The 72,089-nt window shown below is 37.4% G+C and overlaps 1 protein-coding gene across 1 annotated transcript; it reads left to right on the top strand.

Annotated features, from left to right (window-relative positions):
* Positions 1-38,082: 38,082 nt before the first annotated feature.
* Positions 38,083-65,513, top strand: LOC145661130 (uncharacterized). The gene is made up of 3 exons (XM_081726581.1): positions 38,083-38,284; positions 61,505-64,981; positions 65,098-65,513. Exons 1-3 carry the CDS (start codon positions 38,083-38,085, stop codon positions 65,511-65,513), a joined length of 4,095 nt encoding a protein of 1,364 aa, XP_081582707.1.
* The last annotated feature ends 6,576 nt before the right edge of the window (positions 65,514-72,089 follow it).

The raw sequence follows: 72,089 nt of genomic DNA, 5'->3' as shown, positions 1-72,089 counted from the left end.
ACTCTGGTTGGCAGTTTACGAGTTATGACCTTGGTTCGTCTGTACCGGATTTACCCTATAACATATTTATCCATTGACAACTGTGAAAAATTGTATAATTATTCAATTTCTTTTATCATCCTCTACAAAGATTAAACTTGAACACATAATTGATTTAATTTAATTTTTTGGTTAGAACGAGTAAATTAGAAATGGACATAAAAGCAAATTATGTTTTATAAAAATAAATTTATCTAGATTTCTGTATTACTGCAAACAATATGATTATTGTATATTAGACTTTAAAGGGAAGACATTAGTCAGCCATATTAAAATCTTTTAATGTGAAATAACTTGTCATTTGGTACATTTTTCCTAATTGTTAATCTGACGTAAGGTAAGTTTTATTTCACATGGACTAGAACAGTTTTGAGACTCGTCAATTGTCTCTTAAATCAGTGATGGATATATTAATAATGCACTGCGGGTCAAGAGAAAGTAAGTACCATAACTAGAAGACAGCTTCCTTGCCCCACCTAAGGGAACGATTCGTTAAATGTGAATAAGTAATAGACATTCAGAACAGGGGCGTCATTTAGGGGGGCAGGAGGGGGCAATTGCCCCCCCCCAAGAGTTTGAGTAATACATATACTCTAATCGATTGTCTACTAATATACTAGTACAACACGTGAAAATCTTATGTTGCTGGTGCTCTTGTCCCCCTCAAGCGAAGTCTGAAATGACGCTCCTGATTCAGAATTATTCTATTAGTCGCATCTCCTGTTTCTTGTTCATGAAACTAAGCTAATTAGGATCTCAACTACAGCTCTATGAAATCTGAATTTTTATTCTTAAGAAATAGTTAAAAGAAGTAATAAACCCATAGTTAAGAGCCAAGTCTCAATTCAAGTATTACGATGGCCAACTACATTCTTCGTGTTTCACATTGAGTTAAACAGAGAGAGAGAGAGAGAGAGAGAGAGAGAAAAGAAAAGAAACAAGTCGCACACTCCCTTTTTCATTCATTCGCGGCAAATGAAATGAAGGGCTGACCGAGGGAGGGGACCAAACCACAAAAACTAAATTTCCAGAAATCGAATGGTAAAGTGTAGGACAAATAACTGCAAATTTTCCTCTTTGAAGGTGGATCTTTTATTTCTGCACACCACTCTACAGATATCTGTGCAACTTTTAACCTGTAGTGTATGATGTAAAGTGTGTTGTATTAAGAGTAAACGAATGTTAGTAATGAAAAAGGAATATTTTGCAGTGATGATATCTGACAATTTGGTTAATACACTAAATACAATAGGTTAGGTTAGATTTCTAACCTAACGTAACCAAATTAGGTTAGGGTAGATTAGATTTCTAACCTTACCTAACTTAACCTAATTTGGTATTAAATACCCGAAAGTAATTTGTTTTACACCTGTAACAGCTATCCAGTATTATATGATAGTTCATCGAACTCCTTTCCCCCCATCCTCATGTAACTGCGGTTGAATAACGTAAATCGTTACAGCACTACAAGCATTACATTGTATCAATATTGTCCGTATTATTATCTGATTTCAGATTTCAGTAGACTGGGTGGTACACGGGTGGAATAAATGGCATCATTGTTATCAGATCACGGGATCCCTACCATCTTCAGATTGTTGATCTTCCTACCATCAGGATACAGCACGTGCAAGCTATCAAGCAGATGTCATCTGTAGCGGACACAACACTGTGCCTCGTGCGTCCTGTGCCTCGGTATTTCTGGAACACACGACATTTCTTCCATACCTCAACAGATGAATAGGTGCACTTAACCAAGCTTAACCCAGGTTCAGTAGCCGATACTCTGACAGCCTTTCACATTTTCACTTTACTGACAGTGTCATCCACTGTATCTTTGATTAATTCTTTGAAAATGGACTTACGTCTTTCATATCAGATGACATCATGTGCATTAAATGCAATGGATCTTGCACTCTGGCTCTTCCAACTAGATCGTACCACTGTTCAAGCATGTATGTATGACTTGTTTTCCTGATTTTTTCTCGATAACTCCAAAATCGGCATCACACAGCAGAAAGGTATGGCTTGGAACCAGGTAGTAGTGATGTATTTCTTCAAACTTGTGTGAGTGAACCAGAATGTAATACAACTAGGAAATGGTAATGTTCTTGTTTTATCCAAAGCAGAAGTCCGAAAAGGAACATAGATTTTTCTTGCGTAGAACATGGCCCGAATTCAGAAGAAATTCCACCAAGCAGGATCTGATTTCAGATGAACCACGGGATGCTACTGTTTCTGGCCATATACACATGTAGGCATTTTTTATATTGTACTGCTGTCCAGTGTTTCATTCCTTTTTAGCAACACTTCGTTTCCACTGTTCCGCATTTAACACCCGTTTACGACTTGTTGTTGCCGTTGTTTGGTAGCGTGCTACCAGAATCCTCCATCTTTGTTTACAAACAGACATGTCTTCTGATTGGTCGTTCTAGCTGGACTGTGGTTTGACCTCTTCTCTCAGGACACGAATTGTTGTGCCGCATATACAGTGAAACCTGCCTTTAGCGGAATCAAGCGGGACTCGAAAAAAATTCCGTTGAAGTCAGGTTTCCGCTTAATGGAGGTAGACCTTGCCCTTTAAATAAAATGCTTATAAGGGACATACTGCGAAAATATATTGCTGTACGTATCTTGTTCAATTACAGTACTTCTTTTTTATACGTGTTAATACACAAAAAATTTAAAACAAATACAAAATATGCACATGTTTTCTTTATTTTTTTCAGTAGTCAAGCAGGATTTTCTGTATATGTTACTGCTTGCTTGCTCGACTTTCCGCACAGATTTTAGCCTGAGAAACTACACTAAGTAAATCAGAGTCATTTTTCCGCAAGACAAATTGTTGCAGTCCCTTTAAACTTCTGAGAGCATATTGATACGTCCTTATTCTATACTCTTTTTCGAACTTGGTACTGTATTCCTCTTCTTCTTTCACTTCGTCTTCTCCTTTCCGACTTTTCGCACGATTCTTGATTAAGGTAGGGGGATTAAGAACAAATTGTGGGGGTGAATATAAATAGTGGTTGAGGAAGGTCAACACTGTCCAGAAAGATTTAACAAAAGAACAAAGACTTTATCGCAGACAGTGTAATATATCAAGATGCCAACGATGTCTCTCACAGAATGTTTAAACATTTTCTAAACGCTGTAGTCCGGAACTCAGAATTTTCCGTTAAAGATTTATTCTGCTTTCCGTTGTCCGCAAAACACAGTTTCCGCTTAATAAAGGGACCTTTACAAGTTTTGCACTCCAAAATTCATAGGACTGTGAAATATTTCCTTTTAAGACAGTTTTCCGCTTAATAAAGGGTCCGTTGAAAGCAGGTTTTACTGTATTTTCATTCCTATTTTTGAAGACACGAGGAACGAATCACACATCCACTTAGCTGGGAAACTGATAGACAGATGATAGCGCAATGCATTTCCACCATAATCTCATTTTTCGCTGGTGTGTGGTTGGGCCCCCTCTTTCGGTCAGCCTTTCAAATATACTCCCTGATCATATATGGCTCGTGGGCCGCTGTTTGGCCATCACTGTCCTAAACTGTTTCGAGTCAATACTATGTTGCTTAAGGAAAAATATATCTTAGGCGTAATCAAACACATAAACGAAGATACGAAAAGGATTGATTACTTTAATATTATATATATATATATATATATATATATATATATATATATATATATATATATATATATATATATATATATATATATATATTGTTTCTTTCTTATTCTTGCTTTCAAGCGCCTGGGCGTTGATCAGTCAGGACTTCTTTTATATTTATAGACATATATCTACTGTTCGTACTCATTTAAATAACAAAAGTGTTCTAGGTATATTGCAAATGTATAATCAAATATTAGAAATTAGATTATAACGTGCAGTCTAACAGGTTCAACAAACTAGCTTATTATGTGCATATCACACTTGCTTGTTTTCTTCTGTTTCTGTTAGGGAGAGAGAAAAGAACTAATTGCTCACTTGGAAGTAATGTTCTGACTTTTGAACAACGTCCAATATGTTTCTGTTCAAACAAGTAGGCCTATCTTGAAGGAAAAACATTTTTAAAAAAATGGTTTGTAAACAGTAGAAGAAAATGATTCATCATCACCTAGGCCACACTACTATAGCAAGAATTTTGAAATTTAGCCAGAATTCTTGTCACAAAAGCAAAGAGTAGGAAGGATTTTTTGAAACGAATATATATATATATATATATATATATATATATATATTAATGAGCGGTTCTACCTTTCTGGCAAGAATTGAATATGCCAATGTTCCCTGAAGTTAGAGAGATGGAACACGTACAAGTAAATTCTCTATTAAAAATGCTTAAGCATATTCGAATGTTTCATGTTCTATGCGTATTTCAGCGTTTTGGAAAATTCTGTTCGTAAGAGGAAAAAAGGGGGCATTTCTTAAATACTGAAATTTCTTTTAGTTTATTTAGAAAGTACCAAAAATGAGAGCTCACTTTAAGCTGCGGATGTAAAAATTCGGTACATAGACCTTTAATTAAAATTAAGGAAACGCCTATTTCAGCGTTTGTGAAAATTCTCACAGTAAGGAAAAAAATGAAGTTTATTTCCATATTATCCTAATTTACTTTTCTTCAGTCAGAAAGTGACGAATGTGGGGATCAGTGGCGGATCCAGGGGGGCGATCGGAACAATCGCCCACCCCCCAGAAGAGGAAACTTTTATTTTATTTTATTTTATATATAAATAAAACCCATCCAAGTGTTTGGAACTCTTAAAAGTAACTCTAAGTAACAGTATTACAACCCACCGCCCCCCCCAGAAGTCCGTCCTGGATCCGCCCCTGATGGGGATTCTCTTAAATTCGGGATATGAAATTTGGTAAAGAAGCTTAATTATAAGTAAGGAAATGCGTGTTTCAACGTTATTGAAAATTCCGCTTTTAAGGTAGAAAATAAAGTCATTCCTATAGTACGATACTCCAATTCTCCTTTGTTTATTCAGTACGTGCAGAATGTGGGAATTCGCTTATGGAAATGTGGAGATATGAAAAATTAGTGATTATATAAACTGTTAAATAAAAAAAAAAATAAGCGAAAATGTGTTTAAGCGTTTTCAATCCGATTCTAGAGAGAAAGGAGGCAATTTCTATAATATTAAAGTTTTCCATTATTTATTTATTAAATACTCAACACAAAGATTTGCTTAAGGTGGATGTGTGATATTCGCCATTTAAGATCTTAACTAAAAATAAATAATGTACACTTGTTTCAGCATTTTGCGAAAATCCCTCTACTAAGGAGGAAAAAAAAAAGGGTTCAATTTCAACAATATTGAAATTTCCGATTTTTCGTTCAGAAAATTTGAAATGTAGGGATTTGCTTAGCCCTTTATTGGGCAGTGTTGCTCTCATACTACTGCGTTATCCGCACGATTTATAACTTCATTGATCATTTAGTTGGCATTATTGCTTTCATAGAATATTCATATATATGATTTGCGGGTCGCTTCTTTAGATACTTCTAATCTTCGTCTACAGGGGACAGTCAAATTTAGTATTGTAGAAGCTTTATCTCCTACGTTTCGTGAAAGTTCTTTTCTTTTTTATTTTTTCATTTGTGTTTTCTTGCTCTGTAGGAAAATATTTCAACGAAACTGTTGGTAATTACCAGTGTTGGGTAAGTTACTTGTAAAAATGTAACGCGTTACAAGTTACTTTACTTTCTCTTAAAATGTAACGTGTTATTTGCCTCAGAAAAGTAACTGTTACTTTACTTCGAAAGTAACGCGTTACTTTTAGGTCCGAAACTTTGAATATGTGAAAAAATCTTATTACTTCAGTTTTCCGTACTACTATTACTACCGCTATTATTATTATTATTATTATTATTATTATTATTATTATTATTATTATTATTATTATTATTATTATTATTATTATTATTATTATTATTATTATTATTATTATTTATTACACGTTCTGAATCGATTTATGTAAATGCAAGGACAAATTTTTACTTGACAACTATATGAACATTTTAATGTAATGTAACATTGACTAAAATGCCATACTGCGTTACTCGTAGGGATGGGCACGAGTGAATTCAAGCAAGTTTTTATTTGAAACTCTATTCGACTAGATACAGACATCTTTGAGCTCGACTTGAAAAATTTCCTCCAACTCGACTCGAATTTGGGTCGAGTTTCGAGTACTCTCTTCAAGTATCTTACATAGACAATATAATTATTATCAATGGTATTACTACTACAACAACTTCTTTTCTTCTTCTTCTTCTTCTTCTTATAATAATAATAATAATAATAATAATAATAATAATAATAATAATAATAATAATAATAATAATAATAATAATAATAATAATAATAATTATTATTATTATTATTATTATTATTATTATTATTATTATTATTATTATTATTATTATTATTATTATTATTATTATATATAACACTGAGTATAAACATGAAAGATAGGCGGTTTATATATGAATACTAAAAAATTAGTTGGTTGCCAACCTCGGTAGTCGTGAAGTCTGGAAGTCAAGGATATTGTTCACGAGCTTCTGAATTTGGGTTGAGGGTCTAGGTTGAGTATTCGGGCTCGAGCCAAACATTGTTAAAAGTTATAGGGCACTGGCCAAATATCTTTAAAATTGCTCGGCCCGGATTTAGAATTGTCAACGACATTTCTCACATTTCTCATGGCTTTCGCTTTCCAGTGTAATCAGGCCATGATTTCAAAACGAGTTAAAATGAGCGAACCATTTATCAAACTCGACTCGACTCGACGCCAAAAACAGTGAATCGGCTCTGAACTCGACTCGAGAATATTACTTTTGACTCGACTTGGATTCGAGTTGAGTTTTAGCTTGACTCGTGCCCATCCCTATGCGTTAGAAAAAATGGTTGCTTATTTTTATTCTGCTAAACTAATTAGGGTCTATATAATAACAATGTTGCTATGTAAAATTAAAAATACAGAATATAGAGAAACATTACACTACAACTGACAAAATGAGAACATATGAACTAGGGGTGAATCAAAATTTGCCAATAACTCTAAAATCGATGCATGCTTTTTAAAGCTAGTTGTTCCAAACTCTACAATCAACGGGACTTTAGAATATTCAAACTGATCTAAAAGAACTCTAATATTACATACCATCAACATTACATCAAAAGTACGCCTGCTCATCAGAACACAGTTTATTTATATTAACCCCTTACTGAATGTCGTTAATTATGGCACCCTAGCTGTTGATAAATATTTCCCGCCGGGGTACCATTTTACTTTTAAATTCTGTTCACCATCATCTTCAGGTTTTAAGAAAAAATATTCTTTCAAATGTTCGAACGATAAAATATTTTCTTTCTCCATCTTTATAAAAACAACACCAATCAAAGTAAAATAGACTACCAGTACCATTGCTCTCGTAGTTCACTCACTGAATATATTGATTTGGAGCTGCCAAAATCAAAAACAAAATCTTCCAGGTGCTTGCAATCAGTACACGTGATTTCCCTGAGGCTGTCCTCATCTTCCAAAAACAGTAAGTGGCACTATATTTTGTTATGTAAATAAACAAATCAAATTGTATCTTTGAATGTGTTTGCAAGCCTACCAACATAAACTTCGTAAGGCGAAACGGGAAAATGCACATCGAGATTTCCCGTTCCGCCTTACATTAAGATGAAAGGTGATAACAGATTTTACATGCAAATTTCATTGCTAGAGGTCATAAGGCGAAACGGGAAAAGGCGAATAGCGCAGGAATTGTCGGTCACTGACATCGTTCATGCTCCATTGTTCCATTCTGAGAAATTCACTTACAGGAAAGAAACATTTGTTTCCGAAAAAATATATACACATATTGTAGTTACTCATCCGAAATGTAACGCAAAAAAAGTAACGCAAACTAGGTACGTTACTTAAAAATATGTAACGCGTTACCGTTACAGTTACTTTGGAAAAAATGTAACGCGTTACTAGGGAACGTTACTTGCGTTACGTTACTTCCCAAGACTGGTAATTACTGAGAGTATTCTTATGATATTTTACCATAATAGGTCAATGCTGCTTAGTGGCTACGCATAAGACCTATTTTATGACAATGTTGCTTTCGAATAAACACCCTGTATTTTGTAACTGAAGTACAAAAATACTTTAAAAATTACGAAATTATGATTAGGAAGACATGATTCACCATAAAAGCAAACCAAATATTTTAACGGTAATGCTATCAATGATTGCCCAATAAAGGGTTAAGATAAAGATATGAAATTTGATGTTTAAACTCTTAACTAAAAAATTAAGGAGCACGTGATTTCGAAAATTCCACTCCTAATGAGAAAACGAAAAGTCAGTTTCTATAGCATTGATACTTTTCATTGTTTACTCAGAAAATTCCCAATATGGGAAGATTCTCTTTATATAAGTTTTAGGGGCCTTGTGCAGTCTTTTATCGTTGTATTAAGAGCTTGACTAAAGCGTGATGTGAAATTCGGTATTTAGTAACACGTAAGTGAAACGATTTATATCGAAGAAGGCCAACCTTGACTTTTTCACAGGGTTGTTCAAACACTTTAGGAGAAATCAATTTAAGTCCTATTCTCTCCCATATTGATTTCTCTCATTGTATTTGGACAGCCCTACGGAAAAATCGTGGTTGGTCTTTTTCGATATAAATTGTTCCCAATACCATTAATGTCTTACTAAATATGGAAGTTAGCATCATGCAGTAGTCAAGCTTTTAATACAACGTTAAGAATGACTCTACATAAAGCCCTTAATGTTTAATGTAAGGATTTGCTTAAGTTGGACACGTGAAATTCGTAATTAAAAATAAGGGAACTCTTAGTTAAGCGCTTTCGAAAATTCCGCTTCTGAAAGAGGAAAGGGGGCAATATATACTATCATAGGAATGAGTGAAAATTGCTCACTCATAACTTCCAGGTCATACTAACATATCTTTAATTGTGAGATTTGGACAGAAAACTCCTTTTGTTATGAAAGCAATGAATAATAAAGATTTTTTAAAAATATATGTATGCTAAGACAGAGGTAAAGGAGGTTTAATTTTTTCTCCCAGAATAGAGTATCACATGAATTGTATATTGTTTGTGATCACATCCTTTAGACTGCTTCCCCGTTTAAAATGAATTTTGGAACATTGCTAATACCTATCTCAAACTGTTTTTTATAATATCATTTTGATTAAAGGGTGTACCCCAACTAAAATACGCGAGTACAAAATTTGTGCGAAAAAATAGAAAGTCTTATTGAAATGCATACCATATAGGGAAGATAAGGAGGTTCAAATATAGTTAAGTTCGGTAGAGGTGGACCACATTTTTCTCCTCCAATGGCTCGAATAATTGTCCATGTACAGCATGTTTTTCTGTACGAAATCTAAGGAACATTGTCTGTAACCATTCCTAAAAGTTTTAGGATCAAAAAAGGTATTTTACTACCCGAAGTTTAAACTTGAAAAAATGACTGACTAGTCCATCTATCCCATGGTGGATTAAAGGAAGTGCTCACTGTGGGAGTGATGGACCATATGTAGAAACTAAACAATAAACAACTAAATAAATAATTTAAAACACTTAGTTGCCTTTAAATATGTTATATTAATAAAGTAGATATTATGCAGCTACCAAGTTTCAAACATTGACCTCATATAATCTAATATTGATTAAACGAACATAGAAATATTCTATAGAAAATCTAAAAATGAATTTTCTTTCAAACATGGAATCTAGAAAAGAAACATTTGCAAATGGCAAGAATGCGTAAGTTTGGTGTTTTAAGAAGAAAAATAAGTGGCAGTACCAGTAATTGCATTGTATCGTATATTGTATCTTGTTTTGTATATTTGGAAACCTTGCTACACAAATCACGAAGATTCTCATATTTCGAACAATCATCATGTAACCAGCATTCACACAAAATACACTGTATCTACTCGTCTTCTCCTTTTGTTTCATAATTTTCACCGCATCCAACATATTTGTTTACATAATACCCTTTCATATCACCACTATCAGCATGTATTATCTACTGATTATCATCGCTGGATGAAGATATGATTGAAATTCTTTTCTTGTTGTTTCTTGTCTTTTTTTGGGTGGTAGATTTGGTGCACTTAACTTTGCTCTTCTTGTTTCTCTATAAGCTTTAAATACTCTTTACTTCTTTTCTTCATGCTGTCTCTTACTACCTCAGCTGCTCTCCAGTTCTTCTTAATCATGTTTTGCAGGTTTGTGGATGACTGGTTAGGCTTGTAGAATGGGACTAGGAGACAATTAAAGAAGTTCAAGAATAGTCTGGAGGATAAAGAGAAAGGTATAAGCTTGGACATGGAGTCGGAAGAAAATGGAAGAATAAACTTTTTAGACAAGACCATAATAAAACAAGGAGATAAACTGGTTACGAAGTGGTATCAGAAGGTGTGCTCAGCGGGAGTGTTCTGCCAGAAGAGGAGCGATGTGAGTAGGAGTACGAAGGAAATTTCATAACCAATATAATACGAAGAATAGAAATGCTAGAGGACGAAGAGGGAAGAAGGAAGGAGAGCATAGAGAAATTCTACAAACAGTTAGAGAAGAACGGTTACAGCAGGAAGGAGTAGTTAGAGAGGAAAGAAGAACGCAGGAGAAGGAAAAGGGTGAGAGTGGAAGATGACATGGTATAGAAAGCATGGGAGAAGAAATGGAGAAACTGATGAAGTTAATGAAGAAAGGAAGGGTCAGAGCTTATAGAAGTAGTGGAGAAAACTTATTGAGATCAATAACGGAGAAGAATAGAACATGCACAGAAAAGATTAATGAAGAGGAAGAAGGAGTCATCTACGTAGGAGAGACGGGAAAGAGAATTAAAGAAGACAACAATGAGACATAGAATGAAAACAACATAAAGATGATGTGCGGAGGAAGAAAGATACTAATGAGATATACAAACATGTTAAAGAGACTTAATCATGAAATTAACTGGGATAAGACAGAAGTAGTGGAGATAGAGAAGAGAATGATAATAAGGAAGTGGAAAGAAGCAAGTTGGATAAAGAAAGTAAGTAGAGATAAGCTGATGAACTGGATAGGGGGCTTAGCTATTAATGAATTATGGCAGAGAATTTTGGATAGCGTAGACAAGATGAAATTGAAAAAGACCCTTATAAGACCAAAAATGGTGGAACGTGATTGGTTGGAAAATAAACACGTAGACCTACGGGATTAGCTGAATGCTGCAGCCAATAAAATTTAGATTTTTTCATAAGAATGACTATATACAGGTGGTGAACAAAAAAATCTAAAAACACTTCATACAGGACACGTAAGTTTGGCCCTCCACTGTACAACACGTGTTGGGGTTGCCGATCGTTTTTTGTTTTCAATGTGTCATGTGGATCTTCATCTTTCGTCAGCAGTAACCAGTTCACCTGTGAGTGTCGTGGTGTGAAAGTGGTGCGGTAAAATGGGCGACCTGATAGACTTCCAAAGAGGCATGATCGTTGATGCCCGTCTGGTTGGAGCATCAGTGGCAATAGTGGCGAACATTGTGGGGGTAACATTGTATTGTATCGAAAGGCACTGTGTCCAATGTCACGAGGGCATACACAATTCATGGGCAAACGACGTCTGCAAAGCACAACAGTGGTCGAAAGACAATTTTGTCAGATAGGGACCAGAGGGCATTAAAACCGATTGTAGCAGCAAAAAAGAAGACCTTTGCAATGAAAATTACGTCTGAACTCAATTATTGCCTCCAGACCCCGTTTTCATCGAAAACAGTGCGACGGCAACTTCATAAAATGGAAATTCGTGGCAGGGCCGCTATCGCCAAACGCCTGGTCACAGCAGTAAATGGAAGAGGCGTATGCAGTGGTGCAAGTACCACAAGACGTGGACTCATGAACAGTGGAAACACGTAATGTGGTCCGATGAATCGACCTTCACCTTGTTTCCAACAACCGGTCGTATTTATGTATGGAGAACACCGTCGCAGGCCTATGACACAGACTGTCTGCTCCCAACTGTAAAGCACGGAGGTGGTTCTGTTACAGTATGGGCAGTGATATCGTGGTTTTCCGCAGGTCCCATCATAGCCCTGCATGGAATGATGTATGCTAAGGCGTATGAGGTCATTTTGGGGGACCAGATTCTACCCATCAAATATTGTTCCCTGATGGTGATGGCATCTACTAAGATGATTTGGCACCCTGTCACACTGGAAAAACGGTGAAATCATGGTTTCAGGAGCATGGCCAGGATCTATTCCCTGGGTCCCACAATCACCAGATCTGAACATCATTGAGCCATTGTGGTCTGAGTAAGAAAGGCGTGTTCGGTCTCATTACCCTCCACCAGCATCCCTTAAGGAACTGGAGCATATTTTCGAGGAACATTGGTACAAAATTCCACACACCACGATTCAGGAGCTGTATATGTCCATTTCACATCGGATCCAAGCTGTTTTGGACGCAAAAGGAGGCCCCACACCATACTAGGTATGCTTTTCACACTTTTGCAAACGTTTTAGATTTTTTGTCTAGAAGTTGCAGTGCCTTGCTGAAGAAGATGTCGTGACACACCGGGAGACCTTGCGGTGTTAACGACGGTGTGGTCATCAGCAAAGAAGAATCTGCTTTAAAAAAAAAGGAGTGTCATTAGAGAAGAGTTTTTCGTGTTTAACAAAGATTAAGTTTCGCAACACACCTACACATTCCGCTTCCTGAAGAAAGAAGCATTGTTTTCCGTCGGCTGGACCCCCTATTGAGTCAAGCTTCGCCCTGGTCATATAGGTTGTACAGCCTTTGGCGACAGTCGGATGACCGGAACGCAATGTTATCTCTTTGGGATGGCATAACAGAGGCACTGCACATCAGAGATGTTCACCCTCGCGAGGGTGGCCCTCTCGAGGGCATCCTCACCCTCAAGTTCCCTCGCCCACAGTGGCGCGAGGGCGAGGGAGCGCGAGGGCGAGGACAAGTTTTGGCCGCGAGGGCGAGGGTGCGCGAGGGCGAGGACAAGCTACGATGGCGAGGGTGAGGGTGCGCGAGGGCGAGGAAAAGCTTCGACGAAGAGGGCGAGGGTGTGCGAGGGCGAGGACAAGTTTCGGCAGCGAGGGCGATGGTGCGCGAGGGCGAGGACAAGCTTCGATGGGGAGGGTGAGGGTGCGCGAGGGCGAGGAAAAGCTTCGACGAAGAGGGCGAGGACAAGTTTCGGGAGCGAGGGTGAGGATGCGCGAGGGCGAGGTCAAGCTTCGATGGCGGGGGTGAGGGTGCGCGAGGGCGAGGAAAAGCTTCGACGTAGAGGGCGAGGGTGAACAAGGGTGAGGGCCAAGTGTTACTGCGGGAGCGAGAGTGCACGATGGCTAGAGACAACTTCCTTCAGGAGAACGAGGGCACGCGAGGGAGGAGGACAAGCTTCCTTAAAAGCAACTGTTTTGGAGTTCGCTGTTTGACCTCTTTTGGAGAGAGGCAAGATTTAAAATATCATCTGTCATGTCCCCTAGATGAAAAGTTAGTGTCATAGCAAGGTTATACATTAATCGTATTTTTCCTTTCAGTTAATTGCAGTAGACAATTTCTCGTGTGTACGTACATAATTATTAAAATAATAATGCAAATAAGAATAATATTTGATTTTTCCCATCAAAGTTTCCGGGTAGAAATAGCGCTACATTAAGAAGTAAGTGTGCCTCATTGTTGCCCTCCCTGTGCTGGAGACGTTTTAGATAAGAAGTGTCTACTACACTGTCATGTTTAAAGAGTGTTGGTAGACAGACAGACAGTCACTCACGTCATTTAGCAGTAAATGACAAGAGCGCTATCTGAACAAACACAATCAATGAGAGAACCATCAGAATGCAGTAGATCAGATGGAAAAAGACTTGATGGAATGACTTTGGTTCATAGATGGCCATTTTACTCTAGACTCTCTCGGACTCGGGCTCATTTTTTTCAACTGGGCTCTCGCTCATTTATTCCTTTGGGAATCGTGAACGGGCTCACTTCCCTCAGTTGGACTCGCGATGACTTATTTCATTGGCGCTCGGGGTAGCGCTTAATTATTGAACCCAAGAACGGTTGAGCGCGAATGCTGAGCTAGCGAGCGTTGGGCTCGTGAGTTTGGATGCCCATGAAATGGGCTGATTAATAGCATACATCCTCCTCCAAAGTCCACCACTGATGAAGTTGTTACAATTAATCGGAATTTTTAAGTTTTCATAGTTTTGTGACAGCCCAAACTATTATCTGAATCGATATTTGTTAAAATAATGTCAGTCACTATTGTATCGATTTTCATTGTTTCTGCTTTTATAATCTACGTGGGTAGAGCTATCATTTAGTTACAAAATAAATAATATGTTGTTTCTTGTCCTTAAATAGAAATATCTGACACGTTAATACTGACATTTTGTTAAAAGAGCTGCTTTAACAAAATAAATTTAATAAGTTCCACAAGACATAAGTTGTTTATGCAGCCGAAATTTGCAACTGTTGACTGATTGCCGTTTAGCGTCCTCTTTCGTCGGCGAGGCTATATGAGAAGTGGACCTATAGATTTAACGCGGAATTCGATCCACTGTCGTTCAATGTTCTCCCACTCGGAATTGTCCCCAGGACCCCATGCACCAAAGGTTCGCGTGCAAGCCAGTGAGATAGGGTTTGTATGTTGTGTTGTGTTGGTGGGTTGTAATACTGCTACTTAGAGCTACTTTTAAGAGCTCCAAACTCTGGGATGCGTTTTATTTGTATATATAAAATAAATAAGTTTCCTCTTCTGGGGGGGAGCGATTGCTCCGGTCGCCCCCCTGGATCCGCCACTGACGATAAGGAAATAATTTTACAAATAGGTTGAATAATTGATGCTCTGATCCTCACGAAGGAGGCCCTCTCGAGGCCTCCTCACCCTCAATTACCCTCGCCCTCAATGATATGAGGCGAGGGTGCGCGAGGGCGAGGACAAGCTTCGATGGCGAGGGTGAGGGTGCGCGAGGGCGAGGAGAAGCTTCGACGGCGAGGGTGAGGGTGCTCGAGGGCGAGGACAAGTTTCGGCAGCGAGGGCGAGGGTGCGCAAGGACGAGGACAAGCTTCGATGGCGAGGGTGAGGGTGCGCGAGGGCGAGGACAAGCTTCGATGGCGAGGGTGAGGGTGCGCGAGGGCGAGGACAAGCTTCGGCGGCGAGGGCGAGGGTGCGCGAGGGCGAGGACAAGTTTCGACAACGAGGGTGAGGGTGCGCGAGGGCGATGGACAATTCCATTCGCGAGGGCAAGGGTGAACGAGGGCGAGACCCACTCTAATACTGCGAGGGCGAGGGTGAGTGAGGTCGAAGTAAAATGAACATCTATGCGTTTTAACTACAATGATAAGGCTTGAGGAAACGGGAGAACACCTGTGATTTTTTCCAACCCTTTAACTTTCATTCCAAAATAGGTTCTTATGATTCCGGGACCCATGCCACTTTGATTTTTCTTTCTCGGTAATTAAAACGTATTTTACAGTATATATAGTTGCAAGTAAGAAGATACATAATATGAATTTTGTAATTTAAAATTTAAAAATGCAGTATGATAATTAATTATTAAGTACTAATTTTATTTCATCACTTTTAGCCCAACAAATGAAATTCAAATAATTCGCACCCTGGGTCTTGGTCATCAATACTGCGTCTTATTCTTTGTCTTTCACAGTCAAGTCTTGGTCCTGCATTTCATAGTCTTGGTGGTCTTTCATGCTATACAAGAGCCAAGAATGCTAGCCTCATCGGTACAAATAAAGACCAAGTGTGATTTTGATTATGGTCTTTCATACTATACGGAAAGCAAGACAATATGCTCATCGCTACTTGGTGATCACCAAAACAAGGCCAAGAGCAAGATTACTATGCACTTTGTCTTACATATCCAATCTTTATCTTGTTCTTGTATCGATGTTCTTGGGCTTGGTGAAATGAAATGAAATATTTAGTTTAAGGTCTCTCGATTCTGCACCGAGGCTAAGGGAGATGGTGACCATGAGAAATGGATGAAATGGCGGAATAAAGAAAGTGGGAGGAAACAGAACCCCGGAAAAACCCACTACACGGTGTTTCTCCACCACAAAGCCCACTGAGCACAAGCTGGGGTCGAACCTATGGACACCATGCACCAGAGCTGAATTCTCTACCACTGAGCCACCGCGGCCCCGCTTGGGCTTGGTCGTCCATATCCAATCTTTCTTTTGCCTTGCGTAAACAACTTCTAGTTTTGTTCTAAATCCAGACTCCATATTGGCGTAGATATTAATATTACAGTCGATTGGTAAAATCAATCTTCCACATTTAAAAATTAAAGTACACACAAGTACAAAAATAAGCATTTACCATAAAAACACTAGCTGCAAGTGTTCAAAATAGATTTATGGTTTCTATAAACTCAATTGAAAATTGCTATTTTTAATTAGGCAGCTGGTGAAAAACAGCAGCTTTCGACTCCAGTTGAGTTTAAGCTCAACCTAAACTCAGTTGACCAAAGTGAACTGACCCGAGTGACCCGACCCGACTGAACCGACCCGAGCTGACCCGATTGACCCGACCCGAATAACCCGACCCGAGCTGACCCGAGTTGACCGAACCCCTAACCCGACCAGTTTGAGAGCACTACAAGCGTTGATCTTAGGTGATGGACTGGATTCAATCCCAAGTCGTAGTTCTGAGTTCATGGTAAATGCTTATTCTTCTGTGGATCCTGTCCTTCATAATCCCGTTGTTGCATAACGATGCTTACACAGAAACTCGAATGGAGTTGAATAATCATTCCAGTTTTGCATTCCACGTTTTTGCTCTTTAGGCTAAAGGAGATAGATGAATAAGGGGAGTGAATGAAGGTATAATTGATGGAATGGTAATGTAGAGGGAAACGGGAGAACCCAGAGTACTCGTGTCACCAAGGTTCGAACCAGGGACCCCTTGCATTAGGGGTGAACTCTCTACCACTGTGCCAACATGCCTCCATCCCTCCACAAGTAAGAATTTAAAAGAAAAATACTCATTGTTTCTCAGTTTCTAAATACGTGGAATCCCTGATTCTAATTTCTAAGCTATCCCTTGACTACTAACTTCTACTTTCTCACAGAATGAAATTACTGAGAAACAAACAGGCTATATTTAGCCATTCTGAAAAAAAATGAAATCTTTGGGTTTTACGTCCCACAGTTATGCCATATGGGCTAGAGGAGACGGTGATGATGAGAGATGAACGAAATGATGGAATGATAAAAGTGGGAGGAAACGGGAGAACCCGAGAAAACCCAAGTACGTGGTGTTTGTCCACCACAAATCCCACTTAGCACGAGGTGGACTCGAACCTGCGACCCCACGCACCACAGGTGAACGTTCTACCACTAAGCCACCATGGTCCTAACCATTCTGTAATGGGTAGCCAGACCTCGCTCGGCAAATGTTTTAAAATTTTCCCTCGAGCAGAACACTTATACACAAACATATACATTCACAATGATGTATTGATCTGTCTTCAATATGTAAATATTGTTAGTTTATTCTTTATGTTATGTCTAATATAGAATATTGTAAATCATTGTTGATAGAATTAGAGTTTCTATTCTTGTGCTCATTGTTAGCGTTACTAAGAGCCTGAAAATTCAGTGCAGCGCCCGTTGATCTTTGAATAACACGTATACAGACACAGCTCTAAAAAAAATATGACAGATTGGAAGAAAACTTCTTTCCTTGCAAAATTTGAGCAATCATTTCCTTATATTGACGACGCACCCTTGACCATCAGCTGCGAGCGAAGATGTAGAGAATATCAAAGCTATGACAGCAACGGCAACTTAATATATACATATCGTTTCGATGAAGAAGTTGTAAGACCATCTTTCATATATACAGTAACTGGTTTTGCTGTTTTCTGGTTCTCGCTTGAAGACATGAAGTTTAAGGGAATCCTTCCGTACGTTAGTGTGAGAACAGATCTTCGTACATTTCGTGAACTACATAAAGACCCTTCAATGCAGAGGATAGAATCTGATATGTCTTCCACCTCCTTGAGCGACACACTGAGTGGCTCCTCTTGGAATTTGAAGATAGAAAATAATGAAGGAGAAGAACAGAGATTTGACATTTTCGAGTTTTGTAAGCTTGTTTTTGCAGGGATTCATACACACAATTCGCTTACTACTATTGGCTCAGATGACCATATTAACGACCTATCAGAAGACGAATTGTTGAGCGACATCCCAGAATCTGAATTTGATGGAATAATTTTCAACTCCAGTACAGAGAGTTTAGGGAGAGAAGAAAGGAGGAGAGAGAGAGAAAAAGAGTCAAATTCATGCCAGAAAAGAAGACCCTGGTGGAAAAGACTGTTGTGTTGCTGTAGTGGTGGTTGTCGTTAAGGAAACGCTTGCTATACGATGAGAGCCGTCCAGGAGAACTAGAGACGCCTCCAATAGGGGAGACTTTTGGCAAATTTTAACTACGCTGACAACAATAATAATAGAAACCCCTACATCAAAGATCAGATTGCACTGTTAATAATTTTGGAAGATTGAAAAAAGAAGAAAATTATGAATATAGCTGCCGTGCCTTGGCTCATACAAAGGACTTTAGGTGAAATGGAAAATATTTGCAGAACTTTTCGGATCCTTGTACAATACTAATAACAGCTCAGTATGCACAAGAACTTGACGAGGAAGTTAACTTCATGAGAATGGATTCAACAGTTCTCTTTGAAATTATTGAATCAACAGAATATCCGATGCTGAATGAAATACAACTTTCTTTACGAATGAGGCTACCACATGTGGAACATATGTATTTTGTTAATTTTTAATTGTATAGCAGCTTCTATGTGTAATATTGTTGTGTAAAGAAGTATTGCGACTTCTATCATTGTTCGATGTATTTAAGGAGGACTTTGTAAATCCATAAACAGATGGTTCAGATGAGATGTAAACACATGTGGATGCCCTTGCAATGAAGGAAGTTATTAATTTTGGAAAATAAAGCGGAATTTCGAAGAAGTATCTGAAAGAGAGCGATACGACGAGAACTGGTTGAAAATACGAGAATCATTATACGGTTGACAAGAATGAAGATGGAAAAGCATACTAAGAAATAATTTAAAAGATTTATTGAAGTATCAGATATTATTTTCTTTCGTATCTTCAGATAAATATTCAAATGAAAAACGAAAGCAATAAATTAATAATTGTTTTCCGTAACTGCAACCATATAAGATGGAATAATCTGCGATAAATTTGTCATTTTTATTTTGGATTTTAAAAAGTATTAAAAAACCATACGTTGCCTTAATCTGACTTATTATTCATAATGCTTTTGAAATTATAAAAACAAGGGGCAAATAATTTATCAATCCATTGTATAACAGTTGTTCCCAACCTAGGCTTCTCAACTTTTTTAGGGGCCGCGTTGGTTTAGTGGTACAGAGTTCATTTCTGGTGCATGCTGTCGTTGGTTCGATCTCAGCTCACGCCAAGTGGACTTTGTGGTGGTGGACTTTGTGTGTGGATGGGTTTCTCGAGGTTCTCCCGTTTCCTCCAATTTTCTTCATTCTGCCATTTCATTCATTTCTAGTCATCACTGTCTCCTGTAGCCTAGCAGGCATACGCGTGGGACATAACACTTAAAGAATACATTTCAATTTTTGTTTTCAATGTTAACAAGATGTCAGTAGAATTTGATTAAAAGTTTTAGTGGTGAATATCGGACAAATGTTTTGATATACAGCCAGCCCTCACTCAATGTAAATAGATCGTTCAAGGTCTTTGCGCACTTCGAAATTTACGTAAATATTTTTTTTAACATAACCATTTTCGTAAACAAGAATTTAAAAAATCAACAGATTACGCCAAATTAGCAGTAGTTCCTGTCTCACTCACTAGATGGCTCACAAAATAGAATTTAGTAATTTAATATTATTTCTTATTTCAGATTAGGGATGCGCACGAGTCGAGTCGAGTCGAGATTTAAGCCTGTCTCAACTCGACTCGAGAAAATGTTGTCTCGACTCGTGTCTCGACTGGAAAATATGTCTCTGTGTCGACTCGTGTCTCGACTCGACAGTATCTGTCTCAACTCGACTCGAATTCGAGTCGAGACGTCTCGAAATTCGAGTCGAGACAAAATATACGAGTTAAAATATACGCACACATCAGCCAGAACATTATGACTACCTACCTAATTGTCAGTATGTCTACCTTTGGCACGGATAAGAACGGCGAATGCTCTTGGCATGGACGTAATGATCCTTTGTTGGTCACTGGAGAGAGTTGCCACCACATGTGCACACACAGGTCACCTAATTCCCGAAAACTCCGGGGAGGGGGGCGATGTGTTCTGACGTCACGTTCATTCACATCCCAGATGTGTTCGATTGGGTTCAGATCCGGCGAGTTGGGGAGCCAACACATCACTTGGAACGCCTCCCTGTGTTCCTCGAACCACTCTATCACACTCCTGGCCTTGTGACATGGTGCATTATCTTGTCGAAAAATGCCACTGCCGTTGGGAAACATGGTCGTCATGAAGGCGTGTACGTAGTCTGCAAGCAGTGTGCGATACCCCTCAGCCGTCATGGTGCTTTACTCGAGCTCCACTAGACACATGGATGCATAAGCATAACCTTGGCCCATATGGTTGGGGGGGGGGAATTCGTGCACACACACACACACACACACACACACACACACACACACACATATATATATATATATATATATATATATATATATATATATATATATATATATATATATTGCTTAATTGGGATCGTGGCAAGTCTTATGCGAGAGTAGGTATAATAAGGAATTGGGGATGCACTGATGAACTAACATTTAAGCGAATTAAATGAACAGACCCAAATTTATACCTTTTAATATACGGATTTATTCCCTTCCTATTGATAAATGAGTCTATTGGCCTAGGATGAAAGTTATATCATACTCAGAGAGACTTTGTGTACATACCTCTTTTCCTGTCCATACCGGGCCCACTACTTCTCTTTTCGTTGGATGTCTTTTCACTTAAGACCACAAAGACGATGAACCGAGGTTCTAACCAGAATCATCCTTAGCCTTACTGTAGTCTGGATTTTATTCAGAAGTCACTTCCTAGGTTCAATTCAGCAGTTTTCTATCATTGAACCCGGCAGTACACTAAAGAATGCGGAATCCAGACAGGGTGGTATGATCAGGACAGAGCAATGTACTCAATGAAAATACTGTAAAACTTCAATGGATCGTTCTCTCCAAGTATGATACAAACATTCTCCCGGTGGCCATCGAATACCAACCGTATTCGAATTTCATGTATAACAAGAAAATAAAATAAATAAAATGTACACAGAATAAGAAATATCACTACAAAGTTCAATGTTTAAGAGAAAATAAATGAATGGCGTCCATGGTCTGAATTGATAGTTCGCAGACATACTATTGCTATACAGTCTATGCAGATGTAAGGAAACTGAATTGAAATGTTAATATACACTGTCTTGCTGAAGCATGGCATCACTGAATTAATTTTAAAAAGAAAATATAATAATCACGAAGTAGTCATAATAATTATCACCATCACCAAATATCACATAACACTGTCACACTAATGTTTCAATCACAGAGAGCAGGAATAACGTTATCTCTGTTCACTATTAAGAACACAAGGATGAGTTTAATTCTAAAAACTTCATTAGGCTGGTGGTATTCTGAAATTTCATAAATAAGTTTTTGTACCACAATTGATGAAAACCAGTCTGTGTTTTTACCAAAAGTCTTATTCACAAGCACGCCGGTCAATATTAGCGCAGTCTATGGTGAGTGAACACAAGACGTTATGCAGTGATGATAATTCTTAAACATGATAATCACATATAAATCCAACAAAGATATACATAGTTTCATAACTATCTCTTGGGCCAAAAGGGCATCGGAGTATGCACCACAAAGAGCTCTCAAAGTACACACAACTCTCACCGTTAGGCCAAATAAACTTTATGACACTTGATTAAGATGAGCGAGAGAAGAAATTTCAGAGTATGCCTTATTAATTATTACTTTAGGTTCTAAATAATCTTCGTATATATAAAGGGGTGGAGGAAGGCATGGCAATGGAGAATCTTGGTTTGTTATAGGAAAAGAATCCGTTGTTGTTTTAATTACTGGCCGAGATATCGTTGGTTTAGGACGAGGTGATTGAACTGTTTTCGTTTTGCAAAAGCAACAGAGATTTCTCAAGCAAAATCGAAAAGTAGAGAGAAGCAGGAATGCAAAAAGAAGGAACAGTAGTACTGACCAAGAAATTGTGGAATAGTGGTACACTGTAGGAATATGAAATAATGCTTGGTAGTGGTTTCAAATAGATGCCAGAAATAACTTGCATATGCTGAGTAGCGGTTAGAGATGATAAGCTTACGATCATCAAAATAAGACGGAAAGATCGCAAGATCAATCCGCTTTCCTGTGCACCAGTAAGCAAACAAAAAGAAAACGAAAATCAACTTCCATGCATTCAGTAGAGAAACAAAAATACAAAACATGCACGAATAGATGCTATCAATGAAGACGAATAATAGATACGAATTATACGTGAACGTACTACTGGAAGTACTCCCAATAGATCCTTTCTTTTCTAAATATAACTAGTAATGCAATAGAAATAAAACAATAGTAAACAACGTCCCTGGTACCTAACAAAAGGACAAACTAATACTTCTATTATTCTACATTAAAATAGCATCATTATTACCCGTACATATACTCATTTTTCCTGTCTTACATCTTGGATTACAGCTAACCCGTAATCGAACGATAAAATCAAAATAAATAAGACTTCAAACATGATACAAAACAAAACCCACTGATTATCATCATACGCTAACTCAGCTTAATCGAACTACAAAAAAGAAAAAAAAATCGGAAGCAAATGAGAATGTTGTACTTTGATTACAGCATAAATATACAGACGTTCAACGATAAAACGACCAACGGAAACAAAACAATAAAAGAAAACTCAGCAAACGTAAAGTATGACCTATTGACCACGTTCTGCTAAGAGAACGCTGAAACAACAAATTAAAATATGTAATCTCTAATTGTAAAAAAAAAATCTCTAAATCGCGAAAGATGTTACGGTTTAAACGTAGATTCCCCCCTTCCTATATCTAACCAAAGAATAGAAAAGATGATTCTAAATAGGTTAAAAGAAGGAATAACACTCTCCATTACAGTATAGAAGAATGAAAGGACGATTTGTGTTTCTACAAATCGTAGCTTGGCCATCGGGGTGAGATATTGACAAACTGGAACACACAGGCGCCCACCACTCGCCCATGCTACTGTAATGAACAGCGTTATTGGAGACCACCACCTGTGTTAGTGCCTAATCTAATTTTTTATTCCCTTTAGTGTTATTTACTCTGTCTTTTTGTTTAACAATCACACAAGTGTCTTCATATGTTTCTGAAGGAGTCTCTTTGATCTTCGAAGATCAGGGCCATCACCGGTTTTATGTTGTTCATGGTCCGGATGTTCATCATGTTTCATGATTCGAGATGTCTCCTTATCCTCGGATTGTATTTTTTGTTGCCCAAAATCCTGTTGTTTAATTTTCTTCCTGTTTTCAGATTCTTGTCCTTCCTTTTGTTCTACTTCTGCTTTGTTATTATCTCCCTCCTCCTCCTCTTCTTCTTCCTTTTCTTCTGGAAAGAATTTCTTCAATCTGGACACAGTAATGGAATCTTCCACAAGTTTACCACGTGGAGAATAATACTGCACGATATAACTATTCTCATCATTCTTCTTAGTTATTATACCAGTGCCTCTGTATATTTGACTGAAAAATTTCGATTTTCCTGGTTTCGGGTTTACGTCCAGAATTAAGACTGTCTCCCCAACTGAAAATTGTGGGTGCGACGATTTCGCGTCAGATACTTTCTTCTGACATTCAAATTTCTTGCAAAGATTCATATATGCTTCACGGCGCGCTTCTTCAATCTTCTTTAGTCGAACTTCATTAGATTGAAACTGAACAGGTACAGACATGGTATTATCCACTGGCAGTGATGGATTAAAGCCCATTAAAAGATAAGCAGGAGAAAACTTCATTCCAGAATGGACGGCAGTATTATACGAAAATGTGATGGATTGAACATAATCAGACCACTTTTCTTGTTTATCATACACATACGCTTTGAGAAGCATAGAAATTGTTTGTATAGCCTTCTCAACAACACCAATTCTAAAGTGGGCCATTGTGTCTGCAAATTTCAAAGTAACCCCCAGCCGTTGAGTCAGCTCCTTAAACAACGCAGACTTGAAACTTGAAGCTCTGTCTAATCTGAGAAATTTAGGTGTGCCGTACCTTAGAAAAACATGATTCACTAAAGCATCCGCCACTGATTCTGCATCTACTTTCTCCAATGTTGTGGTCACTAAAAATCTAGTTGTATCATCAATTATCAAAAAAAGATAACGATGTTTATTTTTGTCTAGTACAGTCGGTCCGTAAATGTCACAAGTGATCGAAGTAAATGGTACAGGACGGTTCTTACACATTTGTAATGTGTGGGGCTTTTTCCCATATATTGGACGCACAAGTTGACAAGTTATACATGATCGTACTTTAGAATACACATATCTCTTTAAATCATGAAAATAATATCGACGCCTCATATTCTCATAAACTTTGAGTGCACTCATATGGGCCCCGCCATGTGGAGAAACATGATACTGTTCAAAAACATGTTTACGTAAACACAAGGGAACACAAATCAAATATACAATTTCTTCACCAATTTTCTGCCTGCGCATAAGTATACCATTTTTCAAAGAGAAATGATAGGCTGCCCGTTGAATTTTCGGTTCCACTTCACTACATAATCCATCCGTTTCTAACACTCGTATAATTTGAGATAGGTAACTATCTTTCCTCTGACAGACAGAAATGTCGAAATTTTCGTCTTTAAGAAAATAAAGCCTATTTTCTATATCAACTGCATTATCCTCCTCTGTTGGCTCATTTACAGGGTTTCTTGACAATGCATCCGCTATTTTATTGGATACGCCCTTACGGTGCAAAATGACAAAATTATAGTCTTGAAAGAAATTACTCAAACGAGCTAGCTTGCCTGTAAGATTCTTGGATGTTTGTAAGTAGCTTAAGCTAGCATTATCGGTGATAACAGTAAATTTCTTACATCCCAACAAAAAGAATCTAAAAACACGAAATGCATAAGCAGCAGCAGCAATTTCTAGAGACATAACATCATAGTTTTTCTCCTGTGGTCTAAGACTTCTACTGCAAAATACAACTGGGTGTATTTCATTATTCTCATCTTCTTGTAATAAACAAGCACCAAGCCCGTCATAAGCTGCATCTACATGTAAAAAGGTCTTACGCGTCGTGTGAAAGGGCGCTAAAACAGGCGCGGATGCAATGCACTTTTTCAACATTTGAAAACTTTTTTCACATTGCTCGTCCCAATGAAATTTTGCTCGTTTTTTCAACAATCCCTGAAGAGGTAATGTTATGTTACTATAATTCCTTATGTGTTTTCGTAAGTATCCAGTAAGCCCTAAAAATGACTTCACTTTTTTAACTGTTGTAGGACGAGGAAAATCTTTCACAGCATTAAGTAAATGCGGCGCAATTTGTATACCACGTTCGGATACAAGATGTCCCAAAATTAATGCTTCATTATAAAATAATTGAGTTTTCTTAACTCCTAATCTCACATTAGCTCTACGAAGTCTCTTAAATACTTCTTCCATTGTATTGAGCATAGAAGAAAAGTCTTTAGAATAAAATATGAAATCGTCCACAAACGTGGAGAGTTCAGAGGCTGAAATACCTGCAGTTATCATAGCTACTAAGCGACACATCACTGAGGAAGAAATACACAATCCCTGGGGCATACAATTGTACTCCCAACTACCAATATTAGGAATGCTAAAAGCTGTTTTAGGTTTAGAATTCTCCGTCAGTTCAATGTTAAAAAATCCAGAATTTAAATCAAGAACACTGAACCACTTGCAACCTGCTAAATTCGTAAATATTTGCTCCATGGACGGTATTGCAAAATTCTCATTTTTTCGCACAATCCGATTCAAAAATCGAAAATCAGATATAAATCTATAACCACCTTGAGGTTTCTTTACAAGAAGAACAGGATTATTAAATCCTGAAGACCTAGACTTACGTATCACACCCTGAGATTCTAATTTTTTAAATTCATCTCTCATTTGATCTACCAAGTGCAATGGAACAGGATACTGCTTTACATTAACAATAGTGTCATCAGTAGGAATATCACACTTAATAAGACTAGTAACACCTGTACAAGTTTGATCCCAAGAAAATGTATCGCTGTATTTAAAAATTAAGTTTAAAATTGTGTCCTTTTGAGACTGAGACAAAGCCGGATTCACATTTAACAAAGAAGGATTATAGCGCTCCTGGTGATACTCTATACGCTTTCTAAGGTCTTCTTTTTCAGTTTCACTTAACTCACTTTCCCAGTCTAGTGCCTTTTCGCCTTCTCCATCTTCCTCAAATATTTTACAAACAACGTCACAAGGCGATGCATAACCAATAACTGTATTCTTCTTTAAAACTACATTGTTAGGATTTGGATTTATAATGGGAATCAGTCTATTCTGATTTGGCAACAATGCATTGGGAATAAAAATATTGCGCTTTAATAACAAATCTACGTTTGGTTCAAAACACGAATATTCCTCTACATTCTGAACATTTACTAAATCTATAGGAACAAAAGTACGTGTGTGAGGCAAAAGTTTTGTTTTGACCTTTAATACTAATTGAGGCTGTCCTTGTATATTGACTTTTGACAAAATACTATCTGGCAAAACATACTGTATTTTCTGAGAATTTGTAAAATTTGATTTGGGAGGTTTACCATATCTATACAATGTCAATGTCAAGTCGGAAAAGGAAATAGAGGCATTTTGATGACTTAGAAAATCAATGCCCAATAAAGGTTTAGAATTCAAAGGTATAATTCTAAAACAATGTACGTAAGACTTATTTCCTAAGAAAAATTTCAAAAATATTACTTCCTTTGAAATAATTTTAGCACCAGACACCCCTATGAGATTGCTAGTAATTTTTACACGTTTCACGTTTTCTGGAACCAAATGCTCAGGCCAAACCGAAATCATGGCTGCAGTATCAATTACTAAGTCCTGTTGCATTCCATTAACTTTAGCTGTTATAAGACATAACCTTGATTCTACTCTTATGGGGATTTGATGCTTTTGAATATCTACCAGATCCCCCCTTCGATCCGTAGATGATTCTAGTTTAAATTTTGCTTAGGAGCTCGACAAAATCTAGCAATGTGGTTTATTCCTTTACAAGCCCTACATATTATAGGTTTGTACGAATCAGAATTATTTTGACCTGTGTTCTGGTTACTGGCTGAACTACCCTGTGCTTCGTTCTCCCGGTTAAAATAATTCTGAGTTTGCGGCTTTTTCTTCTTGTAATTATTGTTATATTTTCTCTTATCCTTCATGGATGATTCCAGAGCTAACACAAGATTCTGCATATTTTCGCACACTTTCTGAATATCAGTTTGGGAATTAGAGGTGCTAACCTCACCCTTACTCGTCTCATTATGGCTTTGAGCTAAAGCTTGTTTAACCTCCCCTAATTCTTTAGAAAGTTTCTGTATTTCATTGTTATGAAAAGAATTTGGAGCTAGTACTGGCGGTTGATAAGTAGGTGGTAAATGATACGAAGAAAGAAGTGAAGAATCATATTGCATCTGCGGAAAGGAATGAGAATTCCCCTGTACATGAGGAAACATTGGTGTCTGACCAGACATCCAAGAGCTACCAGGAAAATTGTAAGGTATTCCCTGCGGAATGAAGGGATTTTGTGCATAAGCATTAATTTCTTGCTGTTCTTCCTTAATACGTTCACTTAACATTGTTTCTTTGCGATCTACACTGTTCAACTGCTTTATTAATTCGTCCACTGAGCCAAAATGCTTGTCGGCAACTACACTCATGTACTTGGACCTAAGACCGTCTATAATATACATAATTGTCTGCTGAACGGTAGCAGTGGGCAAATACAATGCAACTAATCTGGCTTTTCGAATGGCATACATTTGTGGAGATTCACTAATAGATTGCTTAGCCCTACGTAACGTGTCTTCTACTGTTAAAGGCGAAGATATGCCTCTAAAAGTAGCAATCATGTCTTTCTTTACATCGTCATAAGATTTTCCATCATATGTACCTTCCTTCTTATAATTTAAGAACCAATCAAAAGCTAAATCTGTCAAACAAGTAGGCAAAACCTCTTTCAGTTTGTCATTATTCCACTTATAATATCTTCCGGCGTTTTCTAACTGTTCAAAAAATAAATCTACTTTATGAGGCTCATAACCTGTATAAGACGGAATTTTCACTAACTGTCCTATACACTCCATAAAATTATTCCGATTTTCACTAGTCATTTTGCTACGTTGTGATTCTAATTGCCTACGAAGTTGCCCCCTCGTACGTACGCCATTAAAGACCTCCGTGGTTATTGAAACAGAATATTCCGCTAATACACACAAAAGGAAGTTTCAACTCAGCATATTCATAATAGCGTTGGCAAACGAGGCCTTTAACACAAAGCAAGAGAAGAATTCATTACTACGCATACAAGAAAGAAAAAAAAAAAGGAAAGGAAAAAAGACAACGAATTATTACTCGAAAGCAACACGACATACGAGACAGTTGAAACAGCAGATGCTGATTCGTCAAAAACAAAAGAAAATAAGAATAATCTATACAACAACCTTCACAATGCCAATCATGAAATGGATTCTAAATAAATTCAGATTTTATTCTAAAAAAGTTGAGTATTATAAGCACTACTAAATAATGGGGAAAAATCAGAAGAGAGGGAAAAAAAAATAAATAAGTGCTTGAGACCAGCATTCCACCACGCTTAATTGGGATCGTGGCAAGTCTTATGCGAGAGTAGGTATAATAAGGAATTGGGGATGCACTGATGAACTAACATTTAAGCGAATTAAATGAACAGACCCAAATTTATACCTTTTAGTATACGGATTTATTCCCTTCCTATTGATAAATGAGTCTATTGGCCTAGGATGAAAGTTATATCATACTCAGAGAGACTTTGTGTACATACCTCTTTTCCTGTCCATACCGGGCCCACTACTTCTCTTTTCGTTGGATGTCTTTTCACTTAAGACCACAAAGACGATGAACCGAGGTTCTAACCAGAATCATCCTTAGCCTTACTGTAGTCTGGATTTTATTCAGAAGTCACTTCCTAGGTTCAATTCAGCAGTTTTCTATCATTGAACCCGGCAGTACACTAAAGAATGCGGAATCCAGACAGGGTGGTATGATCAGGACAGAGCAATGTACTCAATGAAAATACTGTAAAACTTCAATGGATCGTTCTCTCCAAGTATGATACAAACAATATATATATATATATATAATTCTCAACCTTTGCCGACCCACTTCTGGATGAAGGTTTCTCCAATTCTAATTCACACGTATCTATTTTCGACAGTTCGTTTCCACGTTACTCCACAGTGCTTCCTAATTTCGTCACACCACATTGTATTACAACGTTTTCTGGATCGTTTTCGTTCCCTTAGGATCCAGTCAAGGATTGCTTTTGTCCACCTATCGTCAGTTCTTCTTGCAATATGACCAGCTCTCTGATACTTGAGTCCTTTTATTTTCGCGATGATATCGGTCACTCCTTTCATCTTCCTTATCCATGTATTTCTTTTTCTACCTCTCCGGGTTATTCCAAGCATACATATCTCTATGCTTCTTTGAGTTGTATATGCTCTCTCCCTTTGGAAGTTTAAGAAAGAGTATTATACATTAACAACTGATCACAGAAAGTTGTGAATTCAACCAAGCGTAGATTTTAATTCCTACTTTTTGATTGGAAGCAGCAACATATTTCACATTATTGCTTTTGGTATAAAAATCGATTATAAAGTTTGAATTTGCGGCGGCAGCTACATGGCATGAGTGTGAACTGCGATTCTCCTTTTCTTTCATTATTAAGAGACAACAAGTTTTATTTATTGACTTTAAGATTCACAAGCTGTAATTAGATGTATATAATATACATTACTCACTTGTGCACGTTAAACTTTTCTTTGTTTCGACAAAAATATATTCACAAATTTCCACTTGGGCAGGTAGTCTTCGACCTTAAATTGTCACTTTTTGAAACCAACCATACATTTGCTTCTAATGTTTTAACCAAATATTTAGTACCGTAGTTTCGAGAAACCCCCTCTGATTTTGGATCACTATTGTGTAGTTGGAGTGTGTGAATGATATAAATACTACTCAGGCAGATATCCAGCCTAACTTTACGTCAGTTTTTGATGATGAGACCTAAAATTAAGCCTTTGCCTCTATGCTAAAAATTGTTTTAATCAATATCCGGAACGCCTTTCCCTAGAATAATTTTGTGGAACACAATGACGCAGATCGGAAAGTTCTAGATTATTTCTTTATCGTGCTTTAATAGGGTATTAATCTGCTTAAAAATATGACAATAATAAACTTAAAATATACAAATTTGGAGCGAGACAAGTACAGCAAGGAAATAAATTCGGACAACACACTGACTTACTGAAACGCAGAACTGATGCGTTCCGGCCCATTTTCAGTCCTGCTTAGCCAATCTTTCTCTGATCTTTGCCCAATCCCTCATATTGACCTGAGCCTTAAATGTTGTTAAGGAATTATCTGGAACAACTTATCAGCACAACATCCACATATTCATTTACCCCAGATCATTAATAGTGTTTCTTTCAGAAAAAATCTCCAAAGAGGGTATTTTAAAAGTAAAGAGGAGAATTATAGTTAAACAAATGTTTCTTGATATCCTGATTTTCCCTGAAAATTTGCCTGAAGCGTATTTTGCACTTGACTGTGTCTGTATAAAGGGGAAAGCCCCGGCTCACCCTCTGAAAGAAATACTGCTGATCAATAATACAAGGAAATCACAATATTAGGAAATCCAAATATTAGCCAGTAAATATCACATTTATAATTTTGATTTAATAAGTTAATATTTCACTTACCACTAAATGTAATGATATGGAAACTGGACTTGAACTGTTAATGGAGCCGCAGCCGCCTTCCTCGAAGTGCTGCTTCTGAATCAAATTTGTCGATAATCTGAGAAACGTTCATGTCGTAAGATCTTTCTATGCACAACACAGCTAAACTACGAAATTTTTCTTGATCCATAGTGCTACGAACGTATGTTTTTAGCCGTCTCAGGCACGAAAAGGAACGTTCATTGGTTGCGGAACTGACAGGCACGGTTAGAAAAGTCTTATAAACTTGGTTCAAGTTTGGGAAGCATGCGTAAAGGTTCCATTTTTAAAACAAATTTAGAAGCGATGAGAAATCATTTTCAGTCTATCTCTCTGCACACAAATTGGAGAAAACTGTTAATTCTGATGTCAGCTCAACTTTAGGGATTTTGTAGGTGTTGCTGACAATTGTGATACTTTCTGCTGATGGCTTGTGTTGATTCAACACGTCGTGCAGGGAATGAAGAACCTTCATATAATTTTCTTTGAACTTTTATTGCTAATATCTGCTCCCGCAAGATTGTCAACTTAATAATACACTTCGCGTCTGTAATATTCAGCTGCTGTCTCACACTCGAAGAAGTATCACCACCATCCAATGCTCGTGGGATTCGTCTTCGCGGAACGTTCGGTGCACTGAATCCCATGTTTTCTGTAATTTCTTCTGTTTCTGTCCACAGCGTTTTGAAACTTTTCTTACTCCGTAAGGACTGAAGGCTGCAGATATTGGCTTGCGACAAATTTTTCACAGTAGAAAAATTGGTACGTGTATTCTGTAAGTGCATGAACAGTTGATTCGTGTATTCAAGAACACGTCTCATCAGTTTAAGACGAAACAAAAATAAAAAAAATCATGAACATTTCTTAACAGGGAATGCGCATCTGGACCGTAAATTTGATAGTGCTATTTCCTCTAAAGTTTCAAGTACAGGTCCAAAATTTTCTAAAACTGCACGAGTAGCTTCCGATTTACAGTTCCATCTAGTGTAGCTCAAAGATTTTAATGTTATCGAATGCTTTAAGTTTTCTCCTTGACGTTTCTCCTTGACGTAGCGTGCTTTTTTGACGGCGGTTCTATGAAGGAATGCACCTGCTCAGAACACCAAACATGTTTCGAATCGTAGACAGTTTTCCGCATACCCCTGATCCTCTTTGCAACGCCAGAGTACTGACCACGCATAGCGGTTGCACCATCGTAACATTGTCCTCGGATGTTATCTACGCTCAGACCCAGTGATATTAACACATTTGTTAACAGTTTGTCCAAATTGTTTCGCCGTGATTTTTCTGTATTGTAAAACCCGATAAAACTTTCGTGAACGTTTAATGTTTCATCACAGTATCGCAAAACAGTCGCTTCAAACTTTAAGTTTCATCCATGATGACACCATATATACCTGCAGTCTTCACACGATCGATTATTTTTCTCAGCAGATACTCGCATATTAAATCTAGAAATTGATTTTGGTATTCGGGACTAACGTATCTAAATGTTTTCTCTTTGTTAACATAATACCGAAAAATCACGTCATTGTCTTTGGATCTTAGCGATAAGAGTTCTAGTAAATTCCCTTAGTTTCACTTTCGTTACTTTCCTTAGGGTCTCTAAGAGGAACACATTGGCGAGCACAATACAAAATACTATTTAGAAGTGCTTCCAAATGTATTCTATTGCCGTTAACTATTTGGTTCGTCTGCAAATCTAATTTACGCGCAACTGATCCGTGCAATAGTAGCGTTTCGGAATTCCGCAGCCTTAGAAATACAAATCTTATAAGCATTACTTACTTCATGAGTACCGAATTTATCTACGACCTTCTTCCTCTTACGGAAACCCTCCTTAGTAAAAGTGTCTTCAGATTTCGGAATATTTTCGGAGAATGCGCGACAATAAAATCAAAAAGCACTATCTCGAGAAATGTTAAATTCTAACCAACTAAATTGCCTATACCAGTGGTCGAAGTGAGACGGTATGCGGTGGTATGCCATACTGCCTCTGGTTTTTCAGTAATGAGGACATACCGTCTCTGGTTTTTCAGTGACCAAGACAATATTTAAATAACAGGTATGTTGAGTCAAAATCATAATAAAACATACCGCCTCTGCTTTTTTTCCACTTCGAACACTGGCCTATACCACTCAGATCGGAACTGGCGGTCATTTTTATTGGGGTACGTTTTCAATTGCGGTTGGAAGGGACCTAGACCTACTGCCAGAAATGTCTTTACCTTTTCACAACCTTTGACTGGATCACGATCTTCTGAAACTTCATCTTGTGACACTGTTTCCAAAGTAATACCGTCATTTGAATTCTTATCTTCTGAGACTTCATCTTCTGATACTGTTTTCACACTAGGACTTGAATTCTTATCTTCTGAAACGCAAGAAGTATATTGTGTAGTCACTATTTCATTATCTCCTCTGGCACTGTCAATATTGTTAAGTTTCGGCTTCTTACTAAAATATTCCAACAAAGTTCCCTTTTTTTTTTTTTTTTTGAGCTCTGCATATTAGTCACAACAACTTCCTGTGAAACTTGAGAAATGTTCGAATACCCCAAATAAAATATAAAAAATGAAACTACTATACACCGATACACGTGAAGGCTATATATACGGAAAAAAAAACTTCAAACGAACTGCTCACTGCCAAGGGCGCCGATTTCTTTGTAACTTTGGGGGAGGGGGAATTCAGACGTGAGTTTGTATATTCATAAAAAGTACATATAACAATACAAAATACATATTCAGAAAAATACATGGGGGCCCATATGAGCTTTGGGGGCCCGGTCCCCTGGCCTCCCAGAATCGGCGCCCTTGCTCACTGCAAACACAAACTTCAGAATAAATCAAGTGTATTATTTTTGGTTTGGGTGCCAGGGTGGCTATTAGTAAAAAAAAATATCGTTGTTTTAACCTTACAATGCTCCCATTCCACTTTACAACAATACCAGATGTTGCTATTTTTGTGACTTACAGGGAAAGCAATAAAATATCTTTTGTATTTAGGACCACAAGATTTCCGACAAAGAGCCGAGTTCTGAATGTCTCTGCTTATCCTTATAAAACACTTCCTGTATCCCAGACAACAGACCGACCTGTTCTTCCTTTGACCATCAACGAACACCACATCCCCTTTCTCCAGCACGCTCAAAGTTCACTGACCTTTATTAAGATGGATGTGGCAAAACATTTATTGCAAGACATTACCAGATATGGTTAAAATCAGAGTTCCATTCCCGTTGTTATTCTAGAACTTTTTTTCAGACTTAAAGACAGTTTACAGTCGAACATTTTATAATAATATCAGCATAGATACCGTAAGACAAAATTTTTAATAACTGTCCATTGCCTAAGAAACAGCCAGAATCAGTAAGGGAGAAGGTATATGAACATCTCTGAATATGAGCATTTTTTTTTTAAAAAAAAAGATATATTCATTCAGAATTTTACACTGCCTCTGTGATCCTCCACCCCCACCCCCCAAAAATGTTCTGAATAAGTCCTATATTTATTCAAATTACAAGCATTTCTGATGTAACAGAAAAATAAAGAAATCATGACAATACAGTTTATAAATTATTATTACTGTCGTAAAGGAACATGTAATATCTAAAAGCGAAAAAAGCAATAAAGTGAGGTGTGAATCAATTCAGAACACATGCATCGAAAGTGAGTGACAATTACCCAGCTAGTAGCAGAGAGGCAGTGTCAAGGCTTAAAGTGAGCCGGAACACTCGGCACTAAGTTCTGGCAAATCAGCCTGTTGTCAGAATTTAGTTCGTGTACAACAATTGTCACTTTACAAACATTGTGCATTAATTTTTAATTAATATTTTGGTTCCGTCTATGAAACGACTATTAATATGATCAATCAAACCAGATCTGGAACATGGATCAGAGATTATTTACTTCCATTGTTGACTGCGTTCTCGCAAATCACTGTGGATAAGCATTCTGGTGAGGTGGCTTTTCACTGAAGCCACTTAAAGCCCTGGGCAGTGTGTATGCCTAACAAGCAGCATTTTAAAGGTGGAGCATGACCACGAACTCCGTTCCGATCGCCCATCCTGACTGAGTGACTGAGGTTTAACCTAGTATCTTTTGTCAGGCCAGGGTCGCTGTTTTTTCACTTCCTTGCCCCTCCTTTCTCTTGGCCTCGTTAGTCGCCTAAAGACCTTAATACTGTGAAACAAAACATAAAATTAAGCAAAATGGCGTTGTATTCGCTTCAGCTCAGTTTATAGATAACACTGGATGACTATCCTAATAAACTTCAGAAATGTGGGGGCAGTTGCCTCCCTTGCCCCTTCTAAGTTACGTCTATGCATAGCTGCTCACTTGAATTAGTTTCAAGACTGTTTCTGAGTAAGTACTTTCTTCAAAATAATATTAAAAATTATAGAAAGATTTTCGAGACATTCGAGTCGAGTCGAGATTTTTACGAGCAGTCTCGACTCGACTCGTGTCTCGACTCGAAAATTCGAGTCGAGAAATACGTCTCTCTCGATTCGTCTCAAATTTTACAGAGTGTCTCGACTCGAATTCGAGTCGAGTTGAGTCGAGATTCGAGACTTGTCTCGACTCGTGCGCATCCCTATTTCAGATGTAATAGTGCGGTCCGTAAGTGCAATAATTTGTATGGATCGTGCATTTCCGGTTACCAGCATGAAATTTGGTCAGAGCGTTTAACGCGACATGTAAATGAGAAAAAAGCCGGGAGACAGCTTTTCAATATGTTTCGTGTGACTCTGGGAGGCATCTTGAAAAATGGCCTACTTTTCACATGTTCCCCAAATTTTGTCCGATTTACACTGTCTTTGGGCTCAAATTCACAGGCAAAACAACTATAAAGGCTGTGAACTGCTTGACAATAACGGCAATAGCTTTAATTTCTTGAGGGGGGCTAGTGAAAGGGAACAGGTGTTCTGGGGGGACGTTATTTTGTGTACATAAAAAATAAGACTATTGTGTTACTTGACCTATATATCAAGTCAACATCTCTGGGAAGGGGACTCACGACAGGCCCGTATCCACGGAGGTCATGGGGGGCCACCACTAAATTTCTACTGCCGCCCCTTAAGTTTTCACAGTAGGCTTGCAAGAGCAGATATTACAGTTAATATCTGTTGTTCTGTTGTTACAGCACTGTTGTTACTATTTGTGAAAAGTGTGCGTGATGATAATTTCATGATTTATGTAGAAGTACTCCAGTCCATGTGTCATTGGTACTTAGCTTTGGACCACGTACACTACAGGTGATGGTTACCATTCTTTCTTCATACTCTGAAACAACTTCCAGTTCGTCATCCTGATGTATTTAAGGAATTCTCTAAGGGACATTTCACCAGTAGGAAATCTTACCGGCACTTTTCATGTATGTCAGACGACCACCTTCACGAACAGAACAACAAACTGATAAAAAAAAAAGTGGTTCTCTATGGGGAGCTTGCGATAACCCATTTACTTTTTTGAAGAAAATAGTCAGTTGTCCCGAAGTCGCTCGTTTACTGGCTGAGTATGAAGACAGCTACTCTGCTGAGTTGCACGTATCGAGACCACACCACGAGGACACGGATGCATTCCAAAGCAAGTACAGGACACATGTAAAGAACCTAATTGATGTATTTCGTGATACTGGTAATCCTTTTGAAGAAGAGCATCTGTCTACAGTTGGGTTCACCAGACGTATAGCGCCAGAAGATTCGTGCCAGTCTGTCCGCATCGCAGCTACCACAGGAACCAAAATGTATGAGGACTTCGTTTATAACCGTCTAATGACATGCAAGCAGTCCATACACGATGTTATAAAAAAGTTAATATGCAGCTTTTTAACTGTAGCTCGTTGAAAGTTTGTTGCAAAGATAAGATGAAACTTGCTAGTGCATACAAAGATTCTAACCTGTTCTGCAAGATGTTCATAGCATGTCAGGAAAGGGAGAGCGATATCAGAGAATTCTTTTCTCATGAGAACACAATTTATCCTCCATCAATATCTGAATTTGGAGATCTCAGACTTCCTATCTCTAAATCAGATATTTTGAAATGTTTTGAAAAATTTGATGTGTGTACAAGTACTATCATCCCCCATTCCTCTTATCTTGTCGTCAATGGAGCGATGCTGGTACACCAACTGCAACCAGGAGGAACGAAAGCATTTGCAGAATATGCCGCAGTTGTTAATAACTGCGTTTCTTTCACACTTCGAGACACTAAACGCTTAGACGAGATCTTTGACCGCTACATTGAAAAGAGCTTGAAAACACAGACGCGTCAAAAGCGTGGGCAGGGCGACCGCTTTGTTGTCAAGTCAACGGGACCGTTTCTAAACAATTTCCAGAAGTTCCTTGTAAACGATAACAACAAGGAGAGGCTATTTCATTACCCCGCCGAAATAATAACTGCAGCTGATATTTCAAAAAGAGAAATATTCTGCACAAGAGGAAATCAAGTCTTATCCTCTTCCTCAGACTTAGATATTACTGGTATTTCTCCCTCATCCCACATAGAAGCTGATGGAAGAATCCTTCTGCACGTCCGTCATGCCGCAGAGAAAGGACACAAAAGTACAGTTGACTCTGATGTTGTTATCGCTCTCTTTGCGTTTCTGCATCTGTCACCCACTCTGGAGAAACTATGGATTGATTTTGGTTCTGCAAAAATGCGACGTTTCTTTCCTATGCACACCATGTGCACGAACTTACCTTCTGGAACGATAGATTTGCTGTCGTTTTTTCACAGTTTTGTGACACAGTGTCAGCCTTCCTTGGCGTTGGCAAGACAAGTGCATGGAATACGTGGATGGCGTTTAGAGAAGTGGATACAGATTTCCGGGAACTGTCAGTCGTTCATTCTCACGATGTTGTAAGCTACCAATCTTAAATGATAATCAAGCGATTTGTGACGCTCATGTACGACATATCAAGTAATTACTTGCGAGGAAGTCAACGAAACCAGACGTATTCTATTCAACAAGAAAAATCGCACAATAGACAGAATACCTCCATCCGAAGACGCGTTGAATCTCCATGCAAGAAGAGCAACTCTTCAGTGCAAGATCTGGCAACAGTGCCTCGAAAAAGATGTGCATGATGTTGAACTCCTGAACTGGGGTTGGAAGGAAACAGATGACGGACACGGTTACCAACCTGTGTGGACTACGTTGAGGAGTATGTCTGATAACAGTCGAAAACTAGTGACATGCCATTGCAAATTGCACTGTACTGGGAAATGTACTTGTATTAAGAACGACCTCGTCTGTACGTTGCTTTGATAATGTGAAGGACAATGCTCATAGTGATATCACTATGAACACAGCAGCTGAACTTTTATTTAAAATGTGAAATGTATATGAGTTATGTAGATATGTAACATTGTAGCAAACGTATTAAAGTTGTAGAATTATAAACGGTATTAGTTTGTACTTGATATACAACACCTCTACAATAAAAACTCACAGTGAGGTCGGGTGACCGGGGAGGCCATTCATGCAGTTAACCCTTATGGGACCTTGCCTTTTTAGGTAAATTTTAGAGTTTCAGTCAAGCAGCTATTGCAACGAGACTATTTATCGTAGGATCATGGTTCATATCTCGTTTTTTTTTTTTTTTTGTAATGAAGCTGCGTTTTCAACTGTACTAGTCAAATTTCCTTATTTTGTACCTAAGGCGTAAAATTCCCACCCAGAGTGGTACATGACACGAACATGCAAGTGATACCAAAAAAAAAGTTGCTTTATAGTGAATGAAATGAGGTATGAAGAATTGTGCCCCCAAAATTAGTGTAGATGATCTAGCCGATTTACAAATTTCCCCCAATAATACATTGTCAGTTAATTGTTTTTCAATGAGATTCAGCGTAAAGACTATTTTTTTTTGTAGGAACATGAAGCGTACCTTGTTGTCTTCGGAGTGAATCAACCTTTCGAGTGGTACCACTCGCATGTGGATACCATGTGCCTATGGACGGAAAATTACCTCCAAAGGGAAATTTTGTCAGAAAAAAACACTCTTTTTCAAGTTTGAGTCCTTCTCCCCCCTGTGTTAACGCTTGGATCTCAAAATCGCCTAAAACATACTACATGGTGTATGTAATATCTGTGGAAAATATCAATCTCATATCTTGAAAACTAAGGGTGGTAAAGAAAATTCCCCCACGTGGAAAGCATAACCCGTACTACTTTGAGGGAAAAACAAAAAATCCCTGACACGTTCCTATCTATCCGAGGATCATAATTCGCAAACGATTTCGTGTCAAATTAGGGTAGCTTTCAAATGGTACCACTCACATGTCCCTATCGTGTCCCTGAGGGGGGGAAATCCCGAAAAAGGGAATTTTTCCTGAAAAATCTCATTTTTTCAATTTGGACGCGATTTTCTCGCTTCTGATACACAATAGGGAAATTGTAATAGTACAGTTGGAAACAGTGCTTCATTACGAGTACAACGACGTACGAACCATGATCCTAGAATAAATAGGAACGTGTCAAAAAAATTTCCCCAAAAGCTCTAAAATTTACCCACTTTTCTTCTTCAATGTTTGTGACGTCACCACCCGTAGGCATCGCACGCGTGACTGAAAAATGCCCATGAAACACGTTCTTTGATGCTTCCACGCTTGAATAAATGCAAAAAGCCCGGTGTGAAAAAGCTTAACTAGAGACATATAAGGCAAATTCCTAAAGTCGACGCTATGGTACAGATCTGTTCCATCGGTCCCCAAAGGGTTAAATGACTAAAATCGGAAAATTTTTGCTATTAACTGTTTCTTATTCTGTTTGGCAGCAGACTAGAGAAGAAGAAAAGTGTTTTCTAAAGCTTTCACGTAAATATTTAGATAAAGTTGCTAGAAGTTAGCCATTTTCCAATATGGCGTCCAGTGTCAACCATAATGATCCTACGAACTGTCTCCCGGTAATTTTCCAACCTTGATTGGACATGTAACAAAATGGCGAACTTTCATGCTGGTAACCGGAAATGCAGGATACTTACGCTAACATACCACACTATAAGCGTCATTCGTAAGCTTTACTTACATTGGAAACTTCTTACTAGTGGTGGGCACAAAAACCGGTTTTTCGGTTTCTAGAAAAACCGAAACCGGTTTTGAAAATTTCATAACCGGTTCCGTTTTTTTAATTTGTTCTATTTCTGACCAGAATAGTGTTTCGTTGTTCTCCGGAAACCGAATCCGTTTCGACAGAAGTAGTTTTCTGTTTTCCAAAAGTTTTCACCAAAACCAGTTTCGGCGAAAAACCGAACCGGTTTTGGAGAAAACCGTAATGTCGGTTTTTCAGGTTTCGGTTTTTCTAGAAACAGGTTTCCGGTTTTTATAAAAAACAGTTTTGCCCATCCCTACTTCTTACGTAACTATGAATTTGCATATGTTGAGTTGACGTAAGTTATGCTGCTGAAGGAAATGCTTCTGCTGCTTGCACAAGGTGGTGTTTCAGGGACGAAATATGTGTTACCTCGTGCACATCTTGGCCTCCAATTTGGATCACAGATCATAGTCCAAGAGGTTGAGACGAGGGCTCCCATCCGGCCCTTCGACCACCGTGATAAAGTTGCTAACATGGGTCGACTCATGAATTCTGTTGGAAAACTCAATGAATATCTTTTGGCAAAGGAGATGTGACTGAGAGGTTGAACGATATCACAACATCAGACTGATGTTTCAGAGCATACGTTTTCACTCAGCTTCACAGTAGTGAAGCTTTATGACTACATGATATTATACCTCCAGGAACACTATCTCCATGCCAGGAGAACTACCATAGCTGCTTTTTTTTTTTTTTTAGGTGATATTAGATTGATATTATGATGATAGTACACTGGCTCATTTTGGACGTTCATCAACTCCTCAATGGTAAATGTATTTTTGTCCGTAGTGTGAATCACCTGTGAACTAAGATGTGCTTTCATTACTCTATTCCGGCGTAGCTACAGAGTTGTGAAATGTCCTTTATGCGTTTGTAGATCCAGACTCGTAGATTCTCACGCAGCGTCTGTGACATGCACCATGAATGCAATCTCGTTTCTTTCGCCATGACACTTTTGATTCCGTACCGGAAATTATTGCGGTCGAGCATGCATATACGTTGGCCAGTGGAGTCCTTACAGCACGTGTACTACCCTAATTTGGATAATCTATGACTGTGGATGTTGGCAGTTTCATCTCTATAGTAAAGGTGACAAACGCATTGATAAACTTGATTCGCTGCAGGAGGATGAATATCTTAAATGTAGTCTTAAGTGACTTATGCAACCCCACAACAGTTAACCAATTCTCATTTTTACCCCACTGCATCTAAAACAAACAAAGGGAGTTTAAATATTGTAATTACAAACCTTCATACTCTATAGTCTATACTACCCCCACCTAACACGAGTCCTGACAGCTTTTAGTTGGCTATTTATGTTCGCGTTAAAGGGCATGGGTGGATAAATAGTGAAATAGCAACAGACGAATCTTGGAACGACAAGTGGCTGGTAAGTAGGTACCCCCAGATACATTAATCCCTTACGTTTCAACTTCAACTCTCATTGGTTCATGAGAAATGGCGCAAAATCGGAAAAGTGGGATTAATTTATTTCTCAAGAGTAGGTCGATCGATTTTGTTCAAACTTTGATGTATAGGTGTCCAAGGGCTTTTTTTGAAAAAATTTAGAGCTCCCCCCGACCATTTTCCTCCCTCAAAAAATTATATTCAATATTTTGAGCCCCTTTTGATCTATAATGGTGTGCGAGCACAATTATGAAAAAATAAATTTTAGATGTCGCCTTAACCTTACAATCACATATATTTTCCAAAGTGTATCACGGGTACACCATGGTCAAAATTAGCCAAAACCAACCATACTGCACCTATAAGGGAAGAAATGCAAAAAGAACAGCTATTGAGGTAGCTTTAGCGTATTTGCTTCGTGAATGAATGAGAAATCACACCTGAAGTGCCAAATTCATTGAGGCCCCATTTGGCGGCCTCATCCCTAATTTGATATGTAGTGAATCAGTTGATATTTAACAATTTATTTGAGAATGAACACCCTTGTCACTTTACAGCAAACACAAAACAATGAATCTTTGTTATTGTTTAAATTTGTCGCGAAAAAAAGAATACTGACAGCAAGGAGCGTCTGTTGCGATTTTTTCGGGGGGGATACATCCACATAAGAATTGTACGTTTTATATTATTGAATTAATAGTTAATGGATTAGAACATAGACCATATAAAACTTATATTGCGGACAAAGGATATGAAGTATCTATTTAAAGACAAAAATATCACAATTGTCCGCTGCAGAAGCAAATGATACCAGGTTTACTCCAAGAATTTGTTGGGCAGCTGAAGCTACGCATCGAATGCTGAAAGAAAAGTATCCTCTGTTGAATGAAAAATTTGACAATGGGATGTAGTTTGTATCGGACTATGTTATAGAATTCTCCATACTATAACGACTCACCAAGGGTAGTCGTCAACCTGGTTCGATCGATGATATATGAATCTCGAGTGGTAGTAATAGTTTGCATGTAAAAATATCTTTAATAATTATACATATTATTATTCTCACCTTTTCTATCAAAATTATAAAGTCGATGAACGTTATCAAATGGTTTATTAGCTGATACACTTTTATGTATTTTCATTCAAATTGTCATGCACACATACAAGATGATTAGGTATCCATAAACAACTACATAGCAACTAATGACATAATACTATCCCATAATATATTTTTTTACATATATTAAAAACATTCTTCTTTTGTTATTTTTACATTAACATTATATTAGGTATAGTGCTTGTGTATGAGCACTTTCTGCCTAAGGTACAGGTAATTATTAAACTATCCAAAGTATTTCGTTATATAAAATGTCGCCCGACAATTGGACTGAATATAAAAGTCATAAGCGAGCTTGGCTTTTATCTTCAAGAACCACTGGTCCGTTCACAATAATGGTTTTACATTACATATGTCCATCACATTTTGATCGCCCCTCGTATGTATCTTCATTACATATTATAGATATAGATACATTTATAACAAATCTTTCATTTCATTAATACTTATTTTTTATTACATTAATTATATTTTATTATTAAAATGTCGTCGCCCATTTATTTAATCCTTAAAGGGTGCGAAGTCAAAATCGTAAGAAACAAACATGAGTTACCATTATCCAGGGCGCATTATATAATAATTATATTGGGTGATATTTTAAAATAAACATTGGATCAATAAGGCATCAAAATATAGAAGAATTTCATTCAAGACAGTCGTTGAATAATTAACTTAATAGAATGAATTTTATACTTAATATAATCTTTGGCAGTTAAGTTTTCAACACAAGTCAATCTAATATAAATAATCTTTGTTTTTAATCAATTATGAATCGAATTATAATTCCTCACATTAACAAGAGAGAATTAAAATCATTTGAAAATTAACTTTCCAGTCTATCTAAAACTATATCTAAGCACTTCAAGTATTCATAAGAGTCGTTTTCATTATCAACATTAACTCATAAAATTGAAAATAAAAGTTCACAAGAATCTATAACTAATATGGGTTTAACCTAATTTCATTAACGGTAATCAGCTTACATTCATACTTGCATATGATTCTAATAAAGTACATTGTACTGCACAATCATGATTTGGTTCCACAATATGTTGTACACGTATTTCATCGTGATTCCGATTTTGATATGAAGTGCCATCTCTTGACCTCCAATTACGTCTATCCATGTAGCTTGTTGTATTCCTGTAATTTCGCCCTATATTTCGATTGTTTTTATGTCTACTTCTGTTGGGTGATCTGACATCAGGATTACCACGATTAATTAGGTTAGGCTGATTCCCTACATAACTTTGCCTATTTTGCTCGTTTTGATTGCTAAAATTTACTCGGCTTAGGTTATGTTCCGCATCGTTCACACTTCTGATATTTAGATTCCGAACAGGTACAAAATGATCTGAATTATTCTTATTTTTACTTACTCCTGCTTGTTGACTCATAGCATGGTATTGAGTTTCATAGCATTGGACAAGCATTAATAAATGGTTGAAACTCATACACTGTGTAGAAAACAAGATCTGTTGTAACTTAAATAGGAGCAAATTTCGAATCGATGCTATTATTCTAGATTCCGATTGTAATGGATTAACGACTTTTAATTCGTTGTATGTATTTACAACAAACTCTACAACAGATTTGTGCAAACGAGGATTGAAATGTTGATTTCTAATGGTGGCATCTCGATTTGCAAGCAAAAAGTCATTTTCATAATTCGCAATCAGCGCTGCTTTGAATTCCTCATAAGTATTGATGTGATCACGTACGGCTTTAAACCATAAAGAACATGGTGGGAGTAATACATGAGGGATTAATTTCATATATTGTGATCTATCTATACACATTATATTGCATTCGTCCTGAAATTTTTCCAGGAAAGAAGTAGCGTTCTCATTACATTTACCACTGAATTTACTCATAGCCCGTATTTCACTCATCTTAACACTTAACTTTACCTTCCTTTTATCATTCCGTGTACTTATTGGCTGACAATTCCTATCCATGACATGATGTGTCGTTGCACCATCCCGTTTCCGCCCATCTGTACTCTTCGGATGAATTTCTTCCAAAATAATATCCTCATCAGACACAGGTGAAGGCGAAGTCATCTCTGGTGAGTGGGGAAACTCCAAGCGATCACTACCCATATTATTGTGGTATGTATTGTCCTTAACCTGTAGCGTTCTAATTTCTTCCTGTAGAGTTGCTATCAATTGCGTATTTACACGTATGTTGTTAGAATTATTGATGACCTGAATCTTTTGCTGTTGAACAGAAGATTCTATTACTTCTAAATCCTTTTTTACACCACTGATTTCTTGGATTTGGTGGTTGTGCTTATCCTGACAATCCTCGGATATTCTTTTTAATTTTTCCTCGAACTGCGAGGTGATGTCATTCATCGCCTGGACAATTGACTGTTTCGTTTCATCTGACTTCTGTTCTATCGTCTGCTTTAACTCCTCGTATTGCTTGTTAGATTCTTCGGACTTCTGTTCTATCTTCTGTTCTATCGTCTGCTTCAATTCGACCAAATTTTGTTTCATGGCTTCAAAATCGTCTTTTCGACATTGTTCTTGCCGCTGTAAGGTTAGCAAGATTCGTTCTTCAAATGTCATTCCTGGTGCTACACTATGTTCACCGTTATCACCATCATTGGATTCATTTTCTATTGCCTCACCGTTCATTTCTCTTATAATTATTTTACCACTTCTCAGTCTTGTGAAATTTGTATTCATTAACTTTATTACAAAAGTAAATTCACCCTTACTTTGCTTCGGGATATGAATTTACAGCAATTCCCGGGCGGAAACACCAAAATTTTTATAACGACTCACCAAGGGTAGTCGTCAACCTGGTTCGATCGATGATATATGAATCTCGAGTGGTAGTAATAGTTTGCATGTAAAAATATCTTTAATAATTATACATATTATTATTCTCACCTTTTCTATCAAAATTATAAAGTCGATGAACGGTATCAAATGGTTTATTAGCTGATACACTTTTATGTATTTTCATTCAAATTGTCATGCACACATACAAGATGATTAGGTATCCATAAACAACTACATAGCAACTAATGACATAATACTATCCCATAATATATTTTTTTTACATATATTAAAAACATTCTTCTTTTGTTATTTTTACATTAACATTATATTAGGTATAGTGCTTGTGTATGAGCACTTTCTGCCTAAGGTACAGGTAATTATTAAACTATCCAAAGTATTTCGTTATAATACGTGTGACACCAGATGAAAACCACTCCGTAATCACAGCAATCATGAAATCTACGAGAACTTCAAGAAACGAAAACACGTTTGCAGCCGTTATTGAACAGAAGAAATTGCGAACAAGAGAACTTCCGGTTACATCTATTTCTTCACAGGATCTTGAGGATTTTCCTTCAATTACCAAAAATATTTGAAAGGATTGTTTTGTGCATCCTTGCAATATAAACAGGCAATATGTTATTTGGCTGAAATGTTGGATGAAATAGGTGACATTAATATGCAGTATGTTAAAGATAACGACGAGATATTGAAAACGACAGTGTATTCAAGACCTACGTAAAGCAACACATACAAATGCTTTATCTAAAACCAAATACACAAGGTTACAAAAGGGTCATTAGTGTAAAGGGGAAGGGCCACGGAGTAGAGGGATGAATTAATGATATGTAAATGAAATAAAAATTTGAATAAATTTGAATATGTTAAACTTGAAATGCTAATGTTATGAATATTACGCAAATTACTAGCAAAGTCGGTAGAGCTTAATATGTAAATTATAAAGATAAAATGATCACACTGAACAAAATGAATCTAATTTAGAAAAGCATTTCAAATCAAAGGTGAGACTCTACTTTTCAGGGCTACGTGTTTCTCCAGGTGATTAGAGACAATACCAATTCTCACTCACACAACAGCATCTATTGTTGTGGCACCGTATTGTACCGGACATTGACAACTCCAGGACAGCTGAAAGGAAAACATGATAATATCACACTGATCACATACCTTGTAAGACTTCCTGTGGAGAATGATGCGCGCACGGATTTCATTGGATAAACTTTTAATTAGGTGTAATAACACACGCAAAAACATATAACAACGAAGAAAAAATATTAATTTTCGAAATTTTCAGATCGGTTTCGCCGAAATGTTTATTTTCTCTTTAAGGCCTGATTTATTGTATAAAAAGTTCGTGCACGATTCGATGCATCTCCGGTGGTCCTCTTCTTGTCCTGGGTGTCTCTTGGTCTTCCTCCTTTATCTTGGGCGTTGGCTCCGCTATCTTCCCATTTAGCGGAACGTAGGTCCCACGGAGGTCATGTTTATTTTCCCATTAAACATGACGAGACTCTGCTACCCTCCTGGTTCGCCTTCAGTCGTATATTCAGGGAACAATTTGCGATCCCCCGTATCTTGTGCCTGTAGTGGAACGAGTTCTAGACACAGGTTGTTTCGCCTAACCTAATGCGATCCAGCCTGTTAGGTGGCTATTGAACGACTATTTAACTTCATCACCCTAATAGTAAAGGGAAGATGACACTGCTTTTACTATAGAGTTCAGATTAGCAACTGGTCATTTCCTGCTCATATTTCACAATTTTCGCAAAACACTGTCCAGTACTATATGCACACAGTTGCGAATTTCGCTGCGCAGAATTCCTAACGAAAGTTTATTTATTTATATATATATATATATATATATATATATATATATATATATATATATATATATACCTATTTCTGTGGTGAACATGATAAACGTGATAAATATTATATATGTTCCGCTATAGTTTCTATTTACATGTTCGCGCACATCACTAATATATATGTACACTAGTATAAAATTCAATGTTCGTAGCTAGAGCTGTCCGCTACTGTAACAAAATCACGATTTTTCTTCTCTGTGTCCCGAGTACGTGAAGAGTCAACCTGCTCTTCTAAGACCCGAATTTCCTCTATACGAACGCACGAAGAGTTATATCTCTCTTCCAACGACAAGACACGAATTGCTCTGCTTCCCTCCGCCTCCTTGTTTTTAACAAACCCACCTTCTATTCAAAAGGCTGGGCTCGCTTTCCAGCTTTTGCCAATCTTATGACGGGGGTGAAGCGGGGATACAGAGTGTTGCCTCCAGAGATCATTGTCCCCTCTTACCTTAATTTACACTTTCACTGCTTCTCCTCTTAATTATTTAAAATTGGTGATTGATAATCACAAACTGATGTTGACACTGTATAGCAGAAATGTCAAGCTTTCAGATGATACGTAGCACTACACTAATAACGTTCTTATTAACCATGTATTCTAAGTTTTCACATAAAAATTATCTATTTTTCGGCTGAGAGAACCCGTTGCTCTCATGCAGTCCCGACTGTGCTGCCGTCTAGCGTGATTTCTCTGCGACAGTTCACCTGCGTGAGGGTTGTTATAGTGAAGTTTTCACATTTTCATTGTTTTTGACTAATCGAAATGTTTGTCAACTTACAACATACTAAAATAAACATTTATATACACTAAGACAGCTTTCTTGAATGTATGACATGCTGTCATATCCTAAAAACATAGATATTATACATTTTATCCGTTGTAAGTGCTGTTTTTCTCCCCAGGACGTCGACTGCCATGACAGCGATGTTTACGCTCTTACATCTATCATGCATTCCCCTCATGTATTACTGCCGAACTTGTCGTCCTGTACTGAAATAAGCCTTTCTTGATACGACAATAAAATAATACCATAGAGCGACTAACCTAACTTATATTGTACAATAACGAAACATCAAGAAAATCTTTACAATATTGAAAGAATTACTTGTAGAAGTAAAATTATCTACAAGGGTGAAGAATTCTACATGGAATGCTCCTTTCCTCGGTTTTCCTCCGGTGAGGTGAGGGGGCTGCAAAAGGGTAGGCTGGACTCGAGCTGGCTGAATTTCCGTTGAAAACGACGCTTCATGCTCAAAATGTGTTACTTCTAGTCAACTTCCAAAATTTTCACGCCTCTTTGTAATAGCAATCTCGTATGTACCTACAAACTCAAGCAAGCACTTTTAAACAATGGCTGCACTCGCCTCGGTGTCTCCAGATCTCACCGTGTCTGACCATAGTATTCTTTTCATCCATGTCTTTCGTAGGTTTACGAAAACTGAAGATTCAGCCATTTTCTCTTCTTTCTGGAAAATAGAGTTAGCAACTATGGACCAGCTGCATCTAACTCCTGGGTGTTCTTTGCCTACAGACAAAGAATCTCCCAACTTTTCTCTTTTTTTCTCTCTGTGCTGGGTTCATGTGATATACGTTCCAGCTTCCTAAGATTTCCCAAAGCATTGCCTTCTGCTCACATTTTATTCTCAATCGATATGTTTAATTAATCTTCTGCCTTGTTTTAATCGTTCCCATGCCATACTGACATAACACACACACAATAATAATAATAATAATAATAATAATAATAATAATAATAATAAAACCCAAAAGTGAAATAAACTATACACAATTACTCCCACAACTAATCCTTTACTTATCCTACAATAAAAGCAAATGATTATATGGAAAATATATGTTAAATATGTAAATTAGACACAAAATAATTATATGCATAACGTGATTAAAATAGATTTGCATACGCTAATGTATGTACATTACATTAGGTATTGTTGAGACTGTGCAAATGGGTTGCGAACAGATGACTCTTGCTCCTATGTTGCAGCCATTATCCATTACCTTAGTTATGGAAGATATTTGTCGATTATCCCAAAATCAGCAGAAATATTGAGCAAAATAGTCAATCAAGACAACATTTACGTGGTCATAAAGAAACAGTGACAAGGACTGCGTACTACGATGTTCCTTTCATCCTTATTTGTTTCACACATTGAAATACTTGTACAGCTACTAGCAAAAGTATCTCTCCCTCTAAGTATTCTAATTCCGTTACTTGAGGTCCAGATAATTTGGAGTTTCTAAAACGCCTCGGCAGATGCAACCCAACTTACACGTAACTTTTCTGCGCATTGACAGCAGTTGGTAGCACTGAGACAGGTCTTTCTGCAAGTAAAATTGAAACTACATGACTAACGAAACAATTCTCCATTCTAAGATGAATCTCTTTATTTCGGAGTGTGTTTTCTAAAGAACAACATATATTAATCTCAATATTGCTCTGTATGTAATGTATTATTTCATTAAATACTGTATGTTGAAAGAAATAAAATTACTGACCACGTATGAATCAGAAAATTCTTCAAAGTAGGTGAAAATATGAAATCTAGATTAACTGCTGGAAATAAATTTGTAAATCATTGTTTCCATTGGCACCTTCTCCGATTCTCCTCATTTCAAGATCTTTTTTCTTTCTGGAGAGGAGAAAATCTTGCTTGTCACACTGAGTATGTATTGAAATTGAAACATTTGAAAAAGTGAGAACTTGGTGGGGATTTGAACCCGGTTCTGCCGAATAGAAGTTCAATGCGCTAACCACTTACCTATTGCGTTACCTCAGTTTTCACCCAAACTATTAGCTAGTTAAAATCATTGCATGTAAGACTATAACAAGATAGTAATGATCGTATAAGAAGACGTTCTTTAAGTAACTGTCACAATGACTTACTCGAGATTTCCTCTTTAAATAAAAAACAAGTTATATAGACCTTCGTCAATGAAGAAAATATCCGAAAACGTTCTTCAAGTTGATGCTACCTCATCGTTTTTAACGATGGTCCCGATTTACATTACTATTCTTCTCCATTCTAAGTTGTAATTTTCAAAGAAGAAAAGACGTTAGACATTTTTTATCATTCTTGGAATTCTATCAACACGTGTAGATATAGAAAATTTTGTTGCTATCTTTTGTAACTACTAGTTTATTTTCTTATCTTTGTATCAGGAATTTGTGTGATATTACTGACAATTGTGAGATGAAGCCCATTGGGGGTTCGAATCACTCTGAAAAGCAAGGTCGGAATTTTAACTGTCCTCGATGCTTCTGTGTTCGTGTTCCTGCCGTGTTTGGAATAAGTCGAAAGGACTTGAGGTACTACTGACTAACAACACCACGGTTGGGGCGAATTTAAAAAAAAAAAAAAAAACAGATTGGCAAAGCATAAAACTCGTATAGCAGAGACCCGGTTAGAATCTCATCGTGGCAATTATTTTTCTTTATTGGAAGGTATTGTTTATGTAATTGGTATTATAAGTTTGTTATTTCTTTTTTTTTATTATTATTATTATTATTATTATTATTATTATTATTATTATTATTATTATTATTATTATTATTATTATTATTATTATTGGAAAGTCGAGACCTTGGATATACCCTACATCTATATATATAAAAGAGAACGCACAAATCCTTTGTGAACTCATCACGCTAATACGGCTGAACCAATTTCTTTCATTTTTGGGGGGTTGTTAGGATTTGGACCCTAGATGGTTTTTATCATATCACTTTAATTTTTAATTACCAGTGTCTTGAGATAATTGACCATTCAAGTGTCCATACGTACAAATCCTTTGTTATTAGTTCATCATAGGTAAAAATAAACGTATTTATATGCAACCCGCATGACCATGTGACTCGGCGGGTTAACATAAATGACAGGCGCTATAATGTTAACATTTACTGCAATTTGAAAGCGAAAAAGTAAAAATTATCTAAGTAACAAAGTTTATTGCGTTCCGGGGTGACCGCAGCGAAGCGGGGTGAACGCTGCTAGTATTTTATATAATATAAAGTTTTTGATTATTCAATTTTAAATCATTTTGTTGATATGGAACGTATCTGAAATGGTGAATTACTTAAAACAATATTTCTAGCAGTTGTACTAGTAGAAGAAATAGTAGACACATTAGTAATTGTTGGGAAAGGGAAAGTAACTTTTGTTTTTGACCAATTGTATTTTAGACTCATGCTAACGATATGCCTTACGTATTCATCAATTGTTCGACAAATACATCACGTTTCCAGACAGTACGAATCAAGGTTGATAGGGCTTACATCATCTTGTAGTTCTGTTTCGTTGGTCGCTGTTCTATTGCACTGAAGAAAGTCGCCTCAAAACTAAGATTGAGAGAAATTGAACATTTTCCATGATATCTTACATTTGAAGTACCAATGTTACAAATAATAAAATAATTCCTTTAATTACGCAGCGGGAATAGAACCTAGGACCACCGGGATGTGAAACCAACGCTTATCCCTTTACTCTAACACATCTCTCTTTATTAAGGGATGAAAAACTTGGCGTGAAGTGACTTCACCAAATTTCACACTTTTACAACTCCAATGTTGTAAAACTCTTAGTTCGGTCATAATGAAATAGAAAGTGTTATGTAGAAACGGTAGTCAAGAGAATTCAAATCTAAATAGTTAAAGTAAATTGTTAAAAAAGAATGACAGCGGCAAAATTAATGGTGGTTGTTGGAGTATTTAGATATGAGGAAATTTAACGCCCTGCTTGAGCAACGAAGCTAAATGTTACGTGAAAATATAGTTTAAATATATCTCTTCGCATATTAAATTATAATGAAATCTTTAAGTTTTATATCTCAAGGTTATGTCAGCTAGATTAAAGGAGACGGTTATATATATATATATATATATATATATATATATATATATATATATATATATATATATATATATATATATATTCGGGTTTATAATTATATTTTTTCACAAGCCAATAATATACATTACAGATTGTCGACTTACACATTTTATCCACTCTACTCGATATTGAGGAAACCAAAACCTCTAACAGTTGGCCCGCGCACTCAAACGTACTTTTTATACATATTTTCTGTTTATTTCGATATTTTGTATGGACGTTTTGTTTTTGTGAAATGTAGAAAAAGAAAACTTATAATGTAAACAACCTGAAATTCAAGCTACCCCATGCCGAAAGCGTCGGTGGACCAGTGATGGGCAACTAGCGACCTCTCGGCAAAAATTGGATGCCCTGCAGCGACAATACGCTGTGGTCTCACTTCCATTTTGAAAATAATACCATCAGCGTTCCACTAGCGGCAGAGTCGCGACGAAACGCGAATGAATCACAAAATTACATCTCCAAATATGTTAAATCGCCTATATGCGTGATTTGTTTACATTAGAGTGTAGTCTGTTCTCCCCATTTATCTTTTTTCTTTCTTTCTTTCTTTCTTTCTTTCTTTCTACTTTTTTTAGTTAATAAAAATTTTAACTCTGTAAGAAGTCAAAGGACGATTCTATTTATTTACACATTCCGAATAATATTTCTTTTCCTTTTCTCCTGTATTCTTAAGAAGTTTAATAGGTGATATATTATTTACTTTTTTGTTCTTAATTTTGCAATTTATATATCTTGGGGTACATCAAACCCCCACAATTTTGAAAAATTAACCGGGGATTCTTATCCCTAGGTCAGTTTTGTTCCATTTCGTGAATTAATACTTCGTGCAAAATTTTGGCAAAATTTACGAACGTTTAGGGGGTCCACCAGCAGCTCAAACATATAATAGAAGTGTCAAAATGTATGAAATAATTGAAATGTGAGTTTGATAAATAAAAACTTTTTTTGCAAGGATTACACACATTCTCTTATTTCTAAGAATATATTAAAATAAAGTAGTTAAAATATAATATGCCTAGGTATATTACAAATGTCAAAGACAAAGTGTGTTATAAAATTGAAATGAAAATTTGATAAGTAAAAGCATTTATCGAAAGGATTACACAAATTTTCTCATTTTAACAATATCTTTTAAAAATTATATCTCATTTACCGTAACGTAATCTAAACTGTCTCACGAAGATATTTCACAACTAACACGTGACATCTAGTCTTTTCGTGGTCGTTTGCGTAAACTTAGACTGTCTTTCCTATTCTGTTCAATCGCTTGCAGAATGTTTTGGAAGTGTTCCTCTTGTTTTACTGAATAAAGAAAATCCGCAGTCAGTTTGATTCCACGTTCTGCACAGTCATTGGTAACATTCACGGCATTGATATTAAGAAGTGAGTTTTAAAATAAAGGATTTTAGCTAGCTAGTTCTGGCTAGCCTGCAACTTTGTCACCGAAGAAGTCATCTTCGAGATTCAGGGTGTGAAATGTAAACCAGGAGTCTGGTCCAACCAAATCAGTTAGAGATGTAGTATTGGTAATTTGTTCAGGAAGCTGAGGCTTTCCAAATCCTGTTCCATAACGCTCATTTGGATTTGGTAAGGGAGTAGCAGGTTTCACAGCTAAGAGTCTACTGGCAAGAGAACATTTCTGTTCGAAGGGCAGCGAGCTGCTGTAAAGACTCACAAGTCAGAAGAACCATCTCTGATGTTAAATACCACAAGTGCCGTTGAATGCACGTATCGCACTCTTAAAAATTAATGTATTTACGTTCTTGTACAGCAGTAGATTTTGATAGAATTTCAAATCGTTCCATGGAGCATCGAAGGGCGCCGATCCCGGGGGACCGGGAGGCGGTCCCCCCAAACCTCATATGGGCCCCCTATTGTATTTATGAATATACAATACTTGGAATAATTTGAATGCAATTTGTCTTAAAAATCCTCATATATATACCTTCTGCATCTGAATGGGCCCCCCAAATTTACAGAGAAATCGGTGTCCTTGGGAGCATCAATTGCAGAGTGTCACCCACCGCACACTGTACACATGGATAACAAATATGACAAAGTCTCTAAGCTTTGTAAACTGTCATTGAGAAATGATGGCATCGTGCGGTAATGTCTCAATATGTTTCTCCAATAAACACATTTTAATGGCATAGATCAATTCATCCATCCATCTCGCTCTGTGAACAGCACCCGGTCGTTTGAATTTGACTGGAGTCCCAGATCTTTCTCTGTTGAGATATGTGGTGCAGAGTTCAATGAACTTGAGGTAGTCATTTCTTAGAACTGTGTCTTGCATTGGACTATCTTCATTTTGTTTTGAAATTATATTGGGAAATTTAGAAAAAAAATCATTTTGTAAGTTTTTAAGTACACTTTGTTCACTTTTGTTAAACGGAGTTGGATCAAATCGTGAGAGAGGGCGTTCACTGATATGAGGTAATTCGTCATAGTGCTCACGAAATTTTGTGAAAAGTGAAATATCAGGTGACTTATTGATTTTAATATTCAAGTCTTGAAACATTTGTCCAACTATAATTTCACCGATATGATGGCGACAATGTGACCACAGAAGAGCTCGATTAACCTATTCCTATAACATCACCCAAGCAGCAGTAACATAGCTGGTGTTTGATGCCGTAGTGTCAAATGTCATGTTTACTATGTTGTCTTCACAGTGCCATGACTTCAACTGATCCACTGTAAGTTCGGCAATAATGACACTTCTATCGCTTTGTGAAGGAGGTCACACGAATTCGTCTTGCACTCTCTGTTTACATCAATTACTAATTAAAACTCTTCCCAATCATCTCCTTCACTCGGACGCATATACATGCTTTGCCGACCTCCATTCAAGCTTGGGAACGACTCGAATGAAGAGATCGGTCGCAACGTGGTTGGTCACGTATGAACTATCCTATGGTAAAGACCAAAATGGAAAAGAAATGTCAATTTTACCTTTTTTGTACTTATTAAAGTCTGCTGCGAGGGATAGTTCACTACTCACATTATTCAAGTTGAGTACGTACCGCAACCTACTCTCGCGTTAGCATTTAAAATTAACACTAGTGAAAAAAAAAAAAAAAGAGAAATCAGAAAATTGAAACACCGGGAACTGGTTGTCAACTACTCATATTTAACTATAGAGCAAAGTAGTTTTGTTTTACATGAACCGGATATTACATGGAACTTTGATGTTAATGTATGTACGAACTGAAACAGGCAATAAATATTACATGTTAGCAACATAAGATGAAATCTGCACCATTCGTATTGAACACAGTGAAAGTAAGATTCGTACATTGAATACTAGTATAATACTTCTTTGCTGAATTCCCTATCTAGCTAAAACAATGATACAAGTACGAAATTATTTACATAAGATAGTTATACGCGTATGAGCTCATTTACTAGTGGCTTTTTTATATATATATAATCACTGCTGATTCACGACGGTGGATCTGGCGTACTAATTGCAACTAAAAGAAGTAGTCACTTTAATATTAGTCGACCGATTAAGTCCTGTGGTAGATACTTTCGGGATAGTTCTCACATGAATTCCCTGATGATTCCTTCAAATGTACAAGTTAATGCTACTTACAGGTTCACTTCCTCTGAGATGGAGGTTACTCCCAGTGTCGTCCTCGGAATGCAGAATACGGGCACAGTAAAACTTCTTGTTTAATGAATTTTCCTGGCTAAGGCTTTAACTGATATCGGGCATGAAACTGCGTATTACTTATTTTCATTTATCAAACGTAAATTCTTCACTATTTCCCACTTATATAGAAATACAAGTCTTCGCACCGGGACGCGTGCCTTACTTGCTGATCGTCAAAGCCCGATTGCTTGGCGCACTTCTTCGTCACACAATGCACGTGATGAGTAAGTATACTCTGGACATAACGCTGTTCCTGATTGGCTGATAACTGGAAAATTGTTCAATCACAACTGGGCTTAGAAGTAACCGGAAACGTGGAATGATCCAGCACCTTCTCGAATGTTCTGGAAAACTACACAACCGGAAGTTCCAATGTCTTCGAAACAAAGGGGTATTGCTCAGCACACACACACATTCACAAGAAAAGTCAGTTTGTGGTGTCGAAGAGATGTCATGTACTGAAAGAGCACTAGCATAGTTGCCAACTGCTAAGTTTGTCACCAAAAGTCAATTATGAATTTAATAAAATATGCGCATTAATTTTTCTTGCTTCGAGAGTCGATAGCAACACTAGTATTAATACCAACCACAGATTTGTAAATAGGTGTGCCCACTAGCTTTAGTTTATTCTTGTTCCGCACGACGATTGTAAGACGTTCTTCTTTCACGTATTTATCGGGCAAAGATGACATTAACTTGAATCTCAGTGTACGGTGGCAAGCTCTGGTGAAGTCTAGTTTTCCATTGAAGATATATGTTGACTAACCTTTCGTCGGGTCCTATCTGCACTGGAGTACGACGTAGTGAATTTTAATGTATCTCCACCTGCTTTCTTTATCAACGATTTGGTATAAATATCCTGTTGTGCGTGCGTTATTTGCAAATGAGTTGCTTAAGCTACTATGTTTGGTCGCTGATGATATGGAGCGTGTTGCTGAATTGGTGTCAGAAGGATTTGTAGATACTACAGTATAGTCTGGCTCACTCTTGGTTGGTTCCTCGTCTTAATCTTAATTTTAAAATCTTAATAGTGTAAATACGAAGAGAAGAATATCTTACCCTTATGTTGTTTTCATTCAAACTTCACGATACAAGCTACGTGCGTGGCACCAACTGTTGAGCAACTTTTCAGATAACAATCTTGTTTCATATAAGTTTATGCCTCTGGTGGATCCCTTAAACATGCTTTGATTTTTATAAAAAAAATTGCTGATCTGTATTATACCTCAAATGGAATATTTCTAGCAAAGGGACAAGTCACTTTGTGAACAGTGGAGTTTTTGATGCACCCTAATATATATATATATATATATTTAACTTGTCCCTCAGCATCGCAATTCTTTGGCTATTCTCGTTCACTTGACTTTCCGTTGTAATACCTAAAATACCAAGATTATTTTTGCTGGCATACATATTCTCAACGTATTCTTTTTATCTTCCTCAATCTACAATTCGCTCATCAGTTCCATCTTTAGATCCTGAGTTTCTATACTGCCATAATAGACCCTAGTTCTGTCATGCTATCTTTCTAATTCCTTGGAATTTTCTTCTCCGGGGGAATATATTATTTAAATTTCTCTATCATTTTAAATTCCACTCGTCACGTTTACGTCTGTTGTATATTTCCTTGACCTTTCAGATTTCGCTTCTTAATTCGCATATCACTTCCTATACCGTAAGACTTTGCACCAGTTTGAATAAGGTGTGAGGAGCCCCAGGCTCGGTGACACATTAAGAATTTACCTCTCAAGCATCGGTGTGCAGTAATTTGCATATGACATGAAGTGTCAAGCATGTAAATTAGGCTGAGGCTCTGTGGAGAGAAGAGGAAGGCGTACCAGTGATGGTGAGGTATGTCTCTCTCTCTTCATTTGACAGCAGTCTTACGTCACACTAGGGAAGACTGTCTGTCATCGTGGGTCCCATGAACTATGAACTTTTTAGCTGCGGTAGAGACTGAATAAAAAAAAATGATGTTGAGACTCTTTATAAACAAAAATTTAATTTAGATAGAATAATCAAAAATGCCCCTATGTAGATCTATGCTACTTTTAAAATTAAAAAGAAAATCCCGATTTTGAGATCTACACAGGTCTCATAGTTCATGTTACCTACCATGATTATTACGCTCTCGAAGCGACTCATGGGCTACACTAATAGTAGCGGCTCATGTGACATGAGACTGAGTCTAATGATTACCAACAGAATACACATAAACAAGGAATACTATTTGCAGTAAGTTAAATGAAGTCGCCGAACGAAGTCCACCTGAAAAAACAGAAGTTACAAAACATTTTAGATATCTTTTTGTACTCACCAAGAAGCAAGTAACCCATCAGGATACGTACAGGAATTTCAGTATAAAACGGACGTAGAAGTAAATTTTCATAACGGTTTAATATATCCTTGTCGGAATTGAATCGAACTATGTACACTAGGTTTCACAAAAACACTGTACACAAAAAAATCATACTTGCTTTTTTTTCAGTAGCTACTTTGTTTACTTATAACAATAGTTCTAGTCCATGCGTGTTTTAGTTTGTTATCTTCACAGAAATGTCCTGCATGATTCCAGTCTTCACTGCAGTCTGGTTCCTCCAATCTGCACGCATTCTTCCGTATATGCGTGACGTACTTTTATTCCACATAGTACGGTTTTGTTGACGATCAGTCTTGAAGATCACGCTGTCTCCGAAGATCTCTGCATTGGCATCTCTCTCTTTTAAATGTAGAGAGCAACTGTCATCACTATCACAGTAAAGGTGACATAGGCTCGTCACGCCTTACTGTATTTTGTGCGCTGTGGTGCACAAAGTCCCACTACTAAAACTTTCACAGGTTAAAAAAAAATATATACTGTTCGTGGTGTACTAATTGGCGATGCACAGGTTAAAAAAAATAAAAGTTTCTGCAGATGACAGATTTTCTAACATATTTGTGTATTATCACAAAACAAACTGGTTGGAAGTGTGCTCATTGTAAAGGTGAGCCACACGGTGAGTCCACCAACACACGTTAATAATCTCCTCTTAGTACGTACATGTTATCACGTAATAGTTGGTCTTGGTGTACAAATAACACCCCTAACTATATGTACGCAAATGTAACTACAGAAAGTTACTTAAAAAAAACTCCCGATGGGGTCATATATAGAAGATATTTCCCCTTTTTCTATCTAAGCACTATGTTATACTCTTCATCGTTGCTGATATTACACTAGCAAAGACTTGATAATAGAATGTCACTAAATAAAGAGTTCTATGAACTATGAATTCAAGCGAAGTGAAGTATCACTGAGCGACGTGAAGTGTCTCCTGAACAGACCCGAAGTGTCCCGTGATCTCTCTCGCGACCGTAGTTATCAGGCTCGCTGGAACTAGAAAAACCTAGACTCACCTTTAGTCTACCGGTTTTCTTATGGTCAACGTTCTCTCTCTCTTGTGGTGACTACCCAATTCCTAAATAGGTCACCACTTTTATGCCCTAATATCTAGTTTATATACACTCTCTGGTGAGTTTCAGATAGTTTACATAACTCTTTGATCTTTTACGAAGATTTTGATATATAACACTACATATGTTATGCACCGGAAGACTATTAAAACTGTTTGGGATTATTTGTGTTTAACAGTGTGTGTGCCTTGAGCTGGCAACAGTGTTCAAGTTGCTTAACGCTTTTCTATTGTTTGGTGTGTGTGAATGTGGAGGCAGCAAGAACAGGCAGTTTTGGTGGACCATATATCATGGTCGAAATCATACAACATATCACAAACAATAAGCCATCGTATCATAAACATTTACAACTAAAGACCTTGTGAACATGTTTATTCTCGTGTATTATTTTTGTGTGCAAACTGAAGGTGTAATCATTAAATACAGTGAATTTATTTTTGGTTGCATTCATGTGGTGTACGAATCAAGCCTTACAGTCCACTAGTATGAACATCGTTTTTAGCATTGTTATTGTACTTTAGTGAAGTTACAAATATATTCATTCAAATTGTATATTGGTCCTATCCGGGCCACATGAGTGCAAAGCTTTCTGACAATTGTGAGAATTGTTCTGTGCTGTTATGAAGAGAAATGTGTTTGTGTCGGCCTATATGTGGTGCTATCACGTACGTTGGACATCAGCACGTTTTCTGTGTAGGCGGACAGCTGTTGTACCAGGACCACGCTTCTGGAGTATATTTCATAGGTAAAAGAAAACAAAAAAACATCATCATCAGGTCAGTAGTTTTTTATTCTTCATATTTCTGCGTAGCATTTAATCATGGCTGAATCACACCAGCGTCTTTTAAGGCAAAGATCTGCATACAGAGGCCAGTTAACCAGAATAAACACTTTTGTTCAGGCCTTTGATCCAAATGAAGGCAATATAGAAGAAATACGTGCACGCTTAAAACATCTAAATAACGTCTGGTCAAAGTTGCAGGAGGTGCAAGATACTATTGAAATTGATCAAATCGAACCCGAAGCGGAAGCATTAAACGTTCGTGCAGAAATTGAAAATGTGTATTTTTCTTTAGAGGCTCAAATGCAAGCACTTGTTTTAAAACATGGAAATAAAGAATCAGCTGTTAATAATAGCACTAGCAGTAGCGCACAAGTTAAATTACCGGTCATACAGTTGCCTGCATTTGACGGAAACTGTAAACATTGGTTATCATATAAGGACACCTTTACATCTCTTATTCACGAGAATAAAGACATTTCCACAGTACAGAAGTTTCAGTACCTCCGAACTTCTCTTAAGGGCGAAGCGTTAAACCTAATTGAAAATTTACCAATTACCGAAACAAATTATTCAGTAGCATGGCAATTACTCGTTGACAGGTATTCAAATAAAAAGCTAATTGCTTCTTCTTACATTCACGAAATACTACAAATCAAGCCAGTGTATAAAGAAAATGTAAGTGAACTTCGCGTTTTTATAAATACAGCTACTAGCAATATAAATGCGCTAAAAGCACTTGAGCCAAACGTAAACCTCACAGACGTAATTTTGACCCAACACTTTGTATCAAAATTAGATGCAACTACTAGGAAGTCATGGGAGCTTCAAAATACGAATTCTAATTTTCCTGCTTTATCAGAATTCTTTTCGTTTCTCGAGAAACGTTGTCAGGTGCTTGAGAACTAGTATTGATGGTGCGAAGCAGGGTAGTAGCGTACAAAATAAGCAAACAAAAAGTATTCAGTCATCAAAGACTTATTTATCAACATTTTCAAATGCATGCGAATTTTGTAATAGCCAGCATCCCTTATATTCTTGTTCGTCTTTTGTGAATGCGGCACACAGCCAAAAATTAGAGTGCATTCGTAAAAATAAATTATGCATGAATTGTTTGAAAAGTAATCATTTTTTGAAGAATTGTAAATCGAGAGGTTGTAAAAAGTGTTCCAAAAAGCACAATACATTATTGCATGTAGACGTAACAAAGGAAAAATCAGTGCGATTTCCAAATGTAAGCAGTGCCAAGGTGCAAGAGCGTAGTAACAACTCAGATTCCAGTGAAAATTTAGGGCAAGTGTCATATTGTGCATTAAAGGCTAGGCCTAACGCAAGAGTGTTGTTATCTACTGCAATAGTAAAAGTAAGGGATAACAAGGGAAATTTGGTTCCTTGTCGCGCGCTTCTAGACAGTGCTAGTCAGACCAATTTCATAACAGAGAATTTGGTGCAACAATTGAACATCAAACGGTATAGACAGTATACTCCAATTCAAGGTATAAATCAAGCGATATCTAATACAAAGTACTCTGTAGATATTTGTGTCCATTCATGTGTTAACACATTTTCATTGAATATAAGTTGTTCAGTTCTCCCTCACATTACAAGTAAACTACCGGAAGAAAGAATTAATTATGACGATTGGAACATTCCCAAGGACACTGTTCTAGCAGATCCTACTTTTAATACGCCTGGAGACATAGATATTCTTTTAGGTGCGGAAGTATTCTACATAATTATGAAGTCAGGACACAAAACGCGGCCAGGTGATTTTCCAGTGCTTCAGGAGACAGAATTGGGATGGATCGTAGCAGGACGCATTCCTCAAGAACGTGACCCCCATATTCCATTAACAACATGTTTTGTGAAGACAAACATAGATCTACAGCAACAACTTCAAAAATTCTGGGAACTAGAAGAAATTACTATTACACCTAGATCAAGCGAAGAGCTTGCATGTGAGCGACATTTCGTTCAGAATACAACAAGAGATCATACAGGGCGTTTCATTGTACGATTGCCTTTGCTTGAAGGCCGTACAGTTTTAGGCGATTCTTATCAGCAGGCATTGGTTAGATTAAAGCAATTGGAAAGAAGATTCGATCAACACCCGGATTTTGAAGCTAAATATACGGAATTCATGCAAGAATATGAAGATCTTGGTCACATGGTAAGGATAGATGAGCGTAAAAAGGAGGACGTCAGCGTTGCATACTATTTGCCACATCATGCAGTTTTTAAGCCCACAAGCTCTACAACGAAGCTCCGTGTGGTATTTGATGCTTCAGCAAAATCAGACAGCGGAAAAAGCCTCAACGACATTCTCTTAGTTGGTCCTACAATACAGCAAGATTTGTTTTCTATCATTTTGCGCTTTAGAACTCATTCGATAGTATTCACTGCAGATATCGCTAAGATGTATCGCATGGTCAATGTTCATCCAGAAGACACGCCATTACAACGTATATTGTGGAGAAGATCTAGAAATGATCCGATTCAAGTTTTTGAGTTGAAAACACTAACGTATGGTACGGTATGTGCTTCATTTGTGGCCACAAGATGCCTACAGCAATTAGCAGACGAAGAAGAGCATAATTACCCTGTAGCAGCAGAAATATTACGTCGAGATTTCTATATTGACGATGTTTGTAGTGGCATGAGCAACATACAGCAAGCTCTAGAGGTCCAGAAGCAATTGATAGAGTTACTGGGAAAGGGAGGTTTTATACTTAGGAAATGGAGTTCGAATGATCCAAGATTATTGGAATCCATCTCGCCAGAGCTTCGAGAAGTGCAGCGTCCAATCCAGTTCCACGAAGGCCAAGGCGTCAAGGCATTAGGATTGTCATGGCATCCAGACAAGGATATATTTCTCGTTGAAAGCAAGACGTCAACAATGAAGGTTCAAGAGTGCATTACTAAACGCCAGATTGCTTCAATCATTGCCTCTATATTCGATCCATTAGGAGTAATTTCACCAGTTGTCATTTCATACAAAATATTTTTGCAAGAATTGTGGCGGCAAAAGGTTCAATGGGACGACAGTGTACCGATGGAATTAGCAAAGAAATGGACTAAATTGTACAAGCAACTTCCACTAATCAATCAGATTAAATTCGACAGATATGTACTCGTTGAAGGAAACATAGCGGAGATTCAGATCCATGGTTTTTCAGATGCTTCTCAAAGAGCATATGGAGCCTGCATTTATATGCGATCGATCAATCAACAAGGAGAAATATCAGTTAAGTTATTATGTGCTAAATCACGTGTGGCCCCAGTCAAGAAAATCACTCTCCCACGTCTGGAGTTATGCGCAGCAGTTGTTTTGGCAAAGTTAGTTCACAAGATTTTACCAATTTTAAAATTGAACATAAGTAGCGTCCATTTATGGACCGACTCCCAAATCGTGTTGGCATGGCTAGCTTCTCCGTGTAAAAAATGGAAACCTTTCGTGGCCAACAGAGTAGCTCAAATTCAAGACTTAACTGACGTTAGCTGTTGGAAACATGTAACTTCTTTAGACAACCCTGGAGACTTGATTTCAAGAGGAATAGATGCAGTTTCCATAAAGGACAATTCATTATGGTGGCACGGTCCACAATGGCTTTCTAGTTTAGAATCTAATTGGTCAGTGACAAGTAAGGATTCTTTGCAACCAGATCAAGTTCCAGAGAGTAAGGGAACCATAACATTGACAGTCACTTTAGACAATTGGTGTAATGAAACCATAACAAGATTCTCAAAATTGTCAAGGTTAGTTAGAACAATAGCATATTGTAGACGCTTTGTTCATAACATCAGACGCAAGCAAAACAAACTAACAGAAGGTCTTTCAGTACAAGAACTCCACACAGCGCTCCGTGTTTGCATCAAATGGACACAAGAAATTGGATTTCACAGCGAATTACAGCATCTTCGTGATGGAAACATTGTTCCGCCAAGAAGTAAACTGAACAATTTACATCCATTTTTAGATAGTGAAGGCATGATCCGAGTTGGAGGAAGATTGGAGAATAGTCAGCTTCCATTTGACGCCAAACATCAAATAGTTCTGCCTTCAAACCAACACTTGACAAAACTTATAGTTGAAGCTGAACACTTAAGATTACTTCATGCTGGACCCCAATTATTAATATCATCACTACGCCAGAAATATTGGATCATCAGGTGCAAACAGGTAGTAAAACAAGTGATCCATCATTGCTTCACATGTTTCAAGTTAAAGGCCAGTGGTTCAAAACAACTTATGGGACAGTTGCCAGCAGCTCGTATGCAGCAAGCCAGACCATTCCTAAACGTATGCGTGGACTACGCTGGAGCGTTTTACATAAAATCAGGAGCAGTTAGAAATAGATCTGTACGTAAGGCATATGTTGCGTTATTTGTTTGTTTATCCACCAAGGCAATACATCTGGAATTGGTAACAGATCTTAGTGCGCAGTCATTCATAGCAGCTTTACGCAGATTCATAGCCAGACGAGGAAGATGTCTCAATATATACAGCGACAATGGCACAAATTTCGTTGGAGCCAACAACGAATTGAAAGAATTGTATCAGCTGTTTTCATCAGATCCTTTTAGTTCTCAAGTTCATGATTTTACATCGACCCAAGGAATTCAGTGGCACTTCATACCACCAAATTCGCCGCATTTTGGAGGACTATGGGAAGCCGGTATAAAATCAATGAAATACCATCTAGTTCGTATTACAAAAGGTGCAGTGTTAACATATGAAGAGTTTGCAACATTACTCACATTACTGCCTGTCTCTACTCTCGACCACTTACAGTGCTATCAAGTGAGCCTAACAACATCAGTGTTCTCACCCCTGGACATTTTTTAATTGGAGAAGCACTTACAGCTTTACCAGAGCCTAACCTCACCGATCTACCACACAACCGCTTATCTCGTTGGCAGAAGATACAACAACTAAAACAACACATTTGGAAGAGATGGTCCCGAGATTATTTACATGGTCTTCAACAACGCTCTAAGACAACTTCACCGCAACACAATCTCAAGGTCGGAGATGTAGTTTTGCTGATTGAAGACAACGTTCCTGCATTGCAGTGGAAATTGGGCATCATTGAAAAAGTGTTCCCAGGAAAGGATTTCTTAGTTCGTGTAGTGACGGTTCGTACTACAACTGGAACATATAAACGTTCCATCAAGAAACTAGTTGCATTACCATGTAACAAGGATTAGAATTGAGATTTGTGTAATAAGAAAAAATAAGTACAGTTGTAATATTGCTTCAAGTTTTGTGTTCGTTTCGTTTTTTATATGTATCATTTTGTTTTATTTGGTCAGACCTTAGCTGACCAACAGGGGGGAGTATGTTTGGGATTATTTGTGTTTAACAGTGTGTGTGCCTTGAGCTGGCAACAGTGTTCAAGTTGCTTAACGCTTTTCTATTGTTTGGTGTGTGTGAATGTGGAGGCAGCAAGAACAGGCAGTTTTGGTGGACCATATATCATGGTCGAAATCATACAACATATCACAAACAATAAGCCATCGTATCATAAACATTTACAACTAAAGACCTTGTGAACATGTTTATTCTCGTGTATTATTTTTGTGTGCAAACTGAAGGTGTAATCATTAAATACAGTGAATTTATTTTTGGTTGCATTCATGTGGTGTACGAATCAAGCCTTACAGTCCACTAGTATGAACATCGTTTTTAGCATTGTTATTGTACTTTAGTGAAGTTACAAATACATACATTCATATTGTACAAAAACAATTAAGAAAACAAAACATATTAAAAAAAATACATGTTCCCCCTTCCATCAAGCACTCACGTGACAGGTAGTGACATCTATAAACAAACACTGTCTGCAGCGGGGTGTAATCTCAATACAAACTTTTACTTAATTTCACTCATCCCTTCTTATTGAACATATATGCTGCAAAAGTAAACCTTACATTAATAACATAATACAATTTACTAGATAAATACACTATAATACATGACTGTCATTACCTTAGGGGTGGTTAATTAATATATTTGTCTTCCGGATGCATTGGTAGGCAGAAAGCCTCTTCCATCTTTGCAGACGAACACCGTCCAACGGGTTCAAACAACTGCCTGTAAATAGTACTGTTCAAACGTACTGAAAGAGTACGTGATACTGTCGGACATGTGACATACCGTGTTAAATAAACATAATTTATAATCGGTTGCATCCAAGAACCTTTTAATTTTGAATAAAATCAAATTTCTCAAAACCAACTCACAATTTCAAAAACATATTACTCCGCGCCGTAGCTGACGGTAGCTTCGTTTTTATCGGTAGCGGGGGACGAGGGTAAGGTGAGAAGAAACGTCATCAAGTTGGTTTCTCGCACCTTATTGTTCCCAAAAACCAACACCAATGTGCGACTAGTATACAATAGCCATGTTCACGACTGAACGGCGCTATATTGGAGAGTAGCCAACCCATCTCTCATCCACTAGTCCTGGACATACAGTTGTAGTTCTGCGTACAACTATCTCTGGATAGTCCAAACTCTAGTCTAGAAAATCATAGTAAGCTGGAAACAGTGTTACTATCTTAGTTGCTGTTCGTGGGTGTTCCGCTGGAGGCTATGAGTTTGCTGAACTTCAGGTTGAAAATTTAGAAATGCTCTCCAGAAAAAAAAACTTAGTACTCGAAGTTCTTCCATCTCTTCTCGTGAAAATAATATGAATACAATATAAAGCATATACATCTTGTTGGTTTTTAACATTTAATTAGCATGATTAAATATTTAAATGGAATGATATAAAATATATGTGGTTACACATTTACATATAATTTCCATTTTGATATGCAAAGATTTTGATATGACATTTGCATATCAAAATTTAAATGACGTACGCACTAGGTCTTTACAAGTTTTAAGGAATTTTAAAGAAAATCGCATGTAACTTACAAAAGTAATGATTTAGAAGACTGTATTTTATACATATAATAGCTAGCTATATGAGGAAACATTTGTTCAAGTGCATTAGTATGACCATAATTATTGAAATATAAATTTTTGTGCAAAGTTAGCCCGTAGATATGGATACTTTGCACAACATACAAAAAACTATGTTCAACATACGAACATAACGTTTGTGTGCAATATTTTCCTTCCAGTATTTGTACATTTCACTTTTTTACACGAAACTGCATGCAGTCGATACATATTTGTATTAGAATGATGATACTGATATCAGTACTTAGTATGAATTATCAATATTTGTAACGAAAATCATGTATTTTCTGATACTGGCACAGGAACCACATTCTGATAGTTTAGCATATGCCCCCCCAAAATACCAACTCAGCAACAGAAAAAAAAAATCCCCGTAAACTGATTTGCCTTGGTTGCTCTTTATGTCCAAGAATATCATCCCAAACGTAATCAGTGGAATATTTTCAGTGTTTGGGGCTTTCAGGCTGAAGCCCACCCTAATTGCATGATTTCTTTTTTTTTAATCTAATATTAGAACTTCCTATGCGTATAAGCTTCAACCCCCCCCCCCAAAAAAAAAGAAGTCTAGTTATTTCTAAAGAAAAACTAATCTTTTTTGAGTTAAGCCCCTCTCAAACTAATTTTCTGGATCCGCCACTGTTCATAATTTATTTTCCAACAAGAAATCCATTCCGGCATATACCTAAATAGGAAATTTACCTAAAATTATAAGGCAAGAGGTGCCAGCAGTAGTCATTTTCTATTTAATGGGTTACTTTGGACCGGTACAAAGTAACCCCGATTAGAGACTGAAACCGCCTTCTCCCAATTTTATTTTTTTAAGACTTTAAAACGTTTCACACTTCAATTTCAACTATTGCTTCAAAGTCTCATTATACACAGTAGTATTCTATGAAACTGACTTAACTTTGACGGAAACTCTTGTAGGTGATATCTTTCAAATTTTGTCGGCCTTTACAGTGACTGCTTTTCATACCTCTACAACAACAAGCTTTCCAAAAGTAATGGAGAGGTTTGAGAAAAGCCTTTGTGTCTCATCCTAAACGGAGGGAAAATCCCAACCTACACCTCCTCGCGGGAGAAAGCGAGCAACGTCTTACGCGGCTAACGTAGGTGAGGACGACCGACTCCCGGGATAAGGAATCAGCTTCTACCAAGTGCCAACAGCCTTTTCGGAGGGCGGATGAGCGGGTGGAGGTCAGGGCAACTTCTTGTCCTTAGGAGGGGAAACTGTCTTAAAAGGCGGATGAACCACTAGGTAGTCAGCGGCACAGAGATGTGGAAAGGAAATGGGACTACTACCACATTATCTTTTTCCCAGGAGGGACGAAAGATGAGAATAAATAAATATGATGGTTCTTCCTGAGGTAAAACATTACGGAGGTAAAATAATCCACTTTTCGGATCTCCGGGTGGGGACTACAACGGGAAGAATCATCAGAGGAGAAAATAATAATAACTTTCATTTCAGCATGGGAACCTGGAATGTACGAACTCTACGACGTACAGGTAAACTTGAAAATTTAAAAGTGGAAATGGACAAATGTAAAGTGGACATAGTGGGCTTGAGTGAAGTAAGATACCCAGGGAAAGATGAGATAGTATCGGGAAATTACAGAACATAATATGCGGGTAGCAATAAGGCCGAGAATGGTGTCGCAATGAGGAACGAAGTAGCAAGAAGTGTAACCAAAGTGGAATGCTGCAGTGATCGATTGATGTTTGTAAAACTAAGTGCAAAACCAGTGGATAATGTGATAATACAAGTGTATATGCCACAACCGACCATGATGACAATGAAATAGAAGTAATGTATGATGAGATTAGTGATATTTTGCATCAGGAAGGAAGACGTAAGGTCAACGCCATAGAAATGGGAAACTTCAACAGCGTAGTCGGAGAAGGAGCTGCTAATAAGACAGTGGGGCCATTTGGACTAGGTACAGTAGAACTCCAATTATCCGAACTCCAACTATCCGAATCGCTGATTATCCGAATCGCTTTCAGAATTTCAGGAAAAAAAATAAGACGGAAACATACTGCAATTCGCAAACTAATCATTCTGTCCACGCGCACTATTGTCCTTCCCTCCGCGAAGCTAGTGTAGGCGCAGCACGAACATTATTGGAATGATGAGTCACCGTCTCATAGTACAGTTCTATTATTGTCTGTCGTCCGTAGCCAGGTGGCCGTCCCAGCACAAATTTTACTGTTCGTTTTGTTTAGTAAGTCAGTGTGTCGTTGACCTACTACTGCGACGGTACTCTTTCGCGTCGGTGCGTTGTTTTGTTTGTGAATGCGTTTCATCGTTCACCATGGCTCCTAAAAGAAAACGTGTTGTGTTATCGTTAGCGGATAAACTAAATAATATAGAGCAATCAGGTAAAGGAGTTACGGGTAAACAGTTGGCTGAGATGTACAGTGTTGGATAATCAACGATTTCAGACGTTAAAAGGAGCAAAAACACAATTTTAAACTTTGTGTCGGTGCTTCAAAACAAAGATGGAAGTTCTTCAAGAAAATCAATGAAGGCAGCAACAAACAAAAATTTAGAAGATACCGTTTTCAAGTGGATTTTGCATACCGTTCTATGGGAAACCCATTTCGAGTCCGATTGTTTGTTAAAAAACTCCCATTTTCAACATACATACAGTAAGTAATTAAAATAGACCCTTTTCTTGGCTAAAATTCAATTATCCGAATTTTTGATTACCCAAATGGGGTCCGGTCCCAATTGATTCGGATAATTGCAGTTCTACTGTAGAAGAAACGAACGGGTTCAAATGCTTATCGATTTCTGCAGGCAACATGATCTGGTGGTGATGAACACGTGGTTTAAGAAAAGAAAAACCAAGTCGTATACGTGGAAAAGTCCAGGAGATAGGAAACGCTACCAAATAGATTAAATTCTTGTGAAGCAACGTTTCAGGAATAGTGTACGAAACGTGAAGCCACTACCAGGAGTGGACATTGATTCGGATCACAATTTTCTAATGGCGGAAGTGCAAACCTGGTTAAAGTCGATCAAGAAAAATGGGAGGAGAAATCGAAAGTGGAACTTAGAGCAACTAAGAAATATAGACAGCGATTGACGAAAAATTTTGTGCAATGGGCGATATGGTCGGCAATGTAGAAAATAGTTGAGGAAAAGTTAAACAGATTTTACTAGACACAATCCACAATAACATTGGCAGGATGGAAAGAGCACCGAGAAAACCATGGATAACTGAAGCGATGCTTAAGAAGATGGAGGAACACAGAAGGGCAAAAACACGGACATCAAGGAATACAGAAGGCTGAATAATGAATTGAGAAGGGAAACGGACAAAGCCAAAGAAAAGTACATGGAGCAGATATGTGAAGAAATAGTGGAACTTCAATGGCGCGGCAGATATGATCCGAGGTACCAGAAAGTACAAGAATTAGGAAAGAAAGCTAACAAATGTATAGTAACGTTTGGCATCGAAGATCAACGAGATAATGTAATCACTGACCATCAAAGAATCCTTAGAATTTGGGAGGAATACATAAAAGATCTGTATGATCAGAAGAACCGCACCACAGATTTTGCGATTGAAGCAGAGGAAGAGGTGGATGATGATAAAAAAAAAAAAAGGACCCAATATATTGAAAAGTGAAGTAATACAAGCAATCAAAGACATGCGAAGGAGAAAGGCCACTGGAGACGACGACATACCAGTAGATATGCTCAAGGGATTAGGAGACAATGCAGTGAAAGTGTTGACTTTACCAGGGGTGCCCACAAGGGGGGGGGGCTACGACGCAAAGTGCGTCATTGAAATATTTGGGGGGGGGTAAAAATTTGTATAAATGGTGCCTTCCATTTCAACTCAGGCAAAAATAAATAAAATTGTACCATCACCATCTCAGATATTGTTGAAACTTTTTTTTTATAGCAACTAGACATGTTTTTAAGAGACCCATATTTTTTTGGGCCATCAAAGACGGAGAGTACAATTTATGAATTGTAAAAGACATGGAAAATGGTCAACTTCGGAGCCCCACCATTCAGCTATGGAGACAGGTAGAGTTATAATTATTGTTGTAGTATGTACATAGGGATGTAAATAAACTATATTTTATTGTAGTTCGGTTTGCGCATGCGTACCTTTTTGTACATAAATTAACAAATGAACGTAAATTTATCTGAAAAGTCGAAGTTTGCGAATTTTTTTCGAGCACTTGCGGTTTGAATTTTAAAATTCTGTTTGCACGGTTGGTAAGACCTAGTTACCCGCTTTCGGAAAAAAAATTTTGTATTGCTTCTGTGTCCAACCATTTTGTCGCAAAAAATTCGAGAAATTGTAAAATTCTCAAAAAACGCCATTTTTGGGCGCCATTTTCTCGAAAACACCATCTTTTAAAATTCTGAAATTTTGTCAGATGGTTTAGCTTTACATGAATAATAAACACACCAAATACCATTCTCGACCAATGTTTCATGAATTAACTACAGCCTTTTGAAGTTAGCGAAGTTTCATTAACTTTGATGTCACAGTTAGCAACACTGGAAACAATAAAAGTGCAATGATTTGATGATGTTTGTGCTTCACATTAATTAAATGAAAAATAAAAGGTTTTCCTGGCTGTTTTTTTTTATTATTTTGATCAAAAAAGCGCTCTAAAATAGTATAATAAGCCTCCCCCCTTCTCCTCCGTTTTTTTAAAAACGAAGTAGTCTGAGATGGAAATTACGATTACGAAACACACAAATTTTAAGTTCACTTACTTAAAATGGTCTTCGGAAGCAAAATTTCACTGATTTTTTTTTTCATATGGACCAATCATTTGCTT

The sequence above is a fragment of the Thermobia domestica genome, chromosome 9 (assembly GCF_964235325.1).
Source record: "Thermobia domestica chromosome 9, izTheDome1.hap1.1, whole genome shotgun sequence".
Taxonomy (NCBI): Eukaryota; Metazoa; Arthropoda; class Insecta; order Zygentoma; family Lepismatidae; genus Thermobia; species Thermobia domestica.
This window is presented reverse-complemented; position numbering and strand designations above follow the sequence as displayed.

Bases quoted from the DNA above. Each gene is read 5' to 3' on its own strand.
- LOC145661130 (XM_081726581.1), top strand. From the start codon at position 38,083: ATGATAATCAAGCGATTTGTGACGCTCATGTACGACATATCAAGTAAT. The intron at 38,285-61,504 runs GTGCATGATGTT...TATTGCATGTAG, and splicing joins AACAGTGCCTCGAAAAAGAT to ACGTAACAAAGGAAAAATCA. The intron at 64,982-65,097 runs GTATAAAATCAA...GACCACTTACAG, and splicing joins TGGAGGACTATGGGAAGCCG to TGCTATCAAGTGAGCCTAAC.